Consider the following 69,678-nt stretch of genomic DNA (forward strand, 5'->3'; position numbering starts at 1 on the left):
TTTAAAAACCGGAATTTCTTTAACCATCTTTCCAAAAGTTTGAAAAAATTGAAAAGAAATGAAGTTCTAGCTTTATGCACGGATGGCGCCAATAAAGAAACACTAACCTATTAACAACCGCGCGTCGAACGGTTATTCAAAACAGAGAATTTCTAACAAAAGGATGAGGAAAACCTACACGCAGGTCAGATGTAGGTAAAGTTTAGCCATCCTACTAAGTGCAAGTGACGGTCCTACCCGCACAATCACGAAAGAGGAAGCAAAACTTCAACCTATTATCTACCACGTTCAAAGGTTAACTTATCCTAAACACTTAGAAATTTCAAAAAAGATGAGGAAAACCTCCACGCAGGTCAGATGTAGGTAAAGTTTAGCCATCCTACTAAGTGCAAGTGACGGTCCTACCCGCACAATCACGAAAGAGGAAGCAAAACTTCAACCTATTATCTACCACGTTCAAAGGTTAACTTATCCTAAACACTTAGAAATTTCAAAAAAGATGAGGAAAACCTCCACGCAGGTCAGATGTAGGTAAAGTTTAGCCATCCTACTAAGTGCAAGTGACGGTCCTACCCGCAAAATCACGAAAGAGGAAGCAAAACTTCAACCTATTATCTACCACGTTCAAAGGTTAACTTAATCTACACTTGGAAAATTGCTAGTTTAAACTAAAGTATGCAAGTCATAACGTTTATAAAGCAAGGAATCCAGAGAAAGTAGCGGTCTTACCCGCACAAAGATTTATATTTCACAATGATTCATTACAAGAATGGCCGGGTAACTACCCGCCTACAAGAAAATAAATCTATACAAGATAAATCTATCCTAGCAGTGGGAAGGGATCTTCAGGATCAAGCTTCAGTGCCACTTCCACTTGGACCAGCACCATCAGTAGATCGTGGCAGTTCAAGGAAAGCTTTAAGCATAGCTAACCCATCATCAGCAGCAGCAACTTGATTCACCTTCTCCACCACCGGATGCGGGAAGGCGGCGTACTGATTCACTGCTTGGTCGTATACAGCTTCAGTATCTACATTATACAAAGGGAAGTTGGAAGGCGGGATGCCTTTCTCAACGAACCCTAGACCAAGCAGGAAGCCGGCCTTTTCCCCATCCTCGTGAGAAGCGTTGAGGGCTGCGCTCATAGCATCATCATAAGACGTCTCTGAGAAGACCCGATGCACAACCTACAAGAAAATATACAAGTATCAGAACATTTTCTATTTACAAAGAAAAGCGTAAAGAAATGAAAAGCATAACTGAGACAACGCTTCTCGAAGAAGCCATTCCTTGGCAACCAGAGCTTCTTGGAGGGCAGCTTGAGCTTCGTTACGGTCGCGTTCGGCTTCACTCTTGTTGAGGTTGGCAAGCAACACTTCTTTAGCCGCAGCCTCTTCGACGCCCTTTAGCTTCCGCTCAGTGTGGTCAAGCACCCCCCTCTGGTCCAAGATCTCTTGGAGCTTTTTGGCGTCTTCCATCGCCAAGGCATCATGAGCCTGCAGGAGAGCCTCTAATTTGGCTTTAAGCTCTTCATTCTCCACGCGTAGAGGCTCAGCAACAGCTTCAGCCTTGGTGGCCCTCTCGGTTGCGTTCCTTGCAGTTTCCTTAGCCAGCCGAAGCTGTTCATTAACAGCTTGGGCAGCCTTGGAACGGGCCTCGAGCCGGGCCTGAACTTCAACCTCGAGGGCCTTGAAGGCCTTCTCCTTTTCCGCAGCCAGTGCGGTAAGCCTTTGGTTCTCCTCCCGGACAGCCCGCGCCTGAGCCACTTCTTTAATGCGAGCTGCTTTTAACTTGTCGTTTTCACGACAAAGCAGCTCGACGCGCGGCTGCATCCGGGCCAGGAGAACCCGAAGCTCATTGGTTAGCCTACCCTCCTGGTAGCTAGCCATGGCTTCCCCCAACGCACCACTAGGAGCAGCGTGACGAGCCTACTCCACGCACTCCACAGGGGTGCGAAGGGTTGTTCCTCGGCGGATGTTCCATCGTGAAACATACACTTCATTGGAATCCGACACTGCAAAAAACAAAAAGCAGTTAGGAAAAAATGATAAAAAAAAATATATATAAAATAGGCCAAAAGAACCCTACGCACCTGTAGGGTCAATAACAGGCCGATAGCCGCCAAACCCATCACCTGAACCCAAGGGAAATCCATCCAAGAGGTCAGGCAGATGGGAAGGAGGCAGAGGTTGGCGAGAAGCCCCATGCATACCTGACGGATCGGCCGTCGTTGCCGATGACGAAGGCATGGTAGAAGCCGCCGCGGTCGCCGCCGCGGAATCCGCAGCAAAAGTAACCGCCGGCTCAGTGTAAGATGCGGTAAAAATGGCACTCACAGCCGGCGGTGACGTCATCACAGCTGGAACAGTCGGCTCAACGGAGTGAGCAACTGAACCAGTGGAAGCAGGCGCAGGCGCAGCCGCCTGGGTCGTCGCCTCAGGTAGGCTGACCGGGCCTACCGTCATTGGCGGGGGGGTACTCCTCCCCGCTCCACCCTGGAATGCGTCAACATCCACGCCTGCACAAAGAAGTGTTAATGACGAAAAGCTATGAAGTTAAAAGCTAAAGGAAGTTGTACTTACGGGTTTTCTTGAGCCTGAAAGTGCGGACGGGTGGGGATGAACCTGATGGAGCCGGCCTCTTCACGCCGGTCACCGTTGTCATCCTGGGCTCTCCGGAGGTGACAATCGTCGCAGCCTCCGGAGCGGTGGTCTTATCACCACCGGGATTCCCCGCCACCTCTTCGCTCTCGGTCTCCGAATCAGACCGAGGCACCGGATCGGCAGTGGAGGCCACCTTCTCCTTCCCCTTCCCGCCGGCAGCCTTCTTCTTCCGCACCAACGGAGGACCATCTGCGGATTCCTCATCAGAACATACGATTAGAGGAATTCTAGCAGAGGTTTCAACATTGAGGGGTCGAGGGTTGAATAGCGCCTTACCTGGCCGCCTGGCGCTAAGGATCTCGTGGCCTAGCGGATAGACCTCCACGAACCGATCCGCCGTTTGTTCTAGGATGGGCAACTCGTTCTCGTCTAGAGCGCGAGTACCCATCCGAGCGGGACCATCAGCCTCCCGCGGGTACATGAGCGACTGCAAGTCGTTCCCCTCTGAAATAAACAGGAAAGAAGTTAGAAGAAATTCTAAATTAACAAAAAGAAACAGAGCATACCGTAAGGAACAGAGTTCGAACCGTATTCAAGGACGATTGGGATTTTATGCGCATCCGCATCCTTCCACACCCGGCTCATCCCCAGCATCACCATCCCGGACTCCGCAAACCGGTAAACCGGAGATTGGACTCGGGATATCTTCGCAAACCATTCCGCCTCCTGGTAGTTGGAGGCGTGAAGACTGGGAAGTGCTTGCCCATTCTTGAATTTCATGGCAAGGGGGATGGCGCGAGCGGAGATGTAGAAGAACTCCCGCTTCCACGAGCGAAGACTGCGCTCGGTTGCGCAAATCTTCAAACCCTTAATCCGGGTTATCAACGTGTACCACCCCTGGATGCACCTCCAGGAGTAGAAGGTCATCAGGCGGTCGACGAAGGGCTCAATGCCCAGTATCCGGCACACCCACTCGAAGTGGCGAATCTTGGCAATCGCCATCGGATGCACCTCGGTCAGGTGCACACCGTGCCTCTCAAGGACACGGTAAACAAACTTTGTCAATGGAAACCTATGATTCCCATAAACAAAGAATGCAGCATATACCCCGATCTTGCCTCTGGGGGCATCGTACACCGTCTGGTGGGGTTCAGGAAACTCAGGCTCGAGAGACTCGAGCATGAACTTCCTGACGACGTACTGATACAGATCGACGGGCAGAGCACACTGGCACTTGCCAGCAGTACTCTTGTCATCGGCTGTAGATTCGAGATCATGAGAAGACATCTTACAAGATGAAAGAAGAAAACGATTTCAAGAGAATGCTTGCCTGAAAAGGTGAGTATTCGCCGGAAATCGTTTAGAAGATGAAGAGAAAAGTGAAAAGTGTGAATTACAAAGAACCCTCTCCCCCTTTATATACTAATCGCAATTAATGCGATGAATTTAATGCGGAGGAGAGAGAAATCGAAGGTGCAATGAAACTATGACACGTGGCAAAAAGCAAGCTGGCAACAGCTGTTGAAAGGACGCGTACCATTAATTTCGCGGCCACGCGCCCGAAAAATCGCGCCCACGCGCCTGAAAAAGCGTCTGGAATGACCATGTACTGTCACGTCACCATAACTTCCTGCACGTCCTGACACAGTCAGAAGAAACCGTCGCACGACGTTTCAGAGGTTTGGACTGTTTTTATCCTTTCACCAACTCTTCGAATTTCAAAATTCAAAAAGATTCAAAAGTAAGCGGGAAAATGCCCCTTACCTTGGCAACCAAGTAACCATAAGACGGGTGCGGGTACAGTGTTAAGGCAAAACCCTTCACATACTTAGCACCTGCAGGGAATTGAAGCCAAGAATACCTTGGCAGCCAAGTAACTATAAGACGGGTGCGGGTACAGTGTTAAGGCAAAACCCTTCACATACCTAGCACCCGCAGGGAATTGATGCCAGGAATACCTTGGCAACCAAGTAACCATAAGACGGGTGCGGGTACAGTGTTAAGGCAAAACCCTTCACATACCTAGCACCCGCAGGGAATTGACGCCAGGAATACCTTGGAAGTAAAGTAACCGTAAGACGAGCGCGGGTACAGTGTTAAGGCAAAACCCTTCACATACCTAGCGCTCCGCAGGGAATTGAAACCAAGAAGGATCTTCTGGGCAATGCTTGCGGAAACGGAAATAACATCCCCGCATAGCGGGAACGTCGAGAACTACATTGTTTGAAGCTCCAGGATGGAATTGGTGGTTTTAACATAATTGATCACTATGTTCAAAACTACCAAAACCCCATGGAAAATCCACACAAGTGGGACTCAACGCTCCTGACTTGCGAGGAGGTTACAGACCTACCCGCATCATACCCAAAGATCAAGCAGGAAAGTCGGGAATTTCTGCAAGTGACAAGGACTTCCGCGGGAAGAATCCCCATGGAAAATCTTAAAAAACCCTTTTTCAAAACCCTTTGCTTAAAGTCCAAAAGTTCACCTCACTTTATTAAACATTTATGAGAAGAACATTGGACTGGGGGGACTTGAAGAGGTAGGTCCCAGCAGAGCCCAGTTGGACCCGCAAGACTCACCTTGAAGAGGGACGTCTGCGCAGAAACCAACTGGATCCGCAGGATCCACCATGCTCAGAGACGTGACGTCCTTACGCGCAGTACGCAAGCTGTTCCCGCAGGAAATGCCTCCCAATGGTGGACTCTGCCTGTTCCCGCAGCTGCGGATACAAGCCATCAGGGAAGGCCACCCGCGCAGCAAGGCTACACGCACAAGACACTTAGCTCTCAATCATTCAGTGTCACCTGAAGGAATGAGCAAAGCCGGGAACAATCTCGCACAAAGGCGGGAGGGGGAATACTCCCGCCCAACTAAGCCAGTCCGTACGATACGGGAAGATCTTCTGTACTGTACCTGACGAGGTATGGGCAAAAGATCTGACTAAAGATACGACAGCTTGTTGACAACAGTATGGCGAGCAGCATGCTCCTGTACTGTATGTCACTATTAGCCGCTGCCTACTCACCAACTCCTGTCATACCACGTGCATAGCCGGCAGTTGGTGGAAAAGGAATAGTACACAGCAGGCCTGGTCACTGTCAGTCGCTGCCTACCCACCAACTACCAGCAGGGCACGTGCGTAGGCCACAGTTGGTGGAGCAGGAATACTATTCAGCCGGCCACACCTCCTTGGAAACCTACCTTCAGCTATAAATACCCCAAATGGTATGACCATCTCATCTTATCATATCTTATCATATTATCATCATATTATACCTGATATCTGCTCTAGCAATCTCTTAATATACATTTATATTTAAAGAGCAATCTAGTCTGATTCTCACGCCGGAGGGTGGTCACAAGGAGGAACCCCCCCCCCCTTCTCAGTGACAAGCTCACGGTGTCTGTTTTGCAGGTTATCAGAAGAACCATCTTTACCGGATCTAACCCCTCGTGGGAAACATCTATCTAACCCCCAGGTTACCCGTAATCTGCCCGGGGTCCGGTTAGTGTTTCTTCACCCATTAACCGATTATTATGGCTGATTTAAAAACAAAGTTTTCTTTGTATTATACAAATATGGTTTTAGTAAAACATATATATGTTCATAGGAAGACTCCTGAAGATGAATTATTTGCGGAAAATTTTGTAAATTGTTAAAAAATCTACAAAATAATCGATTTAATTATTTGATACTTTGAACGATGATTTGGTGACTTGATACATTTGAATCTTAAATTTATATAATTTTATTTAGATAAAAATTGTGAAGATTTGATTAAAATTCCGATATGGTATCTAATTAATTATTTTAGAATGTCATTTAAGTTTAAGAAACTAAAACCTCAAATTTGTTTAAGTGTTTGCAATCAATTTTATGACAGTGATTTAGTTCTATGATTGAAACCTAATAAAATCCCTTCCAAGAAAGAAACCAATAAAGATGTTTTTTTTTCTAGTTTTTAAAGAATGTAGCACGTATGATTGGTATGTTTTATATTCATGGGACTTAGGTATTTTTTAATTAATATGTAAGTTTCTTTCTAAGTTTAATAAATTTTTATATAGAGATTATTGTATAATGCAAATAAATTATCAAAGTTGGTTGCTTTATTGTCACTCTTATGAAAAAGTATGATGGTATACATATATATAGATATGACGTGCGAGGTATCATAAGATATTAGACATTGGTATGTATTTGTTTTTCTTTTTACATTGTGGAGAGAAAATTACAAAAAATCTATGGATAAAACAATTTGTCACGCATATCTTAAATATGCTCCTAAAGTTGCGATATCTATAAAAGAGTAAGAAAGGTTTGAAGTGATTTTTTATTCATATGTCCAAGAAAGTATTGAGAAATTATATAAGTTGTTTGATTCTACTCTATTCCTTAAAGTGAATGTGACAAAAAGTTGATCATTGTGATTATGGACATAATTGAGAAAATTGTTATGATGATTTTTATGCTAATAATGAGATCGACCACCACAAGTGTCAATGAGAATGATCATATGTGAACAAAATACCAAAATATGAAAGTAAAAGTGATATATCATTATCGCTTGACACGATAATACATTATTTTGTGTTCAATGTTAAATAAGCATAATACATAGACGATCATAAACCTGAAGTTTATGGATCATGATTATGTTGGCATGACCGGTTAGACCACACCGAGTTAGTGATGTGAAATTTATTGAAGAACCAAAGATTCTTTATAATAATTATACATGTAATATTTCTCTCAAGGGGAATTATTTATTTATCAACTGAATGAGGGTGTGAATCTCTAAATGTTATGGAATTGAGAAAATGATACAAATATCCTAATATGATACAATTTAGTGTTTTCAAAATCGATGCATCGTCTAAATGGTTATCAAGATCGCAACTTCATATTTGCATGATCTATGGCTTAACTAATAAGATAGCAAGCATATTATTTCAGATTTGTATATTTACATTCGATTATAATAATGAATTTGATTCCCAAGTTGATAATGATCATTCATAACAGATTATGTTCTTACATAAATTGTTTTGTTAAAGACTTCCTCAACGTCTATAATTGGTTGCAAAGACAATTATCACGAGAGCAAATGTTCATGTTTGTATTTGAGTACATATGATTTTACATGTTTTAAAAGTAATCCTCATCAAGCCAACAAGTTATGATACTTCCTTCCCATTGTAATTGGTTTTTGGTCAGTAACCAAGTATTTCTCATCTAATGCGTGTCATATACTGAAATTAATTCACCACAAGACAGAAAGATGAGACCACAAAGGAAGTTAGGAATTTATGTCGATATCTATGAGCCGTTAATGTAATATCTGTTTATAGCTCATTAGTTTTCACTTCAGTGAATCAGCATTCCCAACATTAGGGGGAGACATAAAGCAGTTGGAAAACGAATTTAGTTGGAATGAATTATCAATGATCCTCAAACTAAATTATATGAACTAAAAGTTCAAAGGATAATTCATGTATAGAGATTAGCGAATCAATTATCGGACGATTCACTGACCAAAAGAGAGTGTCTAACTAAGACACCTATACGAACTGCTAATGCTCCAACTAATAAATGCCCCAGAAGGACAAACGAATATTCATAATAAGTCTAACACACACGTGTAGCGTGGTAGACTGATCGGTTCCAAAGGTAAAATTTCCTCGAAAATTGGAGCATATAATGAAGATGGTCAACTCGAGGTGCAGTAAAGGGTCTCTTGAATGAGATTAGACATGATGGTTCTTGAAGAACCTTAGGTACCTGAAAGCAAAGAGCTCTCAATAAACTATATTGTATTATGTCTACAAATATATATGGAATCGAAATAAAGTCAACGTCGCTATACTTTTATAATTAGCACTAGAAATGATGATGATGAGGATCAAGATAAATCTGCCTATAAAAAATGATTGGCCAAAGTGGAAAGACGGACGCAGGGCAGAGTTGAATTCTCTAAATAACGGAAAGTTTGTTAGACCAGCAGTCCATACAACTAAAGTTGTAAAACTTATTAGATACAAGTTATGAAAATTCAATTAAGTGATGATATAAGGCAAAATTAGTGGCACAAGGATTTTGCAAAGACCCATGATTGATTATAAGGAGACACATTCTCCAATGGTGGAATCAATGACTTTCCGATACATAAATAGTCTGGCAATACAAAGAGAGAATTTAATAAAATATTGTGATTCAGTTGATACTAAAAGTTTACAAGAAAGTCTATGAAGGATTTGAATTATCAAATCATGTAGAGTAAGCTCTCGAGAACATAATGCTTGTTGTTAATAGAGTCATATTTGAATAAGCTACACTTACTGAATTTGTTGAACATAAATGAAACTCTTGAAGAGTTTCCTAAGGTAGTTGAATACTTGAAAGGTTAATTGATATATCTTTATGATGGAATTCTTGTGCATCAATAAACATACACATAGAAGGGAATGTACATGATGAGTACAATATATTAATAAACAAAGATATTATATAATATGAATTTTTGATATATGATACAAAATGATGTGTTAATGAGCAAGTTTACACAACAAAAATCCTAGAAAAGTTAATGTGTATGCATAATTCGTCAAGTTGAAAGAAGTCCATGATAGATTGGTAAATGCATGGATTTATGCTTATTACGTATGGACTAAATTATTTGGATTAAGCTTGACACAACTCAAGAGATATTTTGATAAAGAGGGAAATAAGTTGGATATAATTAGCTATACTTTTATCAAAATTTCATTCTTAAAAGTTCATTATAATCACAGTTTACAATGTTGATAAACACATAATCGAGAGAAACTTATGAGCTTTTAAAGATATAATTTTTGAAAGATCTTGACACGGTGCGATTATTGCTCGACTTATAGTTTGAGTATATGTGTAATTATATGTTTATAAATCCATCAACGTGCATTTAGAAAATGTTGAGACATTTTACCATGGAAAAATTTAATCCTTTTAGCACGTGAAGGGATGTCTAACAATGATTCTAAATATGGAATATTATTGGTTCAGAAATACCATAATTAAAGGCATATGTATGTTATGTCATACTGATTGGGAATATATGATTATTATTTTCTTTTATTTTTATTTATCAGCATGTGTCCAGCAATAGGACATCGAAATGGGTTAACACACATATTTCAGGTAAGAAATATATGGGTTTATATTTTACTAACCCATCAAAACAGGTTTGTTAGTTTTGTTGATGCAGAGAACACAATATGGTCATGGATACAATTGATATGTTTACCAGATGAAGCTACATAAATTTGTACGTGAAGATCATACAACATTGTTCAACTTAAGGATTCGAATGTCAAGAGACAAAGACTCAAATGATTAACTAAAAGGTTTTGGGTAACTTTCACGGAAGATCCATATTTAGCTTTTTAATGGATATAAAACTCAGGGGGGATAATACGCGCTGCACTCTTTTTCCCTTAGCTATGATTTTGTCACACTGGGTTTCCCTCGCAAGGTTTTTAATGAGGCAACATCTCCAATCGTATTAAGTTGATAACCAAGGGGGAGTGTTATAAATATATATTATTATGGTTATCAACACCTAAAATAGATTGACTTCTTCTACAAGTTTTCCTCTCTTTTATATACTATATTGCATCTCATTATAATACACACATATTAATGAAATCTATCTCTTTCTCCCTACATCTCATTGTCATATTGTTTTAGCTATATCACAACAACAAAATGGTGTTCTTTTTTTTAAATTATATTTATTGAAGATGAGGGATGTAGCGTGAATGTTCAAATACTTCTAGAATTCTTAATGTCCCCACCTGGATCAGGCCCGACTATAAGGGAGGGCCGGGTGGTCGACGGACCCCGGCTCGACACCTCGATAGGCCCGGATTTTTTTTAAAAAAAAATTATATATATATTTTAATGAAAAACAATATGTATATATAATGTTTAAACTTAATATCACAACCACTAGCTTGGTTTAGTGGTAAAGGGGTATGACTTTCAACCAAAAGGTTGTGGGCTCTAACCTCACTTGAGTCATTTTGACTATATTTTTATATAAAACTTTTTTTACACAACAAAATCATAACGCCCAAAAAATTAAGGCTTTTTAAAAAAATTAAATTGTAAACCTAACAAGATACCCCTTTTTTATTAAGGCCCAAAAATTTTTTTGCCTTCGGCCCAAAAATTAACCGTTCTCAGAGCCGGGCCTGACCTGGATTAGACCTTTCGATCTGTTTATGCAAGATGTACTTTTCTTAAACATGTCAGGTTTATTTACACGTGATTTTGGAATGGAATAACTAAATTCATTCGATGATAGATCAGATCTCTAAAGAATATTGGGAACAAAACTACATGAGGATGCATTTTTTGATGGTCCAATCATTTCTCCTTCAAGATTACTAGACGAAACAATCCATTCTTTCAGGTTACATAGTCTTCGAATACCAATATGGATATGGTCAGGCAGGTTAATATTATTATTACCGGATGATGGAGTTAATTCTTTGTGTTATAAATTTAGTTTAACGACTAAATGTTACACTTTACAAGGATTGATATTTTGACCTTTTTGGCTATAAAAACAAAAAGAACAAAACAAATTAATCTCAGTAAAAAAATAAAAAATAAATATAAAGTAAAACCATCATCTCAAACCTTGTGTATAAGTTAAATAAACGCATGTCAAACTTAGGTTCAGACATGTTTAGGGAAATAAAAACAAAACTCGTGAAAATTGAATAAAATACTTGAGTTTGATCTAATAGGGACCCCAATTAATGAAATTTGGTCAGATAGTCTAGGACAAATCATCTATAGCCATTTAATTGTCATGCCACCCCATTGAGACGATCTATCCACTTTTGGGTCCCGTAACTTCACACATATCCTGAAGTTTTTATTAGATGCCGCTAAATGTACTTTCCTCGACATCATTCTTACTAAACGTATGCCTCCTTGAACTTAATAAACCAATTATTATTCGCTCTTAACATTATTTATGTACATATTAGCCCCTATAACATTTTTCTATAACATTTGCTTTCACTTACTAGTCCCCACTATATATATCAAATTAAAAACAATTACACAAATATTAATAATTTATTTTTATTAGTATTAAGGTTGTAAATATTTATGATATCATTTTCTTTTAATTTTAGTAGTATCAATATATATATATATATATATATATATATGTATGTATTGTTTATAAATATAATAATACATTGACACTGATAAAAATAAATATTATATTACGATCAAAGACAATAAACACAAAAAGAGAAAAAAAACACATTATAATTTTAAATTTAATATTCTAAAGTGAGACCATAAAATGCAAAACAAAAAAAAATGTTACAAAGGAGTAATATGTCAAATAAAATTCTTAATGGAAATAAAAATCATGAAAAATAAAAAAAAATATAGTTTTTAATTTATTATACTATTGGTCGGCCATAAAATTCAATAAAATGTTACATGGGAGTAATATATCAAATAAAATTTCTTAAAGGAAATGAAAGTTCAGGGGAGGGGGTATCACAAGTAGAAGAAGAGGGTACGTTTAGTCTATCCCTTTTTATTAGGACATTTTCCAGCTGGTTTTCTATGTCAACTGGATTCAAATATGAGTCAGCATGATTTTGTATTAGCTTGATATCAATCTCCCATATATTATCATCGTAATGAATAGATTTCTCATTAAACTCAAAACAATTACAATAAAGTGGTAGGCAAACGGACAACAAGCTGCTCCGCCACCCTAGAACATAAAAAAATCATATGAAATCTGTGTTCAAAATTTAGGAAATCGTGTTTTCCACTTATTTTGAACATAAATTATAGTTTGTATTTGTTACTAGTAATTATTGTTTACTATGTTCGTTTTCTTCTATGTGTGAGGATGACAACTAACTAAATCGTGTGCAAAATGAAGTTAAGATGAGAGATATATCGATTCTCTAAGTTGTGTGGCTAAAACTTAAAACTATGAATATGAAGCTTGTCCCATCATTGAAAAGACGAATTTTGAGTCGATTTATAAGTGGGAGTCTATATAGAATGCATTATTGCATAAGAAGACATACTGTCACACTTAGTGGCAGTTGCAAGCTAGGGGCATACATGTTACTATGTGAGGACCGATGTGCGTAATGTGGTGTTTTGATGAGGCATTTGACACTTTCTTGGGAGTCACCTAGAGTATTTTTAACTCATAGTTCTGTTAAACAAGTTCGTGTCTTTTCAAGTTCCATCAATTGCATGAGTTAATTCATACAAGATATATCAGTTACGAGACTTAACATGTGATTAGATTAACCGACCATTCAGTTATGGTTGTGGCCAACGTGTCTTATTTAACCGGCTTTAACCGAACTATACATGACCTAGCATGTGTTTATATTTTTCCAAATTGTATACCTCTATTTAAATTTTTTATACATCTTTATCTAACTTCCAACATTTAAATTTGTGTTGCAACTATCTATAACATAGCTTGGACACCATAACCAATCTTGAAACCAACATATTTCACATTCGAAACTTCATAATTGAGCTTGGAACACTATAAATGAACTAATTTCAACTTGAAAAAAGGAAAAAAATAAAATAAAATAAATTAAATACATTGGACAATAAACTGAAACCGACACATAACCGATGGTTAACCGATAATTGCATGGTTAATCGGACATTCGGTTGTGGTTATGACGTTAAACAATTTTTCATAAGCAAACCTCAGTTATGGTTAAGTCCCCGTATCCAAACTAAGCCGGCTTTGCACACCCCTATATTGAAAGTTAATTTTGAAACGGTTCATCAAGAAAGTTGAAGGGGCTAAGTGAAAGAATTTTAGTAAATTTATTTTGGTACATTTATTTAGTATGATAAGAATAAAATAGTTATTTAGTTTCCTAGAATGAGTTGTCTTGTTTTGCAAGTTGTTAGTTTAGTATAAATAGATGGTTATGGTTTATGTAATTTGTAAGCGTCAAGAATTATAATATAACAGAGAAAGAGTCGATCTTGGTTGAGATCAAATATTGTGTTCTTGGGCCTGATTTCCAACAATTGGTATCAGAGCTTGGGGTCAACGGTTTTGAGAGTCGTTCTTCAATAAGGGGGAGCAGCCCCTAGCGGGGTTGCAACGCCGGTTAAACCGAAGGTGGTGATTGACGGCTGTAAAGGAGGTGTTTGGAGTGAAATCGGTGGTCGAATTAATTGTCGATCAAGTGGTGTCTTAATTTTGAAATTGCTGGAATTAAATTTGGAGGAGTTCCAAGTTGGTGAAAAGTCCATGTGGTAGCTTCTATTTTTTTGGAATATCATTCAAGAAGTCATGATATTAATTAAAAGGTGACGTCGCAACAATAATTTGATAAAGATGTTGTTTCGTGTATCGCACTAAGTCATGGCTAGAAAGAGGCAACTTTAGTCGGGTAAGACAGAAACTGGGTAAATTTATTGGGTAGGTTCAACTTGGTTGTTTGATTGTGTTGGACACTCTTTCTCGCCAAGGTTGAAAATCATAGCGAGGAGTTTGATTTTCATGGCGGAAAACTAGCGGGCGTGTCGCGGAAGAAACGAAAGAGCGGGGAGCTAAGGAATTCGTTTGACGACCGAAAAGACGGAATAATGGGGTGCTATTGTTTTGTTGGTTGTCACACCCGGCCCTGAGCGGCGGAAACAGCCGGGCGCGCGCGAGTGGGGATTGATACTTAAGCACGGGCCATTGCAAAACATTCAAAGATTTTTATTGCGCATGAGAAGTTTAATACAAATACATTACATTGTTTAAGGATTACATAAAAACATCCAAGTACAAAAACTGAAGATTTTCTCGCCATATCCCCTTGCGCGGCGGGTAACCGTGCGCATCGAGGGGATAAAACCAAAATCTTCCAAAAAGCTTGTTTTAGATGTTCAGCGTGTGGTGCTCTAAGTGCGATTCCATGCGCTACCTAGTTATCTCCTGAAAGACACGTAAAAACATTTGAATCAGTATAAACTGAGTGAGTTCACAAGTTTTAGTAACTTGATAAATCGTATTGCATCATAATCTTGATACAAATCATTCTGAAACATAATTCTGGTAGCATCATTAAACACATGCTTGGTAAAACATAGTTATATCAACATATTCTGATAAAATCGTTCCGCGGGTTACGCGCGAACATTTCTGGGAACTGTGCTCGTCTGTGTAAGTGGCGCTGCCACTACGAGCTAAAATAACGTAATACCGTCCCGCGGGTTACGCGCAGACACTTCTGGAAAACTGTGCTCGTCTGTGTAAGTGGCGCTGCCACTACGAGCGAATATATGCTGTAATACCGTCCCGCGGGTTACGCGCGGACGTTGTGCCGGAAAACAAGGCGCTCGTCTGCGTAAGAGGAGCGACCTCTACGAACGGGCTCAAACCCATAGTACTGCCCCGTGCTAGGCACTCGTCTGTGTAAGAGGTGCGACCCCTACGAGTGGGCGGATCAAACCAGCAGTCCCTACCCTTAGAGTTCCAATGGTAAAGTGATCACTTACTCGAATCTGGTGCACTATCATCGAAAAACCATAGATAACTGTTCGCATTGCTCATCATGAAACATAACTTAAACACGTAATCGTTTGCTCAGCTTGTAAATATACCATGATAAAACATTATTTAAGTACGTGTCCCTCGCCCCGAAAACAGTTTAAAATAGTGAAAACAGTAAAAATGGGGCTGTGAGACTCACCTGTGGTTCTTGTTAAGGGATTAATCGAGATTCGGGTTTTCTTGGTGTTGGCCTCGGAATCGAAGGTCTAGAATACGATTAAATAACAATTATATATATTAAGATCAAGATATAAGGGTTGGAAAGTAGATCTCAAGGTTATAATCTAGGCTTACCTAGTAACAGGATCGGAGCTGGAAACAATGGATGCTTGGGAAAAGATTAGTGCAAGTTTGTAGTTCTTTGAAGTGTGTTTTGGGTGATAATTTAGGCTACAAATTTATAGGCAAACTCAAGGGAACATAATCCCTTGCTTTAGGGAATTGTAATCTTTTGAAATGATGATAAAGTATGGAAATTATTATTATTTATTAAAAAGAGTAGAAAAGTAGATTAAAGATTCTGATTTGATATGGACAGGACATGCAGGGCTGTGGTTGGTGAGAGTGGGTGGCTGGCAGTTGACTTTTACAGTTTGCTTTTTCAGTGCTTTAGACAGTGTACAGTAAAAAGTAGAAGTTTTCTGAAACACGCTACCGCCCTCTTTTGGGCGGGGACAATTTCCTTAAATCTGATCATTTTGACTAAGTGTTCTGCGTATAACTTGGTGCGCATAGCTTCCTGCGTGTAGAACATTTCTTTGCTGCGGGTAGGTGCGTAACCTTCTCGCAGTTAGGGACATTTGAGTTTCATTTGTAGATTCTCCAGGTGGTTTTGGTATTTCAACATAGTGATCAGTCATGTTGAAGTCAATTCCATCCTGGAGCTTCAGACAAACTAGCTCTCAAAGTTCCCGCCATGCGGGTAGGTTAGTTCCCTTCCGCACGCGCATAAACGATGTAGGATGCACCCGCCTTAGCATCATGCGGGATGGTCAACCCATAGACAACATAACGTTTAAGTTACATGAAAACATAAGGCCAATACGTTCACGCATGGCGCATATAACATATGCTCACGCTGGTTCTTAACATGGTGCGCTCGCGCAGGGCGCACATAACACATGCACGCGCTGACTAACATGGCGCGCATAATATTTACAATCACCTAATTATTAGGTTGATTACTTAGTTTAAGGGGTTGGGAAATTTACCGGGTGTCACATTCTCCCCTCGTTAAACGAATTTCGTCCCGAAATTTAAGAGACGTTGCTGGCAGAAGCCATATTCTGAAAGAGGTGTGGGTATTTTATGCGCATCTGATCTTCTCTTTCCCAAGTGAATTCAGGCCCACGCCTTGAGTTCCATTGAACTTTTACCAACTTGATTCTGCTTCTGCGCAACCTTTGTTCTTTCCAATCGGTTACTGCTATAGGCTCTTCTACGAAGTGCAGCTGTTTGTCAATATGAATTTCTTCCACCGGTAAAATCAACGTTTCGTCAGATAAACATTTCTTGAGGTTGGATACATGAAACGTATCATGAACTCCACTGAGTTCGGCGGGTAGACGGAGTTTATAAGCAACTGGACCGATCCTCTCCAGGATCTCAAAAGGTCCAATGTAGCGCGGATTTAGCTTTCCTCGCTTACCGAAACGGGGGACTCCTTTCCATGGAGAGACTTTCAAAAGTACTTTATCCCCTACTTGAAACTCCAACGGTTTCCTTCTCATATCAGCATAACTTTTCTGTCTGTCGCGTGCTGCCTTAAGGCGATCCCTTATCTGAAAAATCTTGTCTGTTGTTTCTTGGATCACTTCTGGACCAGTCATTTGCTTGTCGCCCACTTCAGCCCAACACAGTGGGGATCTACACTTGCGCCCATATAAAGCTTCGAACGGCGCAGCCTTAATGCTTGTGTGATAACTGTTATTGTAAGAAAATTCAACCAACGGGAGGTGGGTATCCCAACTACCTCCAAAATCGATCGCGCACGCGCGCAGCATATCTTCCAATGTCTGGATTGTTCGCTCGCTTTGCCCATCCGTTTGAGGATGATAAGCTGTACTCATATCAAGGCGAGTACCTAGAGCTCCTTGTAACGATCTCCAAAACCTTGAGGTGAACCGACTATCTCTATCAGAAATGATGGACACTGGGACTCCATGTTTTGAAACTATTTCTCGAATATATAGTCGGGCTAGCTTTTCCATTTTATCAGTTTCTTTAATCGGCAGGAAGTGCGCTGACTTAGTTAGCCGATCTACAATAACCCATATCGTGTCATAACCCCCAGGTGTCCTTGGCAGTTTGGTGATGAAGTCCATAGAGATTTGTTCCCACTTCCACATGGGAATTTCTGGCTGTTGAAGCAACCCCGATGGTTTCTGGTATTCAGCCTTTACTTTTGAACACGTCAGGCACTTACCGACATACATCGCGATGGCGCCTTTAAGATTGGGCCACCAATACAGCGTTTTAACATCTTGGTACATCTTGTCTGCGCCAGGATGTACGGAATATCGCGTCTTGTGAGCTTCGTTTAATACCTGCTCGCGCAATCCTCCCTTGAGAGGGACCCATATGCGGTTGGCAAAATATCGAGTGTTGTTCCCTTTAAGTTCCAAATTCTTAACCATACCCCCAAGGCATTCGTTTTTAACAAACTCTGGTTTCAAGGCTTCTTGCTGAGCGTCTCGGATGCGGGTAGAGAGATCTGCGTGAATGGTCAACCTTAGAGCCTTGACTCGTAGCGTTTTTATTCGCTCCTTTCTGCTTAGCGCGTCTGCTACCACATTCGCTTTCCCCGGATGATACTTGATCTCGCAATCATAATCATTCAACAATTCAACCCATCTTCGTTGCCTCATGTTTAATTCCTTCTGATCGAATATATGTTGGAGGCTCTTATGATCCGTAAAGATTACACATTTCGTACCGTAGAGGTAATGGCGCCAAATCTTTAGCGCGAAGACAACAGCTCCAAGTTCTAAATCATGCGTTGTGTAGTTCTTCTCATTGGTCTTAAGTTGGCGCGAGGCATACGCTATAACTTTGTCTCGCTGCATAAGGACACATCCGAGTCCTTGATGTGAAGCGTCGCAGTAAACAACGATGTCATCTGTCCCCTCGGGCAGGGATAAGATTGGCGCACTACATAACTTCTGTTTCAACATTTGAAATGCCGCTTCCTGATTCTTGCCCCAAATAAACGCCTTGTCTTTCTGAGTTAGCGCGGTCAGAGGTAGAGCTATCTTGGAGAAGTTCTCAATGAAGCGTCGATAGTAGCCAGCTAGTCCAAGGAATTGCCTCACCTCAGTTGGGGTTTTTGGCGCTTCCCAGTTTTCGATGGCCTTGACTTTGGAAGGATCAACGTGAATTCCTTTCTCGTTTACAACGTGACCGAGGAAGTGAACTTCTCTAAGCCAAAATTCGCACTTGGAAAACTTCGCATACAACTTTTCTTTCCTTAACAATTCTAAAATCATTCTCAGGTGTTGCTCATGCTCGGCCTTGGTTCGAGAGTAAATCAAAATATCATCTATAAACACAATCACAAACTTGTCCAAGTATGGTTTGCACACACGGTTCATCAGATCCATGAATATAGCCGGCGCATTAGTTAGCCCGAAAGGCATCACTAAGAACTCATAATGGCCATATCTGGTTCGGAAGGCTGTCTTTGGCGCGTCTTCCTCATGGACCCTAAGTTGGTGGTATCCTGACCGTAGATCTATCTTCGAATAATAACTGGATCCCTGCAACTGGTCAAACAAGTCGTCAATCCTCGGTAAGGGGTACCGATTTCTGACTGTCAGCTTGTTCAGCTCCCTGTAGTCAATACACATTCTGAACGAACCATCTTTCTTCTTTACAAACAGTACTGGAGCTCCCCAAGGTGAAAAGCTTGGGCGTATGAAACCCTTATCCAATAGTTCCTGTAACTGATTGGATAGCTCTTGCATCTCAGATGGAGCTAAGCGATAAGGCGCTCGAGCTACTGGCGCAGCTCCTGGGACCAAATTAATACGAAACTCGACTTGTCGCGGCGGCGGTAACCCGGGCAAATCTTCAGGAAAAACTTCTGGAAATTCGCGCACTACTGGTAAGTCTTCAATTCTTCGCTCATCTCCTTTCTTTACTACATGCGCCAGGAAGGCGTAGCACCCTTTCCTTAGGCACTTACGCGCCTTTAGGCATGAAATCAGTTTCGTCGCAACTCCCCTTCTTTCCCCTTGAATCATCAAAGTTTCTCCGTTCAACAGTGGAATCCGAACCTGCTTCTCATGACAAACAATCTCCGCGAGATTCTCGACCAACCAATCCATACCTACCACAATATCGAAACTTCCCAAATCTATTGGCAACAAGTTTATATTGAACTCATGACCTCCCATGACTAACACACATTGCTCCGTCCTTTCATTCGCGCATAACTGCCTACCATTGGCTAGTTCTATAGTATAAGGTTTGTCTAGCCTACTGGTCGCTAAGCCCAGGGAGTTTTTAAACTCATGGGATATAAAACTTAGGTCAGCGCCAGTATCAAATAAGACAGATGCATAATGACCGTTAAGCAAAAACGTACCGGTTACCACATTCGGCTCTTCCTTTGCTTCACCCGCGCCGATCACAAAAGCTCTCCCGCGAGCTTGGTTTCCTTTCTGTGGGCAATCCCGACTGAAGTGTCCAGGCTTCCCGCATGCGTAGCAGTTGTCATTGGCTCCAGCTTCTTTAGCACGGCAATTCACCGTCTTGTGTCCTGGTCTGCCACATTTGGCGCACGTGACGTTCGCGCATTCGCCTTCGTGGTGATACTTGCATTTGTTGCACCATGGGTAAGGCCCGCTGTATCCTTTCCTTGATGGTTCCGCGGCTTGAATCGCGTAAACCCTTGTGCCTTCCTGCTTCTTGGGCGGTGGCTGCTTGAAGTCTGATCCTCGGTGGGAGTTCCATTTCCTCTTGGAGTCAGAGGTTCGCTGCTCGTTCAAGCGGGTGGTCAACATACCCGCACGAACCGTATCCCTTGTAAGGGTGATGGCTCGCGCAACCGCCTCGTCAAAGGTCGGAGGTGCGGCGGCGTTGAGCGGGACTCTAACGACAGGAGGTAACCCAAAGATGTACCTCTCGATTTTCTTTTCTTCTGTGTTTGCCATGTCTGGCACCAGCTGGCAAAGCTCGTTGAAACGATTGGTGTAGGCATCGATATCCGTTCCTACCATGGTGTGGTTCCAGAATTCTTGTTGCAAGCTCTGAATTTCTGCGCGAGAGCAGAACTTTCTCATCAACATTTCTTTCAATTCTTCCCAGGTCTTGTGAAGAGCAACTTCTCGCCCCAAAGTCTTTACTTGGAGCTTCCACCAAGATGAAGCTGCTTCTTGGAACATGCAGGTCGCGTAAAGGACCTTCTGGTTTTCACTACATCCGCTGATGGAGAGAACTGTCTCCATCTTGTCAATCCAATTGTAGAGCCCAATGGCTCCTTCGGTGCCTTTGAACGGCCAAGGCCTACAGGCCATGAATGTTTTATAGGAGCATCCTTTGTCCAAGGCTCCTGATTCGGGTTCTGGGGTCTCGTTCTCTTGGCGACCCTGACTAGATTCGGCCTTGCTGGCCTCATGCGTTGCAATCGCCTGCGCGATTATTTCTGCGAGCTCCTCGGGTGTCATGGTAATTCCCTTGGCTCTGGTTGGAGGCATTCTTTCATAAAAAGAAAATACAACAAACTTAGCGCATGTACTCAGAGCACATAATGTTCTTATCTCTAGACACTGTGACCCGTGTTCCTAAGTGCGTGTGTGATTTTTCTTTTGAAAATATTCTTTGAAAAATACTTCATGCGATTCCCCAAAGGTTATAGTCTAGGTTAAAAACTTCTTTTCCTAGTTCGCTATAACCAGTGCTCTGATACCAATCTGTCACACCCGGCCCTGAGCGGCGGAAACAGCCGGGCGCGCGCGAGTGGGGATTGATACTTAAGCACGGGCCATTGCAAAACATTCAAAGATTTTTATTGCGCATGAGAAGTTTAATACAAATACATTACATTGTTTAAGGATTACATAAAAACATCCAAGTACAAAAACTGAAGATTTTCTCGCCATATCCCCTTGCGCGGCGGGTAACCGTGCGCATCGAGGGGATAAAACCAAAATCTTCCAAAAAGCTTGTTTTAGATGTTCAGCGTGTGGTGCTCTAAGTGCGATTCCATGCGCTACCTAGTTATCTCCTGAAAGACACGTAAAAACATTTGAATCAGTATAAACTGAGTGAGTTCACAAGTTTTAGTAACTTGATAAATCGTATTGCATCATAATCTTGATACAAATCATTCTGAAACATAATTCTGGTAGCATCATTAAACACATGCTTGGTAAAACATAGTTATATCAACATATTCTGATAAAATCGTTCCGCGGGTTACGCGCGAACATTTCTGGGAACTGTGCTCGTCTGTGTAAGTGGCGCTGCCACTACGAGCTAAAATAACGTAATACCGTCCCGCGGGTTACGCGCAGACACTTCTGGAAAACTGTGCTCGTCTGTGTAAGTGGCGCTGCCACTACGAGCGAATATATGCTGTAATACCGTCCCGCGGGTTACGCGCGGACGTTGTGCCGGAAAACAAGGCGCTCGTCTGCGTAAGAGGAGCGACCTCTACGAACGGGCTCAAACCCATAGTACTGCCCCGTGCTAGGCACTCGTCTGTGTAAGAGGTGCGACCCCTACGAGTGGGCGGATCAAACCAGCAGTCCCTACCCTTAGAGTTCCAATGGTAAAGTGATCACTTACTCGAATCTGGTGCACTATCATCGAAAAACCATAGATAACTGTTCGCATTGCTCATCATGAAACATAACTTAAACACGTAATCGTTTGCTCAGCTTGTAAATATACCATGATAAAACATTATTTAAGTACGTGTCCCTCGCCCCGAAAACAGTTTAAAATAGTGAAAACAGTAAAAATGGGGCTGTGAGACTCACCTGTGGTTCTTGTTAAGGGATTAATCGAGATTCGGGTTTTCTTGGTGTTGGCCTCGGAATCGAAGGTCTAGAATACGATTAAATAACAATTATATATATTAAGATCAAGATATAAGGGTTGGAAAGTAGATCTCAAGGTTATAATCTAGGCTTACCTAGTAACAGGATCGGAGCTGGAAACAATGGATGCTTGGGAAAAGATTAGTGCAAGTTTGTAGTTCTTTGAAGTGTGTTTTGGGTGATAATTTAGGCTACAAATTTATAGGCAAACTCAAGGGAACATAATCCCTTGCTTTAGGGAATTGTAATCTTTTGAAATGATGATAAAGTATGGAAATTATTATTATTTATTAAAAAGAGTAGAAAAGTAGATTAAAGATTCTGATTTGATATGGACAGGACATGCAGGGCTGTGGTTGGTGAGAGTGGGTGGCTGGCAGTTGACTTTTACAGTTTGCTTTTTCAGTGCTTTAGACAGTGTACAGTAAAAAGTAGAAGTTTTCTGAAACACGCTACCGCCCTCTTTTGGGCGGGGACAATTTCCTTAAATCTGATCATTTTGACTAAGTGTTCTGCGTATAACTTGGTGCGTATAGCTTCCTGCGTGTAGAACATTTCTTTGCTGCGGGTAGGTGCGTAACCTTCTCGCAGTTAGGGACATTTGAGTTTCATTTGTAGATTCTCCAGGTGGTTTTGGTATTTCAACATAGTGATCAGTCATGTTGAAGTCAATTCCATCCTGGAGCTTCAGACAAACTAGCTCTCAAAGTTCCCGCCATGCGGGTAGGTTAGTTCCCTTCCGCACGCGCATAAACGATGTAGGATGCACCCGCCTTAGCATCATGCGGGATGGTCAACCCATAGACAACATAACGTTTAAGTTACATGAAAACATAAGGCCAATACGTTCACGCATGGCGCATATAACATATGCTCACGCTGGTTCTTAACATGGTGCGCTCGCGCAGGGCGCACATAACACATGCACGCGCTGACTAACATGGCGCGCATAATATTTACAATCACCTAATTATTAGGTTGATTACTTAGTTTAAGGGGTTGGGAAATTTACCGGGTGTCACATTGGTGGTTGATATTAGTGTGTGCATATCAAGGAAGAGTGTGACAGGGTGGTAAAATTACGATCAAATTAAGGTTTGTGTGAAAAGTGAAGCAAGCCGAGAAGAAAGTAGTTTTCTTTGTTTTTGTTCTTTTCTTTTAACAAAGTAGCAGTTGCAGGAAGGGAGCAGGTTTGTTTTGAATCCGTGTTTTAGAAAGCAAGTCCGTTTCAGCAAGTTGCAAGAAAAATCTGATGAGCAAGTAGGTCAGTCAGATCAGCAAGTAGGTCTGTAGCAAGAAAACCTGATTAGCAAGTGGGTCAGGAGCAAGAAAAACCGGTTAGCAAGTAGGCCGAAAACTGATTAACAAGTTGGTCAGTAGAACAACGTTCAGCAAGAAAACTGGTTAGCAAGTTGGCCAGAGCAAGTTCGGAGCAAGTAATCTGATCCTATGATCAGAAGTAAGAGCAAGAAACCCAGTACGGGTTATAGCAAGAACAAAATTAAATTCACAAGAATTTAAGCAAGAGAAAGAAACTCGTTTTCGAGTTAAAGCAAGATCGTTAGCAAGAAAGAAAGAACAAAACAAGAAACCTCAAAGCAAGAAAGTTTAGCAATAATTCATCAAAAGAAAGAAGTAAGAAAGAAAGAAAGATCTTAACAAGAAAGAATGATAAGAATGAGCAAGAAGCAAGAAAAGAAGAGAATCTGTCGGTTTCAAGATTAAGGGGGAATATTGAAAGTTAATTTTGAAACGGTTCATCAAGAAAGTTGAAGGGGCTAAGTGAAAGAATTTTAGTAAGTTTATTTTGGTACATTTATTTAGTATGGTAAGAATAAACTAGTTATTTAGTTTCCTAGAATGAGTTGTCTTGTTTTGCAAGTTGTTAGTTTAGTATAAATAGATGGTTAGGGTTTATATAATTTGTAAGAGTCAAGAATTATAATATAATAGAGAAAGAGTCGATCTTGGTTGAGATCAAATATTGTGTTCTTGGGCCTGATTTCCAACACCCTACTCGTGATTGTTACTCATCAATTGCGAGTCTCTTGAAGTTCCCGAAGTCTTCTATATGTGCAAGTATGGGTTCTTTCAGAAAGATATACATTTAATCGTTCATGCAAACTGACACAATGTCAGAAGAATTTCCAGCATTCTCGACCGTACATGCTCTTGTTTCAGGTATGGTATTGGGTGCTAGGCTAATCCCATTGGTACTTCATGCTTCGGCTTTCGTACTATAGGAGCCAGACGGGTTCACCTGGGTGGTCCAAGTCTGTTTTAAGGGACATACATATAACATAAATCCTCAGTCATCAGCTCTCGTGCTTCGTTTTTGGATTCTCCATTTTTGGTTTTGTTATGTGTTGTAATTTCGTTTCAGATTTGTAATAATGCCCTTTCTGTATTTCCTTTCTGATTATTTTCAATGTAGTATAATCTGATATCTAATAAAGGAGATTAATATCGGTTGGCCTACAATCTATCACCTTCTGGATAATTGCATTCTGAACTTTTAGATTACGATGTGGTAAATGTCAAAACGATTTGTCCCCGTAACTCTAGATTTAGGCTTTCAAGTATTTTATTTAAATAAACTATATTTTGTTAATGTTATAAGCAGACGTGCAAAGCTTGGTCCACGAATGAGTCACCTAATAGTGCTAAATAATAAAACAAAACTCCTACCGACAAAATACGTGAGCAGATTTCACGCACATGACAATCTATTAAGTTTTCATGTATAACATGAGTTGTGTGGACTTTCTTTTAGGGAGGTGGAGGTGGAGGTGGGCTGTGGGTACTAGGTAGGGCTCTCGGATACCCTGGGTGAATACCCTGGGTACACCGCTATCACCCCTTCCCCCATTTTCTTTTTCGGGTTATGATTACGGGGCCAACTGCCTGGTGAGTGGTGAGTGAAATCTAGCCGTTAGCACAATAAATATTGATCGTTGTAAATTAATTTTGATTTTGTTTTTGTTTTTTATATAAATAAACTTATACTATCTATTATTTTTCTGCACACTAGTTTACAACCATTTTTGTTTTCTTATATTTCTCTAAAATTAGTACATTTTTCTCCAAAAATTCCACTATGTCGAGCAACCAAATCTAACCCGAAACAAGAATTAGAAGAAGACAACAAACATGGAGCTATGAAGAAAAAATGGTGTTGGTAAAGGCTTGAGAGTTTCTGAAGACTTGGACCCTTATGAACCAACGGATATTGGGTTATAGCAATGAGTTTGCAACTATTTTGAGTTAGAGAGAGGATAAAGATCGTACCGTACACCAAGTGTATTCGAACTGACAAAATATGATGAGATTAGTTAACGCTCGTGATACGCTAAAAGTGAAAACGAAAGTTAAAAGTAGATGAAACTGAGAATAGTACTTTTATGTACCTTTTTAATGAATGCAATGCTGTTTAATTATTTGTGACTTTTTTAAATGAAACAAGAATTTTTACCCGCGTGTTGCAGCGGAGTGTTTATACAATTATTGAGTGCCATTACATATATGTTTAAACCCATATTAATGGTTTCTAAATCAGTTCTAAACAACCATTTGATGACCAAAAACAGTTCACAGTCTCACACAACACAACAATGGCTCCTAAATTGCGACTGCAACCCTTAACTTGCGATGGGAGTCCCCTAAACACATTAGCAGGCCTCAATCGAGTTAGCAGCTCCCTGCTTCTGCGATTTAACTGAACCATCGCCTGCTAGAACATAGGTTTCACCTACAAATTGCATATGATTACATTTTAGAAAACGTTTTTGACGTGCGATTTTAAAAGTGATTATATAATATCTCAATTAGAATCAGATGCAATAAATAATATCTAAAGTTATGTTTAAAAAAGGGGTAAGTAGCCAGGAAACCTTTGAGAAGATCTCTAAGAATGCAATTGACCAGTAAGCTGAGCATATTGCAATGACTACCAAATTGATAAAAGAAGGCAATGTTGTTGAACAAAAACCTACATCACATGGTAGAATGTCTATTATATTCTTTTGGGTTGGACTTTTGTTACAACCAAGACTAATTTATATCTTAAATAATATGATGCATATTCATAACTTAGCACTTACTTATCTAGTAATTAGCATATCATCTAGGCCAGTAACATCAATATATACTCCCATAACATGGTCACCTATAATAAGATATAAAATATGATATATACTGAGACCGGGAATAGTACCTAAACAAAGTGTGGCCATTACACGTCGTTGCAAGCTGCAGCCACTTTTACACAAGCGAACCTGTAAATCAATCAGTCCAAATGAACAAACTGAAAAGAATAATATACATGTAACATCAATTAGAAGGAATTCGAGTGTGTGAAACTTGAAAATCCTCAATAGCAAAGTAGCTAACATCAACATAATAAAGTTTGCAGCTTACAGTGTTACAATTCTATGGGTTAATTTGTCCAATTCTAACACCCTTATGATATCATTGTAGTCTTGAATTATATGTTCATAAGTTACCCGAATCATCTAAGATATATAATAAAAAGGCCATAATTTACTATTTATGTGAGAAAAGGAGAAAAAGTTACCGAAGGTGGTGATGGATTACTCTGGCGGTAGATATCAGCAGAGACCATGGGACCGATGGCGCTGCTCTACCTAAAATCGTAGCTAATAAAAGAATACAGACGTAAAGCCATCTAAACTTTAGTCAACATTAAACAACAATAAGTTTAATGTGATTACTAAGGTATCAAAGTCAAAACAGAAATAAGCTTGAAACTGGTACTTGAGTGTAATGAATTTACTAGTAAGTATATTTAATAGAGATCCAAGCCACGGTTCAACTTGATTACACATAAAACTTTATTGTTACCTGCGCACACAAAGATATGTTTGATTTTTACACAATATAATGAAATTAAAGCATAACGATGGACTTCGATATGACGTCGCACCATCTCCACAAATCCTAATAATCTACCTTACCTGAACTCTACCGCGTGTTCTCTACGAAAGCATGATTGAATAGAAGCTAAAAGCGGAGTTGTTCAAAGCATTACACCTGCAAAAACGATAATATATCGCCCCAAAAAGTCATGCTCTCGTAAATCAAAGAACAGGAAACCACCATTTCTCATCTTTCCTTTAAGGCAAAGGAATCTTTCTAAATGATCTTATTGGTGAATTACTCGTCATGCTTCCTTGTTCCACACTTCCGCCAAACAAAAATCCGTCTATTTGGAACTGTCAAGTATTTCCTATAATAATAAAACAATGGAATTTAATTAAGAACACAATTTTGATTTGAAAAAAAAAATCATAAAACTTTTATTTACACGACATAAATGTGATGGTCTTGTCAAAAGAAAGTTAAGCGTACGTATATACCTAATTAATTCAAACAGTCAAGCACTATATTTAGGTAGGAATAACTAAAGCTTTAAACTTGAAGTAATAGAAGAATTAAGGCAGATTTTGGTACCATAAACATCGAGTGTTTCTTCGAGCTTTCGATTGAAATGAGCAGATGCCGCTTAATCAAAGTCGTCTCTTTCAAATCCAAAATCTCGAACTGGTCGTAAGACTTGATATCTATCGATGGCCGGACGTGGGATGTTGAGGCTGTTGGTACCGGTGATGGTGGCTCATGTGAAGTAAGTCGGCGAGATGAAGAGAAACTGTGGAAAGTTGGAAGTAAAGTGATAGAAGATCTTGGCAATTGCATGTCCGGATAAGAATGAGAAAGGTGTGGTAATTGATGACATAATACGTGACCAAAATTTTGGTTTTTAATATGTATATAGTTTATGCACTTTTATTTATTTTTTTTATGTTTTTAAAAAACATATTAGTAATTTTTAGTTAAAAATTTAAATGTTTTATTAAAGGAAGTGACACTACCTGTTAGGTTCCTCCACCGCCCTTAGAACTACGGCTTTTATGAAAGCACACTTTTGTTGAAAAATGACACTATTGCAATTTTGCACGTTGTAATAATGGAACCAAAGTTTTATTTATTTTTTTTAACGGCCAACAAATATAGAATGGTTAGGTATTTCGTACAGGGTGACCCAACAACAAAAGACCACCATCAGCTGGCCCAACCCAGTCGTATCGAGCCCTTAAGCGCCTCCAAGTTATCTTTAGTTTCGGGGAAACTCACCTGCCTGAATGCCCACAGGTGGTAAAACTCGAAAGCCCTCAGGATCGAACTGGAGCTCACAAAGATCTCACTCTTTCTTCATTGAGTCACCTATGTCTCTCCCAAAGTGTTCTAAGTGAGGATTGAACTTGAGTCTCCATTAACAAACATAAGTTTCCTCCCATTATACCACATTATAAAGGATAAAAATATTTATTTAATTAAAACACATAAAAAAAGTATCTTTGTGGAAAAAAAAAAAAACTAATTAGCAAAGCGTAATAAAAAATATCTTAGTGAAAATGCAAGAAATAGGTAAAAACATATAAAAAATTAGGTTAATATACAACTTTTGAGTTTTAGTATAAGTAAAGGTAAATTGTCATTTTTTTACTAAAATGATTTAAAAGGGTAAATTTGCAGTTTTTGATTTAGGATGGAGCAATATGTAATTGAATTTATGGACTGAGTAAATATCGAATTAACGAGAGTTTGCAATAGAAAATATGCAATTGAATTTTCGGGGAGGGTAAATATGTAATTTTAAAGGATTTGAAGGATGAAATATGCAATTGTCCTTAATTAAAATTCAAGACTGAAGACAACATAGGGAGTAAGGTAACGCAACTGTGGTTAGAGAAATTAATTTCTTTGGGATGTGGGGGCTTATATGGACGAGGTTCCGAGAAAATATGCGTGCAACCACCATTGAATCCTAACCGAACGCTTTAAATAAATGTTTTATGTAGGCTCTAGTTGGTTGACAAGTCAGGATGGTGCCTGAGTCGAATAAATTGAATACTGACTTGCAATCATTTACTTCCACTTTGAATTTAGATGATGAGGAAATTGTGGCTAAAGAAGTAAGTACGGATAATCAAGACATGATTATGATTGTGACCGATCTAGCATAGAAGGTACTGCATTTTGATGAAATGAGCGAGGAAAAGCTCTGTCTCATGTTATGATTGTCATGATTTAATAGGAACATAACAAATCAACAAAGTTTAAGTTGGATTTTTGTGAGGATCATACAAGGATCGGATCGCTTGAATGAACGAACGAATGAAGGAGTTAAGTTCGAGAGAAAGCATGCATCAAGCGTAGATGGAAAAATTGCTTTGAGTACCGCGATAGCATGAAGTTGAGAATGCATATGTTTTTTTCTCATTCGAAACGGGGTAATGTGGTTCTAAACAACGGTAATCTCAAAACTTGCTCAATTGCAACCAGTGAGAAGAAACATATTGACAGTTCGATAAAGTCGACTACAAGAATCAAACTCAAAGAGTTGCGAGCGTCACATTGTGTGAAAGGTCTTGGACGAACAATGAAAGTTGGTATTAAGAGGGAGGGTAAAACTTGGTGCAATACCAACATATGATGGTGTTCAAAGGTTCAACGAGCGACCAAAGAAAATAACTTGGTGCTTAAGTTATTTATTGTTGTAGTTATTTAAATTAGAGGTTTAGTATGTTTATGCTTCCTAATTTATATGTTTCTTGTTTCTTAAGGGTCTAGATGCGTGCATTTGTTTTTGTTAAGCATTATAACGAATCACGTTTGATTTTTATTAATAAAAAAGAATCATATGAGTTTTATGTAATATCATGTTCGGTTTCTTGATTCACCTTATCAAAGAAGTATAACATAAAGTGTTATACTGAATTCATTAATTATTGGAGGATTCCCAATCTTCAGTTTAGTTTGAGAATCGTTTGGTTACTCAACCACAATAGTGTAATATTGATATGGCTACATAAGATCAATTCTAAAGGAGATGTGTTTCCTTGTAAGCTTCATCATGTTAGGATAGATCGGGTTTAAGACTCCATGTCAAAACTGTAAAAATTCAGGAGGTTGGGGAATGAGAGACAAATAGACAGTAAGTAGCCATAGTGAGACAGATAGAGGGTAGCCATAACTTTTGTAATTAAGGGGTAAATGTAATACGCATATCAAAAAGTTGGATTAGAAAATAACTCATTTTAAAAAGAGAACTAGGGAACTTCCTGATAAACAAGCCAAGTACTGCAACGAGAAAGTCCTTGCGGTCCATAATGTAATACATATATCCAAAAATTGAGAAGGCATGATGCAAACCATAACGGGAAAGTGCTTGAAGTTCGCTATGTAAAAAACTTCTATTACATATACACAATAAATGATGTATTACATATACAATTGTTTTTCCCATTTTTATGTACAATGCATATATGCAATATATCTCGAATTAATATATAGATCAAATAAGAAAAGTAGCATCTCATATATGCAATATATTATGTATTATTCCTGCAATATATACATTGGCGGCAGGCCCGGCTTTGAAAACCGTTAAAAAAATTTGGGCCGAAGGCGAGTATAAATTCGGGCCTTAAGACTTAAGTAAAATATAAAACTCGATAACTCATACGATGATAATTGTAATTTCAATACACAAAACATATAAATTGTAGCAAAAATAATCTAATTTACATACCTAAACGAAACGTGATGCTCTCCTAGCATTTTTAAGCAAAACCCTCGATCAAGTCTTGATAATTTATGCTTTCCAATACATCGCTCTCAATAGATATCAACGCCAAGCCGTTAAGTCTTTCTTGGGACATTGTGGACCGCATGTAAGTCTTCAACAACTTCAATTTTGAAAAACTTCTTTCAGCCGAAGCCACGGTTACCGGAATAGTCAATAACACTCGATACGCATTTACCACATTAGGGAAAAAACCATGTTGCACCACATTGTTTAAAGCATCGAAAAGGTGTGACAATATCACTAGATAAAAATGTCTCAAATAACTTCAACTCCAAATAAAGCTCATCGGCATCAACATCGGACTCGTCTCCATGCTTTAATGCTTCTTGAAGAGTATAACAACACGACTTAAGTTTTGTTTCATCAAGCGTCTTCAGTTTTTAGGAAACAAAAAACCAGATAGTTTTTCGTATTGTTCATATTGTTTAAATCTTGTTTCAAGAGAAGCAATCGCTTGGTCGACGATACATAAAAAGTAATTAACTTTAAAGTTCTCCTCGGGTGAAAATAAGACTTCTTGCTCATGAGACTCGTCAAATTGTTTTTTCCTAATAATCGGACGCTTTTGAGAGAATACCGGATCAACACCCATTTCAATGGCAATTTTTGTAGCTTCATCAATAGCCTTAGAGAAGCCCACTTCTCTATAATTCTTGAAGAATTTAATCAAAATTTTCACTTGTTTAATAGCAACATCGAGAATCATATTCTTGGATTGCAATCTTTTGCTCACGAAATTCACCGTTGATAATATTTCATACCATATGACAGTTGCTAAATATAATACAAACTCACAAGCTTCATTCTTTGACAGCGAACGAGCATCGCTTTGAGTTTTAGTATCGGTATCGGTATTGAGGTCCCTAACTTCAAGCAAAGCTTCTCTTACATCAATAAGTTGAAATCTAATCGGTTTAACACTATCCACACGACTTTCCCAACGAGTAGGACACATTGACTTAAGAGTCAATCCTTTAACATTGTCTTTTAAAATCGCCCACCTCTTAGTAGAATTAGCAAAGACGGAATAAATCCGTTGTATGACACCAAAGAATTCTCTAGCTTTAGTGCAAGTATTACCCATGTCACATAATACAAGGTTAAGACTATGACAACCATAAGCGGCCTAAAAAGCTCTAGGATTTATATCTAAGAATCTCTTTTGAAGTCCTTGATGTTTTTCTTTCATGTTTAATCCATTATCATAGCATTGGCCACACATATTATTGACATCAAGACCAAGAGACTTTAATTCTTCAAGTGTAATATCAAAAAGTCCCTTACTGGTGGTATCATCAACAACTAGAAAACCTAGAAAAGATTCCTCAACAGTAACCATATTAGAGTTTAAATTGACATTGACATACCTCACAATTATCGACATTTGTTCTTGGTGACTTATATCAGGAGTACAATCGAGGATTATAGAATAATACTTTGCTTGATTTATCTTCTTGATGATTTCTGATCTAATCCGATGTGCTAGCAAACCTATTAACTCGTTTTGGATGTTGTGCCCAAGATAATGTACGTTTAGTTCATCATTCATAATACGTCGTATATGTTCTTTTATAATTGGGTCAAACTCTTCCAACATCTCAATCAATCCCAAAAAGTTTCCATTACTTTTTTGATATAACTTCTCGTAGGATCCCCAAAATGCTAAACCATTTTTAGCAAGAAATTTCACAAGTGCAAGAATCCTAAAAATAACTTCTCTCCAATAATCTCTTTCTTTCTTGAATTGCTCGTATGCTACTTTGTCAATTGTTTCCTTACATTTCAACCTTTTACGCATTTCAAACCATTGTTTCATATTCTTCAAATGTTCAATACTAGATTCATGATCTTTAAGTCTAATGGAAGAGTGTTTCCAATTCGCAAAACCATCGCTATCCAACCCACCTTTCGGTTGCCATTTTCTAAAACGTTTACAACAAAAACAAAATAGCTTGTCAACCTCTTTCGAATACACTAGCCATACTCTATCACAATTCTCCCCATTAGATAGACGTCTTGTATACATGCTTGAAGAAAACCGTCTTCCAATTGAATTCACCGGACCCTTATGAATAGTCAAATCTCGTTTTAGACCTTTCTCAACCAAGATATTGATCATGTACGGATTAAGGTTATCCCAATTTCTAGGATAAAAAATATCAATATTGTATTCCTATTACCTTCATCCAAATTAACACCTTCCATATTAACATCAACATCATCTTCATCCAAATCAACATCATCTTTATCCACTTGATCATCCACATCAATATTGTCTTCATTCACAGGACCATCCGCATCAATATCATCTTCATCCACATTGACATTACCATCAACATTTGCTTCAACATTAATCACATTATCTTTATCAACGTAAACACATTCTTGTTCTTCTTTTGAAGTTTGAGGTTCTTTTTGAAAAAACTTAAATATATCCCCAACCTGAGACTTTGTTAATTCTTTCGCACGTTTCCTCCTTTTAAGTTTTTGACTACCCGATGGATACTTGTATTTACGAGGCATTTTTTCTAAAAAATATATAAAGATTATATTAGTTAAATATATAATCATCTAATAATATAATCTAAAAAAACCTACTGTGCTAGTCTGCTAAATATATAATATACTATATATATATATATTAATATATTAATATTCTAACATAATTTAACTAACAGTCGTCAGTCGGAGCCTCGGTTCTTTAAATCTAACATAATCCTCAACATAAATACAATCTAAAATCTAAATTATCACATATTAATTACAAGAAACAAACCTCAAGTCTCAACTCAACAAGACGGACAGTCGGAGACGGACAGTCGTAGCGGCGCTGTGAGACCAAAGATTGAAAGAAGCCTGCGTAGCGGCGCTGTGACTGGCCGGAGTGGGCCGTGGACGCCGACGGATGTCACGGCGGTAAGGGTTTTAAGTTTCTTAGTTTCTGATGATCGTCGTTCGTATCGTGCCTCTTGGTCTCCTAATTCAAAACCAGCACCAGGTAACAAAATCTGAAAATTATAAATGGTTTATGGGCTTTCATATTTGGGCAATTGGAAATTGTAATTGGGCATTGTTAAAAGAAATCTGAAATATAATTTATATATAAAATATATAAAATTTTTTTAAAATTTTTTGGGCCTACCGCGGAGTCGGGCCTAGGTCAGTTGACCACTCCGCCCTGGTCAATGGCCGGCCCTGAGTGGCAGATCCAGGATTTTTTTCCTATAAGTTCACATTTTTTCGATGTTCAAATTTCGCACAATCAAATGTTAAGTTTTTCAGACTGGTCGGTCATTGTTGTAGAATGTTATATAATACGATACCATAATAAAACAATATGTTAATCAGGGCCGGCCCAACCATTTTGGAGGCCCAAAGCAAAGTGAAAATACCGGGCTCTTTCCTATTTTTTAATCTTGCATTTGTGTGTATAATGTTGTGAATTGAGGAGAACTTTGAATTAAAATGATGGAATAAAGCTATAAAAATCAATGCAAATATGACGTAAAGAACATAAAGAACTAAAAAATGATATCAGTTAAAGAATTATACCAGGTTTCAGAATTAAACACTCCTTTTTAATAAAATAAGTTGAAAAATCTTTGTCACAAATTCATATTCAATTTTTCATATATATTGAATATAATTTTCAAATAGAAATTATTATTATTTAATTTCATAAAAAGTTGGATTTTGATTAACCTTTTGGGGTGAAAGAAACCAGATTGTAGAAAGAAGTGGAAACAAATGTACAATTCATGAATTGATGAAACAAGCTAAAAGAAACCAAATTGTAAAAAAACTTGAAATGATATAAAACTCAGGAAGAATCGAACAAGAGACCTTTGGGAACCAAAATGGGTTTCCAACCACCAAACCACAACGACAGTATGTTTAACTCAGTAAATGTAATTGATATATATATATAAATGTTTTTTTAAATTGGGGGCCCAAAGCCCTAGTTTTGGTTACTAAAGCTAACGGGCCGGCCCCGATGTTAATTTAAAAAACATGTAAGGTCATTAAAAATGAAAAAAAAATGTTATAATAAATGAGTTGTAAATGCATGATGTGTGAATATGTGTGGAAATCATCATAAACAAAAATGTGATTTTTAGCTATTAAAAACTCAACTAATTACATACACAATGTTGGTTTACAAAAAGTTTTTTTTTTTTTTTTTTTTTTTTTAACTAAATTGGGACTTAGAAAGACTTGGACTTGAGACCTTCTAAGTAAGGGTGAGGTTATTCTAACAAGTGCACTATGTTTAAGAATTGTAGGAATAGATCTTGACCATTGGTGTGGTTATCTAATGGCCAAGATGGAAAGTTGTTTTAAATCTAGGTGTGCTATATTTTAATGGCATAACTATAAGGAATCATGGTTAAAATAGTCCACATTGTTATAAACACATGTAGGTGCAACAAATGATTATTTATGCCAACTCCTACGTTTTAGCAATTTTAATATCTATTCCTTTAAAATAAAATCACATGTAATACATATTCTTTTAAAATAAAATACCTGAGACTTTTTTTCAATTATGAAGGAGAAACAAAGTTGTATTCTTCTTCCTCAAATATTACCCAAACTAGCATTAGAGCCCATGTAACTATAAGGCCCCGTTACCGGTGCCTCACTTTGGATGTTAGATTTACTCATAAACACAGCTCTACAAATCAGAGTTAATTAAAACTTTTGTGGAATATAAAAACTTCAAACATAATATATTACATATCTTTCAAAACTTGTCTTAAACAAGCATTCAAAGTCATTTAAAGATAAACATAGTCTTTAAAACATCGTAACATTTCCTTGAGATGCCAGTATCTTCAATTCCATGCCATGTGACCACCTCAAGTGAGCTGCCTCATCCTACTCACCTGCGTGCATACTAAAAGTCAGCTACGCTGAGTGAGTTCTAGATCATTTATGCATTCGAAGATACACTTTAAATACTTTACTTATTACTTTCATTTCATACATTCATACATACGTTCATACTCTATTAATTCTATACTATATACTTACTGTCATTTCCATCTCAGATATTATTAGGGTCTAATCCCTTCATTTTCTATCTCAGATATTATTAGGGTTTGATCCCTTCCTTTTCTTTCTCAGATAATATAAAGGTTTGATCCCTCTTGTTTTCTATCTCAGATATTATTAGGGTCTGATCCCTCTTGTCTATCTCAGATATTATTAGGGTCTGATCCCTTTCTTCTCGATCTCAAGTATTATTAGGGTCTGATCCCTTTCTTCTCTATCTCATATATTATTAAGGTCTGATCCCTTGCTTCCTATTCGTTCATACATACTGTCTTTACATGCCCATTAACATACATATACTTTCTTTAACATTCACACATACTCATTTATCATATTTATATCTTTCCTACAAATTCATCTTTCATATACTTAGCTTCCTTATTAGTATGTGCAATATCCGAAGATCTTTCACATACCAACAAGCTTTCATTCACAATCAAGACATACATTAATTAACATATAAATCATACATGGCATACACTTACCATTTAAGGTAAGTCTATTAACTATTACATCGAGTATGCACACAACCCCGAAAACATAGCAAGGAATAGGGCTAGAAACTCACCTGGGTTCTATTACATTCTCCGTTAATCGTTATTCCTCTCTTTAACTGTGCTCAGCTAATTGTACATTAATTACATGTATCAATACTTGTCCTAATCACATTATTCAGGTTTCACCTAAGTCTGGTCTTTTCTAATAGCATTGTATTTAAATACCTTGAATTCGAATGGTATTAGAATACATTTGTATTCTAATGATCACGTTGTATTCTAATGATCGCATTGTAATCTAATGATCACATTGTAATCTAATGATCACATTGTATTTTAATGATCACATTGTAATCTAATAATCTCATTGTATTCAAATGATCACATTGTATTCTAATGATCACATTATAATCTAATTACACTATGTGATTGAATATATCATTGTAATCGAATGATATTGTAAGGCCCCGCTACCGGTGCCTCACTTTGGACGTTGGATTTACTCATAAACGTAGTTCTAAATATCAGAGTTAATTAAAAACTTTCACGGAAAATTAGTTAGTTAACCATTCGCTACAATCATCCATAATTTGTCTTTTAAAACATAACGTAAATATAGTAATAAAACATCATGACCAAATCTTCATATGCCAGCTTCGTCCAATCCTGCCATGTGTCCCCCTCAAGCTAACTGTTTCAATCTATTCACCTGCGTGAATACAAAAAGTCAGCTACGCTGAGTGAGTTCTAATTAATACAGGTAACATACAATACGTTCTTATAATACATACTTGACCTTCTTTACCTTCTTTCATACATACGTAAATATATATATACTTTCATTCTTACTTTCAAACTTTCTTTCTTTTGTACCTCATATTTTATCTTTCTTTACATACATACTAACATGTTTTAAAGAGCCTTTCGCCCTATAACCTAACATATATTATTAGGGTCTGCCACCCTTAAAGAGCCTCTCGCCCTATATTACCTCACAGATGTTATTGGCGTCTGCCACCCTCCTTCACAGATATTATTAGGGTCTGCCACCATTCTTCACATATATTATTAGGTCTGTCACCCTCCTTCACAGATATTATTAGGGTCTGCCACCCTTCTTCACAGATATTAGTAGGGTCTGCCACCATTCTTCACAGATATTATAAGGGCTGCCACACTCATTCACATATATTATTAGGGTCTGCCACCCTTTACCGTCAATTCCTTCATTTCATACTTTCCTTTCTTTTTATAAATTTTATATACTTTCTTACATACTCATTAATCATTAACATACATATATCATGCATACAACATATATAGACAATCACATCTCTAAACTATCTCCTGATTGTACATGCAATATCTGAAGATCGTTCATGTACCGTCAAGCATTCCTTCATAACTTTCACATATAACTTAATAGGCATACACATACCACTTAAGGTAAATGTATTAACTGATCACATCGAGTATGCACACAGCCCCGAAAACATAACAAGGAATGGGGCTAGAAACTCAACCTGGATCCTATTACGCTGGCCGTTAATCGTTATCCCATTCCTTAATTGTGCACGACTAACTGTTTTAAATATATATATATATATATATATTTGATAATTAACCGTATAATTGATTAAGTTGGTATTTTATATGTTAATTAACCGTAGATTTGATTAAGTTGGTATTTTAGTTAACTAATGTATTTTCTAAGTTGGGCTTGTTTGTTAAGCTCAAGATGATGGGCTAGTTTGTTTTAAATAGGATATGGGCCTAGCACTTGCGGGCTTAGTTAAATCTGGTCCAATTGCTCATCGTGGGATCTGGGCCTGGCTGGGTCAGGCTCACAGTCCATAACAGACCATTAAGTGGCCGAGAACACTACACAGAGAACTTGTGACCGAGAACTCATGGTGACCGAAAACCCTTGTCACCGAGAACTCCATAGAGTGACCGAGAGCCCTCTGTCTTGACTGAGAATCCTCAGTTTTGACCGAGAACCCTCAGGTCAGATGTTTACAGCTCATCTTTCTATCTTTTCGTTTCTTTCCTTAGCCTAGTTAGTTGTTATGGGTCCATATCATGAATTTTAACCACTTATCTCCACCATTCCTAACCGTTTAACACCCATTAACCCCACGACTTCAAGATCTAACCCGTTTTAGTTTTAAAGTTTAAACCTTTATAGTGTTAAAACGTTATAGGCTAGATCTAGGGTTTATCTATGAGCCGTATATTGCCACGGGTCCATTAAGTTCATTTTAATCATCAAGTTTGTATTTTTATGAAACATTTAGACATGATCTACGCTAGGGTTAAGTTTCATGGCAAATCGTTTATAAAAACGTAACCTTTAATCGTAGAGAACATACCTTTTGTTTCTAGGTTACGACTAGCTTTGGTTATGAACCTTGATATTGTCTTCAGCTTGTATATCAAAGATTTATCAAAATAAATGTTTGCTTGATCTCACTTAACCTCCTCTCTCTCTGTCTCTCTATCTCTCTCTCTCTGCCGTAAATGGTAAGAGGTGTGTGTGTTTTAAGGTGTAGAATGGATGGAAAAAGAAAGGATTAGGGTTTAAGGGGTATTTATACTTTCTTAAGCCCATGGACCTAAACCCATCTTTCCTTTTTGGTCCATAATTAACTCTATCTAACAAGCCTACTTATCCTTCTATCTTTATTATTTTACTATTCCCTTAATAACTTAAGTAAACTTTCCTGTCATAACAGATCAATATAACATATTATTATTCGAAATTTCGGGATGTTACATATATAATTGTAATCGAATTACACTATGTAATCGAATATATCATTGTAATCGAATGATATCATTGTAATCAAATTACACTATGTGATCGAATATATCATTGTAATCAAATACCTCATTGTAATTGAAACTCACATTGTAACCGACCATAAACTCATAACAATCAATTTAAGCTTCACCAAAAACTCGAATCAACCCTTGATAAAAAAAATCCAAGAAACTAAATATGATAAACTTTATTATATTTGAAAGTGATTGGTATATATTATACTTATAATTTAACATATATATGTATAGTTTATTAAATTAACCAAAAATTTAATTGATAGATTTAAATCATATATTTTTAATTTATAAATTTATGACAATGTACAAACAAAAAATAATTAATCAATAAATCATACCAAGTGAAGTCTCACCAATAGCAAAACTATAAGTAGGGTATGGGGAGAGTGAGATGTAAGCACATCGTACCTCTATCCAAAGGGATAGAGATGTGGCTTCCAAAGAGACCCTTAGCTCTAAAATACATATGTATGCGACAATATAAAGGAAATCAAAGTTTAATAATAATATAATTAATAATAGCACATTAGAAAAAGATATAATAATAATAAATATGAAAAAGAATAATAGATAAATGGATTTATTTTAAAATAATGGATCAATTTTTAAGCATATGTTTATAATTTAATGATTAAAAAAATTACTTTGTAAACTAAAAGCATATTAGTGTTCTTTTTAATTTATAATCTTCAACAATATACATAGCATAATATGTTAATAATAACATTTAAAATTATTTTATTTTATTTAATAAACATGGTTTGTTGTAGATTTTTGGATTCACCAAATATGTTGTGAAATATATTCTAACAATGTACATTAGTATTATATGTAAATATTTATTTGTATAAAAGTGTATAGATATAATACAAATAGAGTTTAAAGAAAAGTGAATTATTTAATTAGATATAATATAAATGGAGTGTAAATGGAAAGTGAATAATTATTGATATATGCCATATATTTGTATTGGAGGGAAAAAAATTGTGAGTATTAACCACAAACTGACACGTGTCACAATTATTTTACTTTATTAGAATAATATGTAGATAAATCAACAATAATTTTAATATATAGAATCAATTAGAGTTTTATATAATGAATCGTTTTATGATTAGTTGTGTTTTATATTCATATGCTAGCTTTAGAAACTCGTGTATTACATGAGATAAATTAATGTATAAACTAGGATATAGCCCGTGTTACACACGGCTAGAAAAACATATCAACAAACCTTATAAATATAGACAACATATTCAACCAACACAAATATGTTCCGAGTAAGATGATACTTTTCGGTTGGCAAAAGTAATAACTAATTAATCTTTATACAATAGGTATAAGAGATCAATATGAAACTTTAAAAAATATAACCAGCAGGTTACCAAGATTATTTTGCAAGTCTCGCAAATATTATAGAAATATGTTACTTTCAAAAACTCTTTATCAAGAGATGACAACAACTTCAATGGAATTGGTTTGCGAATGTTCAAATCATTACCATTTAGCAATCCAAACAAACTGCAAATGACAAATATTGTTATTAAGAAAAGTAACATATTCAAAAATATTAATAAAAATATATATGAAGAAATAAACAGACAGTAATTGTTATATAATTATTTTTATATTCAATTTCAAATAAGTAGTCATTGATAAATATACGGCTGACATTCGAGCCAAATAAATGTCTTTGTTAATTATTAATTGAAATAACATGAGTTTCATTTCAACATTAATAAATAAATAAAGATATATTTTATTATAAGTTATGTTTTAATTATACTTTTGTTTTATTTCGATTCAAAGGTCTTTTAGTTAAATGCATTAAGTTAAAGCGAAGCAATAAATTTTTATTCTACTAATTTCACTAATTAATTATAATTAAACTAATATATAGATAATTATAATAACTTTAAATATTTAGAAATGGTTATTAAAAATATTTTTTTTATTTAAGCCATGAATATTGAAAAATTATGAAATGATCAAATTAATTAAAATTCGGTTTTTGAATAACTGGTGAAAGGCAAACTATATTACATATTTTTGTAAACTTCATATAAATGGTGAGAATCCGAATTGAATGGTGAAAATCGGTTTCTAAAATGTCATATTAAATATGTATTATTTTAAAATGTAAAGTACGATAATATTGGAAAGTATAATAATGTTTTAAATTGCGTTGACATTGGTGAATTAACTGGCAATGATATTAAATTTCAAATGAATCAAAACGATTAAAATATGTTAAATGGACTTCGTCCAACAACAATATATAATGATTATATAAAAATAAAATAAATTACATGAATTTTGAAAAATACATAATTACATGAATAATAACAAAAATATACATAAATATTAAACAAAAAATAAGAAATCTTATCAACAAATTCTTAATCAATGTAATTAGCTACATCAAGTTGGAGACATAACCTGAAACGAGAAAATTGAATATTAATATTAATATCACATAATAAATAAATTATCAATTATGGAAGCTTTGAATTATGTAAACAAATATAAAATTGATGTTCTAATTGATAACCGGAATATTTGAACCGCGTTATCGGAAAAATGAAATAGGGAAAATCTCTATTGTATCTTCGGTTTTGATATAGAACCTAAAGAGATTATAAGAAATTATATAATAATTAATATAAATACAAACAAAAACGGAAAACAAAAACAATTGTATATGAAATAAGGAATAATATGAAAATCGGACATTAGAGTAGCAAATAAAACCTTACCGGAAACCGTAATAACTTCAAAATATCAATTTAATCTTAGATTTTGATAAACAACCTAAAGAGAATATAACAAAATCATATAACAATTAAAATAAATAAAACCTTACTGCAAAATTATGTAACATTGTTGGCCATTAGAGCTTATAGGAAAATGATTAATCCCCATCTACATTACCGGAATATTGATTAATCCCCGTCTACATTACCGGAATATTAGAGATGGTGGAGGTAATAAGCCGAGAGAGAGAGAGACACACACAGAGAGAGAGAGAAAGATTAAAATGATTAGGGTTGGAAAATTTTAAGGTTTAAATATTGTGTATGCAATGTTTTTAGACCCGGAGCGGATGCCGACCGGACTCCTTACCGGGTCACAGGTCGGACCGACCCAGGAGGGCGGACCGGACATTGACCCGGATGACGTAATAACTAATAGTGTGTGTGTGTATATATATCTACATATTCTAATAAAGTAAAATAATTGTAGACACGTGTCAGTTTGTGGTTAATCCTTATAATTTTTTTCCCTCCAAAACTAATGAATGACATAAATCAATAACTATTCACTTTCCTTTTACACTTCATTTATATTATATCTATTAAATGATTAAATTATTCATTTTTCTTTGAGCCTTATTTATATTATATCTACACACTTTTATAAAAATAAAAATTTACATATTATACTATTATATATTAATTGTTAGAATATATTTCACAACATACCTTGTGAAATCTAAAAATCAACAACAAAATGTGGTTGTTAACTATTAAAAATAATATATAATTTTAAATGTTATCATTAACATATTATACTGTGTATATTGTGTATATGTTGAAGATAGTATATACCAATCACTTTTCAAATATAATAAATTTTATCATATTTAGTTTTTTGAGCTTTTTTCTATCAAAGATTGCTTCGGGTTTTTTGTGAAACTTAAATTTGATTGCTACTGGTTAAAAGTTGGTAAATATATCGTTTGGTACAAATTAGCTACATTTCGCTCAAATTTGTTACGAGTAAAAAATTGGTAATTTAAATATTTTTAAAAGTTTTATAATGCAAATAGATTAATCGTTAAACTTATTACGAGTTCAAAGTTTTGACTTGAAAATGTAAAACCAGTGAAAGTTAGAATTTTAAATGTGATGGGTTTCGAATTTATTTTTAAAGACATTTTTAGAAATAGTCAAAGATTCTGGATTTTGCACATTGAGTATTTTTTCCATTACTATTAAAATTTAAAAAAATTGAAAAACACTTCAGACATGCCACCTTCAGGCATATCAATGGTTCTAACTTTTATCAAATTAGAGACATTTGTTTCAGCATTAACATTTCCTTGAATACATTCAGAATGTTGTATGTGAAACATGTCAAGCAAAATTATACTCAAGTGAAGCAAAACATTCACAAAATTAAACGGGTTAACATGTTATTTTTTTGTTAATTGGCAAAGGCAAGAAGGCCCTCAAACTTATTAATTTTGTTTATGGTGTAGCTCAAAACTATTGTTATATGAGAAGTATTCTCCGAAATTAGTTCATAACCAACATTCTTTCAATTATACATATATGATACCAAGCATAAATTTTCAATGGATAAAGTGTTCTTGGGTATGTTTTTGCACGTGCATTATTTTATTATATTAAGTTCATTTTTTTGGAAAAATTATTTTATGATATAAATAAAATCAATTTATGTATAGTGATACAAGCATAGATGTAATACATTTTTCTATATACATTATGTATTGCTTTATTTATAATTATTATTTTAATTATCCCGTGTGTTTCACGGGCTCTAAAGCTAGTGTGTGTGTGTATATATATATAACATATTTTTATATATAATATGAGTTTTTTATTTTTTGGGTTAATATCCATTTGTTTATTATTTTCTCAAGATTTTGTATTTATTTTATTGATTTTGAAGTATTGAATATATATGATTCATTTCCTTTTAAGGATTAATTTAAGTTTTCCATTTATAGCACATGTACACCACACCGTATGTCTAAATATATGTTTATTTTTCTAGAGAAAGACATCATTAGAGCCTGATGGAATGACTAGATGGGATTTCTTAAAACATTTATCTTGGTTTCACACCCGGTTTCGAATCCCGTCCTCATCAAGTATTTTTGATTTAATAAAAAAGGTTTTGAGATGATTTGGCAATAATAAGAAAGGAAAATATGTGACTTGGCAATGATGTGGCATTGATGTGGACACCCTACTTGAATGACATATGGAACATTGTATTGCTTTAATAGTATTGTAAGATTACAATGAACAATTAAATACAAATAAAAAAAAGATAATTAAGTCTCTTTATAATTATATGTAAATCAAATGTATTAAAAAAATAGTCATTTTATATCATCAAATATATTTGAATTATAAATCGAGAATGAGTTGCTCTACCATCGGTATACAATAATGAAGCAATGCCACTGGAAACAACATTTAGAACAATGAGGTCTTCGATGTGAAAGATGTAGCTAAAGTCTTTCACAAAAATGTTATACATTCCATACCCGGCCATAGACAAAAAACACTAGATTTTTCTTTTTGAATAGCTTTCATGTTGTCTTTATAAACACACTGTTGTTCAAGTATCACAATAGCCTTATAATAAATATAAAAAATGGTATTTGTCTATGATTTTTTAAGACTGAGTATTTGTAAAAAAAGTTATAAAAATTATTATAGTTTTCTTCAATATGAAGATGTCTCAAAAAATTGAATGTTAATGTACTCTTTAAACATAACTCTTTTATATATACATTTCAATTTTAATGAAAATATATTTATGACACGTAATTATTATATTTATATTTTTTTATAGGGTGCAGTTACTGTACGAAAATGCTTAACGTACATTAACGTACGCGAGACGCTCAAAGGCAAAAAACAAAGGCAAAAACCTAAGACGCTCACAAAACCTTGAACGATCATTAAACACTCGTTAAACGCTCAAAAACCGTCTTCGTGAAAAAAAGTAAAAAATTGATCGATTAACCATCCAAAACTGTTTTTTTCGGTGAAGCAATGATTGATTGGATATGTATTGACGATTTCGAGATGTTTGGATGTGATTTCATGGATCGATTCGCGAAAAACGGGATTCACGTATGTATTTGTACGTTAAGCATTTTCGTATTGGATCTTTTCACTTTTTTATATTAAGCATGTTTAGAATATAATTTATGACATTAATAATTCAATCAATGGAGATTGACTAATTAATAAGGTATGTTAAATTTATAATCAATACTATATTTAGAACCAAGATTTTTTTTTTTTTATTTTCCATCAATATAAGATAAGTGATTTTGGCGGGAATTTGATAGTGAGAATTAACCTCAGAGTGCCATGTGTCCAGAATTATTTTCTTTTATTAGTATAAGCAGATTTGAACACATAGTATGCTTATTTTGGAACTTTAGCAAAGTTCACCTTTCTTTTTGGAAGATAATGGAGAATAATTCACCGACAACGCGATAACCGGGTTGATGAATGGGCAATGTGTGTTATTTTTTTGTTTATTTTTTGTCGATTAAGAAAACACCCAATTTTTTAGTGTTTTTTATTGTGTTTTTAGTTTTGTTGTTGATTCGTTAACAAGATGGTGTTTATACGTGAACGGTTGGTGTGTTAAAGGCATTGCCTTTGACGTTTTTAAATAAAGGAAAAAAACCATTGTTTGAGTGTGTTATTTTGCATGTAATGTTATAAATGTTAGGTTTTATGTCCAATAAAAGCAAATATGTTGAAGACATTTTATTGTATTGTGTTTGTTGGTGTGTGTTATACTGATAAAGTGTCGTTGTGTGATTTGTTGGACGTTTGTGTGTGTTAGTTTGTATGGTGTTATTTGAAGACAATAAGATTTCAAGTCTAAACCTTTATTGTATTAATTAATAAATTCTTGTGAGTACTTGATTACAAATAAACCCTATTTATAACCATACAATTACTTGTTAGACAAGAATAGGAGAAAAACTAACTCAAAAATCCCCTAGGTTTGAAAGTACGACAACTAGGTCCCCGCACTTACGCAAGATTACACTAACAATCACCCCCTAATCTTGTGAAACCGATGAAGCTTCGCATCTCGTTAAACTTCAACTATGGCAACGCTTTTGTAAGGATGTCTTCTCTTTGTAAATCTCCACTGACATGCTCCACCTTGATTTGTTCTCTCTCGATGCACTCGCGAATGAAATGGTATCGTGTGTTGATGTTCTTGCTTCGACCATGAAAAACCGGGTTCTTCATCAAGGCAACAGCTGATGAATTATCCACCTTCAACGTCACGATTTCCTCCTTTTCTCCGGTCATCTCTGACAACAAACCCCGAAGCCATAAGGCTTGACATGCAGCCGATGTAGCTGCCATAAATTCAACCTCACATAATGATAACGCCACTGTTCCTTGTTCCTGAGAAACCCATGATATCGGTGATGTACCATAGTAGAAAATCAAACCTGAGGTGCTTCGACCATCATCCATATCCACCGTATGACTACTATCACTATACTCGTGCAACATACTGTTTCCGCCTCTCGAGTAAGTAATACCAAAGTCTAGTGAACCTCTTAGATATCGGAGAATATATTTAACCTCTTGAGCATGAGCTTGAGTTAGTGATTGCATGAACCGACTTGCATAACCAACCGAGTAGCTCAAATCAGGTCTCGTATGAGTTAAATACCGCAAGCTACTGATTATCTTTCTATAACCAGTCGGATCTACCTTCGGATTGTCATCTTCTTCAGACAACTTTAAGCCCGGTTCCATAGGAAATTGAGTCGAGTTGCACTCCTAAAGATTTGCTTCTTTTAGGATCTTCCTTGCATAACCGCTTTGCTTTAACGTTATCCCACGATCGCTTTGCTTCACTTCGATCCCGAGATAGTAATGCAACAATCCGAGGTCACTCATCTCGAACCTTGACTCCATTTGTCTTTTGAAATTTGCAATTTCTTGCACACTTGTACCCGTTACTATCAAATCATCAACGTAAACTCCAACGAGTATTAGCCTTTGACCGTAACACCTTTTGTAAACCGCTTGTTCTTGTTTACATCGAGTGAAACCGAGTTCTTTTAACGACCCATCTAGTTTAGTATTCCACGCCCTTGGAGCTTGGCGTAGACCGTATAACGCTTTAGCCAACTTGTACACTTCTCTTTCTTCACCTTTCTTAACGAACCCATCCGGTTGAAATATGTACACCTTTTCTTTCAAATCACCATGAAGAAACGCGGATTTTACATCTAAGTGATGAACTTCCCAACCTCGGTTTGCTGCTAACGCGAGTAAAAGTCGAACGGTTTCGATTCTCGCCATTGGTGCGAACACCTCTTCGAAATCGATCCATATTTCTGAACATACCCCTTAGCTACGAGTCGGGCCTTGTACTTGGTTATTTTCCCGGCTTCATATCTTTTGATTTTATAGACCCACTTTAAACCTATTGGTTTTACTTTGGGTGGTTCTTCGACTAACCGCCATGTCTTGTTTCTTTCAATCGACTCGTTCTCCACTTCCATTGTTTTTCTCCAATGTTTTTCATTATCCGCTTCTCGAAAATTTACCGGTTCATCATCGAATAATAATAGGAGATTTAACTCGTCGGTTGTCGGGTCTTGCTCGGCGGGTGTTGGTATACCTTCAACCAGAAAGTCGCTAAATTTCTTGGGTAAAACTGTCTTTCGAGTAGTTCGACGCGACTAGATAACTTGTAATGGTTCTTCGTTTAGGCCGGTGTTTGGCCTAGTAGGGCTTACAGGTGGGCTGCCACCTTCTAAATTTGACGACTCACTTCCGTTTCTAATACGAACCAACTCACCGGTATTATGACGGTCTACGGACCCGGTGTCAAACCCGGTTATCACCTGCTCCGATTCGGGTTCAATATCGCATCTAACAATAAACTCGGTCCATTCAGGACCCTTTTCGCTCTCTTGTTTGTCAAGATCGGCCCACGCGTACCTTTTACACTCGTCAAACTTGACATCGCGCGTAACGTGTACTCGTCTTTTGATCGGATCAAACATACGGTAGGATTTTGTTCCAGGTTGAGTACCTAAGTGAATCATCACAATGCTTCGGTCGTCCAATTTCTTTTTACCGGTACCAAGGACTTTTAAATACCCCGTGCATCCGAACACTTTAACGTGTGAAAGGTTCGGTTTTCTTCCTTTAAAACGCTCATACGGAGTTGAATCCTTCAAAGATTTTGTTGGTGACCGGTTTAGTAAATAAACCGAATGATGAACCGCTTCTCCCCATTGATCTTGTGGTAGTGTCATCGCCTTTAACAAACTTTGAGTCGTACCAAGTATGGTTCGGTTTCTTCTTTCAACCACCCCATTTTGATGTGGGGTGTACGAGGCCGTAAACTGATGTGCCACACCTATACTTGATAAGTAATCTTCCAACACATGGGATGTAAACTCACCCCCATTATCGGTGCGTATGGTTTTGAGTTTCTTGCCCGTTTCGTTTTCCACCCTTTTCATGAAATCAATGAGTAAACCCGCAACTTGGTCTTTCGTCTTTATCGTGAAAACCCACAAATAGCGGGTGTAGTCGTCAACAACTATTAAAAAGTATCGGTTGCCACCATGTGTCTCAGGAGTAATCGCGCCACAAACATCGGCATAAACGAGCTCGAGCGGTACTTTTGCACGATAATTATATTCTTTCGGGATATCCGATCTTGTTTGTTTGCCTAGCATACATGCATCACAAATTTGCATCGGGTGTTCGATTCTTGGCACTCCATCCGCGAGTTTCAAGAGACCCCGAAGGGCATCGAAATTCAAATGCCCCAATCGAGCATGCCATATCCATGCAACATTATGCAAATTGACTTGTAAGAAAACCGGAGAAACAGCCTTTAAATTAATTTTATAAACCCGGTTAAAGGAACGTGGTACCTTGATTAGAAGTCTTCCATCTTGTTCAAATATCCATAGGATACCGTCTTGGATCCTGATCTTGCATCCTCCCTCGTCTAATTGCCCGAGACTTATAATATTATTTTTGAGAGATGGGATAAAATAAACGTCACTCAAGGCTCGTTGTTCTCCCCTTTGACCTTCTACTACTATCGTGCCCCGACCTTCGATTTCTACACACGAACCATCACCGAAACTTACTTTACCGGTCTTGTTACGATCGATGTTGGAAAACCATTACGGATTTACCGTCATGTGGTTTCTCGCCCCATTATCAAGAATCCATGTGTTTTTATCACATGGGGTTGAAGCATACTACTTCGGATCAACCCGGTCTTCTTTTAGAAAAATGACATCTTCCTTACTCCGAGCTACCGTCATCATGTTTAGAACCGGTCCGCCATCTTGAGCGAGGTTACTTTGATTGTTCTTCTCCATGTTTCGGTTATGAGATGACGTGGCAAAGTGGCCTAGTTCATCACACCGATAACATTTAGTCTTTGACCGATCCCTCTTCACTTGGGGTTCTTTCTTTTCCCGACTATGAAAACACTTCCGTCGTAACCAGGGTTGTTCATCGTCTTCACGTTCAAGAAACAGGTTTCTTGAAACCTTCGAATATTTTGTGTTCGCCGGAGATCGACGCGAACCGCAATAATTGCTCGCCGATGAGAGACTACAAACTGGTCGCCTGAATCTGTTCGTCACCGCCGCTTCTTGATTTCCGATCAATCCCGCCGCAAGATCTTGCGATCTCTACCGAGTGCCTTACTTGCCGGACCTTCTGATCGGTATTCCTTAAGCGTAGCTCTTATACCAATTGAAGACAATAAGATTTCAAGTGTAAACCTTTATTGTATTGAATTGTTGTGAGTACTTGATTACAAATAAACCCTATTTATAACCATACAATTACTTGTTAGACAAGAATAGGAGAAAAACTAACTCAAAAATCCCCTAGGTTTGTAAGTACGACAACTAGGTCCCCGCACTTACGCAAGATTACACTAACAATATTAACACAAAAGTAGTTGTAGTGTTATACGTGTTATTAACACAAAATTTAGTTGTGTTATTTGAAGGATGTTTGGTGTGTGTTAGCATGCTTGGTGTTAGTAATACAAAGTTGTTGATTTGTGTAGTTTGGAAAAGCCCGAGAATCTCTTAGGATACAAGTTTGATAATTGATGGAGGTGGACACATATTGCGGTTGCTACAATTCAGCATAAACCGGTGCAAGTGGCAAACTAATAGGAAAACAAGCAGAGCTCGACGATCATGCCCAAGGCTATGGTTTCGAATGGGAGTATTGGACAAATTCACGGTTAAATGGATGTTAGGGTATTTTGTGTTATTCTTGTTTTTCAATATGTATTTGCTGGTTTGAGATATTATTAACTTTTTAATTATATTTTGGTTTATGTTTTAGTTTGGTGTTTCAAAACATGGATTCCGGTAACTTGGGTAATGTCATTGTTATGGTTATTTTGATTTACATATAATATATATGCACAATTATGGTATATTGTTCTTTGCTAAATATTGATAGTTAAGATTGGAATTGCGACTGTTTGTCTTTACATTTTTAATATATGTTCATAAACAGAATGTTAAAAAAATGTGTCTATTAACTCGATGTTCCTTGTGATAATTTAAATCAAGTTTAATAATAGGAAGGATAATAAAATGATTTTATTTCCTTAAATAAAGAGAAACAATACCATCCTATTCTTATGTGTTATATTCAATCTAAGGGTCCATATTGTTTCTTACACTTTTTATGAATGCATGCCTTTTTATTTTAACCTTGGTCTTCAAGTAAAACTCAAACTAATAACAAAGTGTTAGTTTCCCAAAAAGAAAGAAAAATGTAACAAAAATGGGTCTTTGAAAGACTTAAACTTTAGACCTTACAAAATATTAAAAATATTAGAATGACTTTAAAGAAGGAGTTTACCACCACACCATCTTAAGCATTTTAATATGGGTTCATTACTAAAAATCTTATGGGTTTACTAATATCTTTTATATATCGATTTAACGTAAACTTTGAAAATAAATGGATTCTCGTGAACCCGAGGAACCAATACTAAATCTGCCTCTGCTCGTCGCTCTAAACGATCCAATGTATAGTTAGGATTGGCATAAGTCCACGTAGAATTGTCGAAATTCCATCTATATTCCTGTGAAAGTTTAGAAAAGGGCAATTTCATAGAATAGTACCAAGTTTCAAAAGTGTTCTAATTAGGTCACTCAACTTTGAAAAGTGTTCCAGTTAGGTCACTCAACTTTCATATTTTATTAAATTAAAGGTTTTAACATGTTCTTTTAGCTTTTTTCTTTTTTGTTTCACATAGGAAATATTTTTATCTATTTTTTATATTGACATTGAGTGGCGACGTGAATTTTATTTTTTATTTTTGAATTTTAAAATAATTAACGTTTTCTAATTTTTTTTAAATATAACTACATATATTGTAAATTTCGACCCCCACATTTTATCCTCCATTTTTTCCTTGACGCAGAAAAAAATCAGTGAGACTCGATTTGAAGATTTAGTGACTCAATTTGAGAAAAATATGAATGAGTGACCTAATTGGAACACTTTTGAAAGTTGGTTACTCTTCTATGAGATATTCCCTTTAAAAAACCCATAATTGTATACCGGAAGCCTGGAGCTTTAGAATTAAAATTAGGAATATTGATTTTAATAATCCCTATCAAATGGTATTGGCTGATAATAATCCATATTCATTTTATCGTCATTGGCGGTCCCAAATTCAAAAAAGTTGGCCCCCAATGGTCCCCCGTTAAAAAGGACTTAACGACATTATACTTTTTTCCGAGTTTCAAACTAACTTTTTAGGGCAATTAATCGGAAAGAAGATACGAGTCGAATGATATAAAACTTAGCTCCAAACAATGATCCAAACGACTTGATTTTGGTTAATTGTAAGTTTAAACACCCGAATTGAAGCATTGTTTCGTCATTTTGAAGCACCGTTTCGAACTAAGGTTTACACCAATCGACTAGTATCCTCCTAACGATCAAAAACCCTAAAACATTGGTTTGAAATTCAGAAAAAACTATAACGTCGTTAAGTCATATTTAACGGGGGACCATTGGGGGGCAACTTTTTTGAATTTGGGACTGCCAGTGGCGATAAAATGAATATGGATTATTATCAGCCAATATCATTCAATAGAGATTATTAAAATCCAATATTCCTTAAAATTATTATTTTATATTATTTCTGGAAATGAAACATTTCTCAAAACTAGGTTAGTTTTATTTTTTATTTTAAAATATTCACATTTTAACATGTTATTATTTTGACTTAATTAATAGTTTTATTATTAAAGTATTACACTAATAAATAAACTTATAGGTTAAGACTTAGATCTACCAGCACATTTTGATTTTTGTGTTTAAATATTCATTATATTCCTTTTTTTTAACACAAGAAAATCGCTATAGGGCCAATATTCTATATTAGTTTTAGGATTACGTATGTCTTTATATTTGCTTAGAGTCGGTGTATTACGTATCTCAGTACGTTTATTTTGTAAGGACAAAATGTAATTGTTGGAGAAATGAGGACCCTATATAAAGGGTCACTTAACCCATTTCTCCACAACCTTTGTGAATACAACTCTTGCATCTTTCATATTCATCCAAGTATTCTCTCTAACTCCAAAAACTCTCTCTAACCCCTCACCCGACCTTCAAGTTTCGGCTCCACTAACCCCACCACAAGATCCGAGATCTCGGTCCAACTAGTTGTGAGGTTGATCCAAGAACAATTAGTATTTAGTTTGTTTTGTTGTTTGATCCGGTTTCGGGACCTACAATTGGTATCAGAACTTTCGAGCTCTACTAGTTGTAGATCTTGGGTCACAACCTTGGATTTTGGTCTTGTGTGTTAAAAGACGGATTTTTCTAGAAAATAATTGATTTTCGGTTTTCTTGTGTTCTTCATGTATTCAAGAAGATGATAAACTTTGGTTGAAAGGTGCTTAGATTTGGTGTTTGATTTCTAAAGATTTGTGTTAGTGTGTGGTGCATGTGATGGTGTGTTTCAAAAGTTGTGATAAACATACTTATGGGTGTGTTTGAGAAAGGTGTTAGAAAGTGAGTTGGTGACTTTTCTTATTTGGATTTGATCACATGCAACTTGTTGGAATACATTGAAATTTTCGATCACAATTGTAATCTAAACTTTTAGATCACAATTTTAATCCAAACTTTTTTATCACAATTGTAATCTAACATTTTCGATCACATTTGTAATCTAAATATTTCGATCACAATTGTAATCTAATTTTTCGATCACAATCATTTTCGATCACAATTGTAATCTAAAATTTTCGATCACATTTGTAATCTAAATATTTCGATCACAATTGTAATCTAAATTTTTAGATCACAATCATTTTCGATCACATTTGTAATCTAAATTTTTAGATCACAATTGTAATCTAACATTTTCGATCACAATCTTTTAGATCACAATTGTAATCTAAACTTTTAGATCACAATTGTAATCTAAATTTTTCTATCACAATTGTAATCTAAAATTTTTGATAACAATTGTAATCTAAATTTTTCGATCATAATTGTAATCTAAACTTTTTGATCACATTTGTAATCTAAACTTTTTTTCACAATTGTAATCTAAATTTGTCAATTGTATTCTAATGTAACAGAATTCAATTTACATTATATTACATTGTACTTAGTTTTTGAGCAGTTTTTGTTTCAAGAGTGTTTGATCTTTGAGAAAGCGTTGACCAGTTGACCGTTGACTTTAAACCGTTGACTTTAAACCGTTGACTTTGACTTGTTGACGTTGGCGTTGTTAAAAAAAAACTCTATTATTTTTTACATAGTCTTCTGTTAAAAAAATGTCTTGCAATTCTAAGCTTGAAGGAAGTCTCAAGATAAGGTAAAACCGAATGGACATGTTAAAAGAAGAATTTAACAAGTTTAAACATATTCAAGGAGAATCGATTGCCTCTCTCATCAACAGATTCGAGTCACTCGTTACTAACTTGAGTAGTGTCGGTATCATCCCTGGGTTGTCTGAGATCAACATGAAGTTGTTGGATTCACTGCCTTACGCATGGTATAGCAGTGTGATTACCATCAGGAGAACGAAAAACCTGGATACCTTAAGACTCTCAGAGTTGACTTCTACCATCAAGTCTTGATGCAGAGAAAATAAAGGTGAGACAAGTGATGCGAGTGTGAGCAGTCAAGCAAGTCCTATCATCCCCGAGTGTGCTGCAGGTGGAAGTAGTCAAACAAGCACCTCATCAAGCTCCACTGATGAAATACCTACACCTGCCTCTCGCATTCCCGAGGTACACAAACTTTGCACACAGGATTGTATTGATAAAGTCCTGCACTATAGAAACCATAATGCTAAAATTCTTGAACAAATAAGATAGCATTAGAGTTGATCAGAATGAAGATCTTAAAAAGGCTGCAAGGATCTACACTATTAGAATTAATACTCATGGTAATGATATGGCCGATCTTAGGGAACAAGTTTCAATTGCTATAAATTTAGCAAAACGTCATGAATATCATGTAATTGAACTAAATGCTAAAATTGTTAAATTAGAAATTGAGTTAACCCAAAAGAAAATTGCCATAGAAAACTTTGAGTTAGCTTCCGAAAAGCTGAATAAATTAATTGGGTCGCAGATGGAGTTAAGATTAAAGACTGGTATAGGCTATGATAGTTCTGCTGTACCACCGCCTTTTAATGATAACTATACTAGCCTTCCTCACTTTTATTTTAACTCACCACCAGAGGAAGAAATGTTCAATGGTATTGGTTATGTGCCAATTTCAAAGACATTTGTTCCTGCTGCTTCCATGACTGTGATTCAGCAGTTCCTTTAGTTAGTCCTAATAGTAGTCCATCTTCTTCAGCAGTTGGTGTAGAAGAAAGTGGGTCGGTGGAAAGGCCTGTTGAGGTGAACATAACTAGTTGTTCATCATCAAGTTGTGAGACTGAGGATAATTCATGTAAAAGCAAAGTGTTTGAAAATGATAATCAAACAAGTACTTCAAGTAAATACGTGCCATCAAATAAAAGATCATTTTCTCAAATAACTAATCAATCACAAAGTCCTCAGTCATACAACTGTTTTGATAACAACTATTATAGTCATTATAAACAAAATTTTGTTGATCCATATTACACTAATGTTTTTTATGATCGAGGTCAATCATCAAATATGTTTTATAATCATATTCCTTTCCACGTATCACATTTCCCACCACACCAACCTTTTTATAGTTCTGACGAGTTCTATAGTGCTCCTAGGAGAAAGTGTTGTTTTGTTTGTGGTCATTCTTCTCACCTTGCAAGACATTGCAAGCACTGGTTCAAGCAACAGCTTGATATTCTAAGGTGGCTTAGTCAGTCCCCAAAAGGTTCTTTTAGTAGCCCAGATTCAAGGACTGATCAAGCTGATAGTGAAGCCAGTGAAGTGGATGTGAGATCCAAATTCAATAAAGTAAAACCCAAGAAAAAACCTTTTTGGAGAACTAAAAAGGATAAAATCAAAAAGGATCCTAAGACTGAAAAGTCTAAGGATTCACCAAAAACAGTTTTAAAATTTAGAAAACAAAATTCCAAAATCTTCAAAACCAAGGAACAAGCTTGTGCTTGGATTCCTAAGGACTGCTCTTCAAGCGATAAGTCGGCAAGAAATAAATTGTTATCAAGAAATAAAATCAAGTTTTGTCAATTTATGGTCAACTTTCCCGAGACAACTATGTCTCGGGAACCCATGTCCATTTAAACGCTTAGTGCATGTAGGGTCAATTAGGGAGGACTATCAAGGGTATTCGATACTTAGATAGTGGTTGCACCTGACATATGATGGAAGACGAACTCTTGCTATTTGATGCTAAACCATTCGTTGGCGAATTCGAGTCTTTCATAAGCGACATGGGAGAACTACAAGGAAAGGGAAATGTTTCATACTTTGTGCTTCAACAATGCCGACCTTGTTTAAATGGATAAACCATAACATGTCGAGCGTTTCTCAAGTGATGGATCCAGCATCAGTCGATGGGCTTCGGTTTGAATCTCTTCAACTTTGTTATATGATGTGATAATGCATGTTTAGGATAGTCCATCTGACAACAGCTTTGTTGACATTTTCACTAAAGCCATCGATCAATTTTGATTAAAACAAGCTATCTATATTTTGTATATAAAATGATAAATATTTTTCAAAGATGTCACGATTTTAGAGGGAGAAAAGGAGCTAACTGTAACTCACCAAAAAGATTTTACCTTTGTTAAGAAAATCAAAAATTAGGTCACTTGACTTTCCAAAAATATTTTATATTATTTGTTTTGATTAAGAAATATCTGAAAAAGGTTGAAAAGTATAAGCACTTGTTTAGAGTGAGCTCCTGTTTAGAGGGAGTCGGATAAAATTAAAATATAAGAAAATTTTGAGAAATTAATCCGACCTTTGAAAAATGATAGAAAATTGTCTTAGGTGATCCTAGCACATTAAAAGAGTAGATCAAAAGCCAACAAGATCATTGATTGATGTGTAGATAGGCTTAACAAATGAGTAAGTATCATAGTGATATAAATTTAAATACTCGCCTACGCTAGTGGTTACACTCTTATGAAGCGGTTGCCGACTCCAAATAAGTCATATTTATGACGGCAAAAATCCTAATAGTCAGTCATACACGAGCCCGTTAGTGACTGGTCACAATGGAAAATTATTTCTTGCTTTAGGTTCAAATTTTGAAAAATATCAAAAATTATTGAAAAAGCAGAAAAATTGCAAAATACTCAAAAAATATTCAAAATCAACAACAAAAATGTTGATAACTTTATCAAACAAAAAGGGGTATATTAGAACCACGTAACGTGGGGCAAACAAGTAAGTCCTAAATACTTTATATGAAGGCATAAGTCAACAAGGCTAGTAAGTCTATGGTTCAACCTTTACATATGTTTGAAAGAAAAGTTTGCAAAAAGTCTGTGAATCTCAAAATGTCTTGATCAATCATTAGGGGGTCGGAGTCAATTCGGGGTGATACTGATGAACACAAAGTATGCCCGAGGTATGATGGAGTTTGTAACATGTTGGATTAACAGGGGACCACAAAAGTATTGTGCCTAACTATACCTTAACGTATCACAGTGAAATCAAAATACTTGTTAAGTTTAAAGTGGACCAACATATCTACAGTTGACTCTGGGTTCTTGGCATAATAATATCCAAATAAAAGTGTGATCTAGGACGCTATAGACAATATGATTCCATGTTGTGATCTTTCTCACAAAAAACAAGTATTAATAGCTTATTTTGTAAATTACTTAATATAATTAATATCATATACATATTTCTCTTTGTTTTAAATTTTAAATTTTAGTTCTTTTTAAGTTTTATTTTAGTTTAATTTTACATGTTAAAATTAGTTTAACTTGCATTTTTTTTTTAAAAAAATTTTTGTCTTATTTTATCTTAATCTTTATCTAAACTTTATTTTTTATTTTTTCACTACATGTTAAAAACATATGCTTCAAAATTCCGTAAATATTATTGTTATATAATATTAATTTCATCTTTACTCCTATCTTTTTCATTTTTCTTGTTTTATTTTATGTTTCATCTTCAAAATATTATATATATATATATATTCGAAATATTATAATATAAGAAAATTCCAAAAAGATTTTAAGTTCTTATGTGTTCGTACATTTTTATTAAACCTTTGTTTTATTCAAAATCATGTGTTTTGTTGTCAAGGTCGTTCATGCAAAGTTCGTTGGAAACCTGGGACTTAAATAAATTATTTACAAGTTAAGGGACTGAAATTGATATTTTATGAAAAGTCAAGATAAAATAAAATTTCAGTGTTATTCTGCAAATACTTCAAACCAAGGGCATGTTTTGAAAAAGAAAAATCTTCTTTGATCCTCGAGAGGGTCTGTGAACGAATCTTATTCGCTCTAAGTTTTGTGCAGCAGTACATGGATAGGTAGATTAAGATCAAGTATCCTGGGCTGCACAGACTGAAGTTGCCGATGCTGAAGCGCTTAAAAGAAGACGAGAACGTGACAGTTGGCGGTTGAACCCAAAAATGAACTGATCGTGTCTAAGATCAGTCGAAGGACAAAGCAAAGAAACAAGTCGGCACAAGAAAGTCAACAAAAGAAAATTAAATGTCGAGCCTCCCGCATATGATGTTTCTAAAATTTGACGTTGCCGATTCTTTCCAGGAAATAAGATTGAAGTTCAAGTCTTCAAGATCGGAAAATAAAAAATTGCCAAGATCCAATCTTGCTCAAGCTCTTGGATCAAGACAACTACTAGATTTCTAGAAATAAAGACAAAGCAAAGAAATTGTTGAAGGTTTCTGGACATACACAATCCTAGAGGGAGATTGTAGGGCCAATATTCTATATTAGTTTTATGATTGCGTATGTCTTTATATTTGCTTAGAGTCGGTGTATTACGTACCTCAGTACGTTTATTTTGTAAGGACAAAATGTAATTGTTGGAGAAATGGGGACCCTATATAAAGGGTCACTTAACCCATTTCTGCACAACCTTTGTGAATACAACTCTTGCATCTTTCATATTCATCCAAGTATTCTCTCTAACTCCAAAAACTCTCTCTAACCCCTCACCCCACCTTCAAGTTTCGGCTCCACTAACCCCACCACAAGATCTGAGATCTCGGTCCAACTAGTTGTTTCCGCCAACTAGTTGTGAGGTTGATCCAAGAACAACTAGTATTTAGTTTGTTTTGTTGTTTGATCCGGTTTCAGGACCTACAGTCGCCGTTTTAAAAAAATAATTTTAGGATGAAAAGTCTTGTTTGTAATAGATTTATTTGCTCAGACTAGACTGCTAGCTAGAAAACTTTTGGTAATAAACTGAAAGGATCCACGTTGCACGAAACATTGTAGTTTTTATTGCTAGCTACTTAGCTAGGATACGAACAAAACCCGTTAAGATTGTACTGTGCTATATATGATGTTTGTACTTTGCTATGTACGTATCATGCACTCAATCTTATATACTTAGAAATGCATGCATTGCTTAAATCACTAAATCTACTCATATAAAAAAACTTCGCATTTTGGTAATGGCTTTTTTTCATTAAGTTTTTTTGATGTCTTTATTGTTTGTTATTACATTTTGCGATTTTGTGTATTTGGTTATACTGATAAGTTGGCTTGTAAGTAAACCAAACGTTCGGCAGGTTGTCCGTTTTTGTCCGTTTAACTAAACGAACTAACATGAGCACATGATTTGTTCGTTCATTTATGCTCGTTTATTTATGTTCGTTTACATATTAATATTAATAATTAATTTTTTTTGGATGAGTCATATGCTTAATGGTTTTATATATGCTCGTAGATGTTCATTTATGTTTGTTTGTGCCCTTTGTGTTTGTTCATATATGTTCATTCATATTCGCTATCTTTGATCAATTATATATGTTCGTTTATGTTTGTGAACTGTTCGTTTAGATTTTAAACGAATAAACATAAACATAAACAAATACGAACATGTTCATTATTTAAACTAACGAAGGGACACAAATATTAGTTTGTCCCATTAAGTGTTCGTGTTTGTTTACAGGCCTACCGATACATACTCGTGGGTTGAAAGAGTACAATTAGTCCTCTTAAATCCAAATGCAGATGTAGTTGCAAATTTGATATGCATGTTGTCACGTGTAAGTTTTTCTATTTCATTTTCTCCTAGATATTAGACTGTATACAAATTTTAATCCATTTATTTTACAAATAAGTCTTCGCATTACAGGTTTTATCGTCAATAGAAAACCTACATAAATATATATGGTCGTTAATGTTATGCTTAAAGAAAGTTATTAAATGGGCGTGTGTTACTCAATGACCAGAAATAGGTGGAGTCGACTTCCCTACCATGTACTATATCAGTGACCTGTCGCTATCTCGTCTAAACACTTCCACGACTAATCGTCATCAGTGGTTTATATCAAACCCAATGTCATCATAACCATATGTTCTAGATCCATGTGATTCACATATTTTTTGTATCCTTAATTACTAGAAAACCGGATTTATCGCAACTGCAATTTCGATCCCAAATTAATAGGTTGCAAATAGCCATTTGTGTGTAATTGGTGACATTTTTGCGATCGCTAACCTCTGCCAGTAATTCAATCTGCGATTATTTTTGCGACAGAGTTATTTTGCGAACGTTTAGCAACTAATGCCTCTGTTTGCGATTGTTTCTCGGCCAGAAAACTTAAAAGAATCTCTAGTGTAGGATTTAAAAAAGTGGTTCAATTTAAAAGAATTACAAATTTATATTATATTAAAAGGAAACTTCAAGGCGACAAGGGGCAAATTTTGGAGGAACACCGCCCCTGGGTTACAAAAGGGGCGAAATATGAAGAGCGGGGGGGGCAAATTCTTTTCCGGCTTGTGTTGTATATATATATTTTATTAGTATAATATGTTGTGTGTGATATATATATGTGTATATGTGTGTGTATGTTATATATATATATGTATATGTGTGTGTATGTTATATATATATATATGTATATGTGTGTGTGTATAATGGGCTGCAACAACACTACACCCTAAAACAAAAACCCACAATTTACTAACTGAACGTCACGTGACGCAAGTCGTCCCATTTTGTAGCCTCTTCACTACACATAACTTAAAGTTTCATCGTTGATATTTTGCCCTCCTTAATAACTTTAGTTTAACAATTTTACTTTTTTTTTCTTTTAACTTTAGTGATAAAACTTCTGTATTTTCAACTTTTACAACACTTGTAGCCTTTAAAACTTTGACTACAAAATTTTTATCCTTTCAAATTCTGCTAAGAAAATACACGTTTAGATTTTTAGACTTTCAATTTTGGTTATAAAACTTTTACCTTATCAAATTGAACAATACCGATCATCTCCCGGCCATGTATTTGTCAATACGCATGATAGCTTTTAAACATTTATTGCGGTTAATGTGCCCCGCCACAACGAACGGGTAGAAATACTTGTTTAGTTTAAAATACACATACGTATCAAACCAAAAATATCGATATTATGTTTTTACCCAAAATAATTCTATATCTTGCATATATGCAAGATAGGGGAGGGTTATTCTAAAAATAAGTAGTTTTTTATAAAGACTAGGAATAAATCACAACCATTAGATCATGTTAATCAATAGTTGAAATTAAAAATTATTAATAACCGACATAGTTTCCTAGAATTACTCTTTCATCATTATAACTGACATAGTTTCCTAGAATTATTCTTTTAACATAATCTGTAATATCAAATGTCAAAAATTTGTTGGTTCTTACCATTCCTAAGAAGCTTCTTATTGATATTTTAAACCCTTTTGATGCAAGATATTATGTATTGCACATGTAAAATACTACATATGTTCACTGAAGACCGCAAGTACTTTTTATTGTGATAATGTGTTTTTTTCTCATGAAATTTTCTACCTCATCTATTGCATACGTGTAATATTACATATGCTTAATGCAGGCCACAAGTACATTCCATTGCGGTTCTCAAAGTGTTTTTCAGTAGGTTATGTAGTTTTCTCTTTAATAATGAGCTCTCATTATCTCTATGTGTATTTTTGGTAATATTTTATTTACCACGTTGAATTTCCAAAATAAGAATGCAATGTCAATTTCTTATAACTTTTAGTTTTGTTTACTTTTTGTCTGAATGCCTAATTGTTAATATATATTCTAACTAGATTTAGAGCCCGTGTAACACACGGGGTGATTTAAATAAGAAAAATATAAATTAAGCAATACATAATGTATACGGAAAAAGAAAAATGTATTGCATCTATGCTTGTACCATTATACATAAATTGATTTTATTTATATCACAAAATAATTTTTTCCAACAAAAAAAACGAGCTTAATAAAAAAAATGCACGTGTAAAAACTTACCCAATAATACTCCATCTATTGTAAATTTCATTTTCGGTATCATTGTATAATTGAAAGAATCTTGGTTATGTACCAATTTTGAATAATTCTTCTTATATAATAATAGTTTTAAGCTATAACATGACAAAAATTTTGATAAGTTTGAGAGGACTTCTTGACCTTCCCATAATAACAAAACATAACATGTTAACCACTTAACCCGTTCAATTTTGTGAATGTTTTGCTTCACTTGAGCATAAATTTATATGACATGCTTCACATACAATATTCTGATCACTATTTAAGGAAAAACCAACGCTGACACAAATGTTTCAAATTTGATAAAAGTTAGAAGCACTGATAGGTATGGAGTAAATGGATAGATTTAAATTATATATTTATAATTTATAAATATATATGACAATGTATAAAAAAAACAATAGAAAATGTATTTTTTTTAAATGGATCAACTTTTAAGAATATATTTTTATTTAATGATTAAAATATTACTTTGTAATATGAAAGCATGATAAAGATATTTTTTTAATCTTCAACAATATATATAGTATAATATGATAATGATAACATTTAAAATTATATTTTTTTCAATCTTTAACAAACATGGTTTGTTGTTGATGATTTCACCAAGTAAATAGAGTTTAAAGAAAATGAATAATATAATTATTTTATAGATATAATATAAATGGAGTGTAAAAGAAAAATATATAATTATTTATTTATGACATATATTAGTTGGAGTGAAAAATTTATGAGGATTAACTATAAAGTGACATGTGTGTACAATTATTTTACTTTATTAGAATATATATGTAGATAAAATAAAATAACTAGGGACACATGTCACTTAAAGATTCATTTTTAGACCAAATTACTTGCTCAAACTATTTTCCTATTTTTAATAAAGACTTATATATGTTAGTGTAATCAAAACATATAAATCAATCATTTAATCAAATAACTAATTACCTAAATTATAAAGATTAAAAATATGTAGGTATTTAAGTTAGTATAATAAAAAATATTTATCTCTTTAATAAAATTTATCAACTTTTTTTTATTAAATCACTTTATAAACAAATTTCAATATAGGAGATGACTGTCGAAAAAATTAATGAACAATATTTATAGTTCTAGGAAGATAATAACAAGAAGAAATTATGAATAAATAACAATTTTATTTTCACATATTCATTCAACCTCTATGAATCCATGAAGGTTTCATTCATCTCTTTCAATTATGTAATACAACATCATGTTTTAGTCATGTTAATTTTATATACGATGTTCTCTTTTTAAGTAATTTATAATGAAACATCTTATCATCTTTTATTATAATTAGATATTTCATTAAAAATATATAATTACAACTTATAAAATCACTAGATGCATCTTTTTCGTGATTATGAAGAAAATTATGTAAGAATGCACCATGTATTCGTAGAAATATTCCATTAGAAAATATAATTTGAACTTATTAAACTATTTAATTTGATAAAATATTGAGTGTTTTTTTAATTTAATCATTTAATTTCTTAAGTTTAATTGTTGTATACTTTAGAACAAGTACGTTTTTAGTATTATTATTTTCAAATTTGTCGCTTATTTCAAAGATTGTGACGCTACTTTGTTTTTACTTTCAATGGAAATGCTTAGCATTTATATTCTCTTTATAGGGAAAAAAACGTGCTTTTGAATTTTGATACTGCAAGATCCAAATAGAAATGCTAAACATGATATTTTCTCTATAAATACTTAACTTGTACAGCTTCCAATAATTCATAATTGTCTTTGCCTTTAGAGGAAAGAATATGGAGAGTGTATGTGTAACAGGTGCAGGAGGCTATGTTGCTTCATTGGTAGTGAAGGAATTGTTGGCCAAAGGTTATATTGTTCATGGAACTGTTAGAGACCCTAGTATGTTTTAATCTCTATACTTGGTGTTATCGATCTCTTCTACTATAATTTGTTTGTTTATACAAATTTGTCTGATTTAAGCCGATATAACTCAAAAATGAAATATCTTATAATGGGTTGAACTAGTTATCTACTTTATTCATTAAAAAGTAGTGTTTACATATTTAACATTTGCATCAGATGATGAGAAGAAGAACGGCAATTGAAGAAACTAGAGCATGCTAAGGAGAGACTCCATCTCTTCAAGGCCGAATTACTTGACTATGCAAGTCTTTGCAATGCCTTCCATGGATGCACGGGTGTTATCCATGTTGCAACACCTGTTCCAGCAGGGAAAATAACCGATCCTCAGGTAACAATTTGTGTTGCTTTTAGATTTATGAACGCTTATACAACAAGAGTGTATTGTTGCTAGATCTGTTCATATATATACCTTTCTATCATTCATGCCGATTTTGCCTCAACTGGTGCGTTGCGCATTGTATGCTGTTACGCGCATGAAAACTTTTCTAACTACGTACGTAGATGAGTGTTGTATATGCGTTTAACAGAAAATAAGTAATTAATTAAATAAAAAATGAACTAGAAAGTTATAATAGATTATCAATAGGAGTGAAATAGCTGATAACACTAAAAATTAAAGATGTTTTCAGCAGTTTATGGTTGAGACAAAATGCCCTAGTCGGGGATATTTTAATGCGTTTTAGACATAAATATTAGTGACGTATTTCGAGATGGAAAGAAACACTGATTAATCATGTATCTACAGAACTAAGAGTTTCTGAATAAACTTTTTCTTTATAATGTTAGCTATATTATAAAAAGTATCTCGTAAGGCTGTGTGTACTGGGGCGTGAGATATGTCGGCGAAAAGGGGCTCCGGCAAGTTCTGCTTGTCGCCTGGAAGAAGAGGCGACTTTGAGGTGGTGGGGCCGGCGAGTTCTGCATGTGAGTGTGTTATATATACATATAAATATATATATTATTATTATATATATATTATAATTAAATTCATATTTGTAGCCCCTACACCATTACACCCCAAAAACAAATTCTCAACCCTTGCTGACTGGACGCCACACGGCACAAAACGCCCCAATTTGTAGCCCCTCCACTACGCATAGCCTAAGAAATTAGTTAGGATGATACATTAGTAACATCCAACCCATTAATAAACCATAAAAGACCACAACAAAAGAAATAGCTACACAAAGAAAGACCAAATGAATTACAACGTACAAATAAAGGACCAATGAAACTGATACGAAAGTATCTTCCTAATCAACTTGAGGACCCACTATACTATACCAAAATACAAAGAGACCCAATCGAAATACGGTACTTTCACGCTCCCATTTAATCAATATGTGAGAAGATGAACCCAATACTGTTGCTTTTACTTTTAACCCAACTCTTTAATAGATCAAATAACCAAATATCATCCTTTCAGTTATATGTAGCTTTTTATATCCTCAAATCTACAAGGAAATATTTAATCCGTTATATGTAGCTTCCACTATTTCTTGACCTAGCAGACCTACTACCATTAGGCATTAGCTGATACAGACTTCCTCTCCTCATTCAGTGGTCCACGTATTATAGGCGTGCATGTCAAAATTTTCTATAGCCCAGACCTAGTAAAATTTCACTTCAATTACTACATTAACACAATCCAGACTATCTTTTATGGTGAGGGACTTCAAAACCTTTCCACCGTACCACGTCAATGCCACGTAAGCACCGAGGGCATCGAAGCCCTACCTCAAAGATGTCCCGCTTTGGTTTAATGCCCCCAAGGGCGCCCCAATTATACATATACTATATATAATGTATGAAAGAAGGGCAAATTAAGACACCTTGGTTTTAAGGGATTTACAAATCAATCAACACATGGTACAACCCTTAATGTATCTAAGATAAGGGCAAACTTGTCCACTAAAAGAATCAAATACGGTTATTAAACAATAGTTACGAGATTAACCCCTTCACTTTACTTAACTTTTGTAAATTTTAAAAATAGTTACAACTATGATCCTTGATCTTTCACTCATATGTGATTTTTATTTTCATTTTTAACTCAGCTTCCCTCATGATTTTTAAACGTTAATAACTTTTTCATACGCTAATATTTTTTTAAATAAATTACATCATAAAACAAACATGTTTTTCTCTTTAATTTGAGTATCATATTGTTATAGTTTTTTTCATTTAAAAAAAAACATTTTACGTATGAGCGTTTGCGGTCTGGTTTTGATGGTTTTTACATTAAAACGTGGGTCAAACCGTCAGTAACCGATTTTTGTCATCGAAAACCGAAACGAGCCTTTGAAAATTAAAAACAACCGGCCAAAAGTTAAATGAAAAAAAATCAACGATGAAATCAAAACAATGAACCGTTTGAACATTTTTCGGTTTCAAATCGAACAACGAACATCCATAAACTTGTTACATGATTACAAAGTTATGTGTTTCCCGCTGTATCGCGCGAGTACTCGTCTAGTATATATATATATATATATAAGTATATATATATATATAGGGGAAAGATATTTTGAGAACTTGATAAGTTGTAAGAACTTTAAGAACTCAATTTTGGATCACACATTTAATTAAATAAGTTAGAATATGTGGCTGAGATTAAATTTGATTAAAAAATTAATTAGGAGAGAGAAATATTTTTGTTGATTACACAAGTTTAAACTTTAGTTACACATGTGTAAAAATTCGATTCGGTGTGTAAAAAATTACGGTAATTTTTTGTACATTACTTACACTTACGTATTACACATGTGTAAAAAAATTCAAGAAAAAACTTGTTACATTGAGTTCTTTCGAGTTCTTAAAACTCAAAGCGGTTCTCAAAATAAATCAATCATATATATATATATATATATGTATATATATATATATAGGGGTGGGTTATAATAAAAAGATATATTTTCCTAGGAAGACTAAGAATAAATCATAACCATTGGATCATATCAATCAATGGTTGAGATTTAAAATAATCAAAAACCGTCATAATTTTCTAGAATTACTCTTCACCATGATAACCGACATAGTTTCCTAGAATTATTCTTTCACCATAGGTTTTAATGACAAATGTCAAAATTCTATTGGTTCTTACCATTACTAGAAAACAACTTCTTTTTATTTGAACTCTTTTATATATATATATATACACGCATATGTATGTATGTGTGAGAGAGATAGAGAGAGCTGCTGAGAGGGGGGCCACCAATTTTTTCATCCGCGCCGGCCAACGCAACGATCAGATTGTTGGCGCTCACCCGCCAATTAACCGCGCCCCACTACGGTGTTTGCCGCCCTCGGCGCCCAAAAAACCTCCCCCCACCAAGCCCATAGCGGATGGTCTAATCGGTTTCATTTTCTTTGTGATGATACACATTTTGTCAAGGTGTGGGAAGTGGTCAATGGCCACATGCCCGACATCCGGCTAGGCCCGATTTTTTTTAAATTAAATGTTTTTTTATTAAACAATATTTATATTTAGTGTTTATACTCAATTACATAACCACTAGCTTGGTCTAGTGCAAAAATGTATTGCTCCCAACCAAAAGGTTATAAGTTGTAGTCTCATTTGAGACGTGTTTAATTATATATTTATACAACAGTTTTTTTAGCACAACTCAAATTATAACCAAGTAAGCTTATATAAAAATTAAATTGTTTAAACCCAACAAAATACTCCTACTTAAAGCCCAAAAAAATTTTCACCTTTAGCCCAAAAAATTTTTTATGCTCTCGGAGCCGGCTTGGATCATCTAGCTTCCAAAAAAAACATGCATTCACCTCACTACTTTAAATATTTTCTTAGTTACACATCTATCCCGACCACCTTTGGGTAAACCTATCAATTTAATCCAGACCAACGGTTCCTCCGGTATAAAAGAAGAAGAAGTTAATCTTAATTCACAGAATATTTTCACAAAGTTTTCAACGACTATCACGAGAAGAGAAACACAATTTAACTCATCTTCTCCGGACATACCATATTCCTATATCACCAAAACCTTCTTTCATACAAACCAATAACAATTAGGAACAACTCTCACCTCCAACCTCCCTGGATAAACTTACCGACGGTTTTGAGAAAATATGCAACGATTGTGGCAATAATCTCAAAAATTACAACCATCCAAACCTGCTTGCAACAAATATAACCCTTCCTGCCATACGACACGTAGAACTTAGCAACTATTTCTGTATGGTCCCAAATAACTGTCACTGGTATTAATGCGTTAGTAGTGTAGATACTAAGCAAATGAATTATTTATCATCTAGTTAAATTTACAAAACATAAAGTATATTGATAGTGATAATAAAAGATTAAATCATGGAAGAGTAGGGAGAATTCGCTGTAATGCTTGGTTTTGACAACGACCGAGTTTTACCGACAGAATAAATGCCGTTTTAAATATATTATTTTTTTGTTTCATAAACTATATGAGTGACGATGCTTACTAATTTAATTTTTGGCTTTAGTGCTAGTGTCGTAACGAATCTAACCGGCCGAATTCGTGAAGCTTTGATCATAAGTTGTAATTGTGCCAATACTCTTGTGGAGGATTACAAATTTATTTTTTGCAATTAATTTCAATGTCATAACGAACTTAACCGATACTAACTTAATTCGTGTTATTGTGTGCCACAACGCGGCTGTTTTGTTATCTATCTTCTGCGTAGAACACAACCTAAAAGATCACGCTATAAATATATAGAAAAAGAAGCACACTTATATTTTCAAAAGTCGTTACAATTTGAAGTTAATCAATTACTATGGCTAATTTTTATGACATGCGTCAAAACAGGCGGATATGCTTGAACCTGCCATAACAGGAACTCGAAATGTGATGAATGCATGTTTGAAGAGTAAAGTAAACAAGGTTGTGGTTGTTTCATCTATACTTGCAATTGTTGCAAACCCTAATGGCCCAAGGATCAAACAGTGGATGAAACTTGTTGGAGTGATACTGAATTTTGCATGAACATTGGAAAGTGGTATTCAGCAGGGAAGGCGATATCCGAGTGCGAAGCTCTAGAGTTTGGAAAGATGAAGAACCTCAATGTTGTCTCAGTTTGTCCATCAGTAGTATTCGGGCCAATGCTTCAATCGACGGTATGTACCACTAGCTTGATTCTTTTGAACTTCTTCAAAGGTAAGAACACTTTCAATCTCATTGAGTTCGACAATGCCGAGGAAGATATTGATATTCCTATCGTGGATGTTCGTGATTGTGCTAACGCTTTGCTCCTAGCCTACGAAAAGCCTGAAGCCGAGGGGAGGTATTTGTGTTTGTCACATGTGTTGAGGATCACGGCTTTGATTGAACTACTGAAGAACTTGTTTCCTCATTATAATTATCCTACTATTACTGAGTATGGCTTTCTAATTTTTATATATGTAACATCATTTAAGCCTTTGATCAAATTATTAAAACATAATTAATCGTGCCGGACTTTAATGAATGTAGGCTCCCTGTTTTGAACGACAAACTGAATTACACATGTGGGAAGTTAATGAATCTTGGATGGAACTATATGTCATTGGAGAAGACTTTGGTTGAATCTGTTGACAATATGAAAGAACTTGGTTTATTAAGCTAATAAAAGAACCACCCGTTGCAGTGGAACAAGTCAAATGAGTTTGCTGGGACAACAAGGTTGTGGGTTTCATGTGTTGTGGCTTAAAG

General features: G+C 35.5%; 3 protein-coding genes, 1 long non-coding RNA gene and 1 pseudogene across 5 annotated transcripts in view; 1 reads left to right on the forward strand and 4 right to left on the reverse strand.

Moving 5' to 3' along the window:
- Window positions 1-25,767: 25,767 nt before the first annotated feature.
- Window positions 25,768-26,989, reverse strand: LOC143544762 (uncharacterized). Its single transcript, XR_013137307.1, has 3 exons — window positions 26,843-26,989; window positions 26,483-26,543; window positions 25,768-26,257 (listed from the first exon to the last, which is right to left on the reverse strand). It is a non-coding gene; the product is annotated as an uncharacterized LOC143544762 (long non-coding RNA).
- Window positions 26,990-31,310: 4,321 nt separating this feature from the next.
- Window positions 31,311-32,021, reverse strand: LOC143544769 (uncharacterized). The gene has a single exon (XM_077036787.1). The coding sequence runs from the start codon at window positions 32,019-32,021 to the stop codon at window positions 31,311-31,313; it is 711 nt and encodes a 236-aa protein (XP_076892902.1).
- A 42-nt stretch (window positions 32,022-32,063) lies between these two features.
- Window positions 32,064-33,460, reverse strand: LOC143544770 (uncharacterized). Its single transcript, XM_077036788.1, has 2 exons — window positions 33,118-33,460; window positions 32,064-33,031 (listed from the first exon to the last, which is right to left on the reverse strand). The coding sequence occupies exons 1-2, from the start codon at window positions 33,458-33,460 to the stop codon at window positions 32,064-32,066; spliced, it is 1,311 nt and encodes a 436-aa protein (XP_076892903.1).
- A 12,763-nt stretch (window positions 33,461-46,223) lies between these two features.
- On the reverse strand, window positions 46,224-46,895 carry LOC143544771 (secreted RxLR effector protein 161-like). The gene has a single exon (XM_077036789.1). The coding sequence runs from the start codon at window positions 46,893-46,895 to the stop codon at window positions 46,224-46,226; it is 672 nt and encodes a 223-aa protein (XP_076892904.1).
- A 16,821-nt stretch (window positions 46,896-63,716) lies between these two features.
- The window catches only part of LOC143544763 (cinnamoyl-CoA reductase 1-like), a 6,029-nt pseudogene continuing 67 nt past the window's right edge, over window positions 63,717-69,678 (forward strand). Inside the window, exons 1-4 of the transcript XR_013137308.1 lie at window positions 63,717-63,964; window positions 64,145-64,316; window positions 68,797-69,364; window positions 69,460-69,678. The exon at window positions 69,460-69,678 is cut by the window's right edge and continues 67 nt beyond it. The product of XR_013137308.1 is annotated as a cinnamoyl-CoA reductase 1-like (transcript). The remainder of the gene's footprint in view (window positions 63,965-64,144; window positions 64,317-68,796; window positions 69,365-69,459) is intronic.

Source organism: Bidens hawaiensis, unplaced genomic scaffold (assembly GCF_021521415.1).
Source record: "Bidens hawaiensis isolate Kalapana, Puna unplaced genomic scaffold, B.hawaiensis_p1.1 tig00013745_1, whole genome shotgun sequence".
NCBI classification, from domain to species: Eukaryota; Viridiplantae; Streptophyta; class Magnoliopsida; order Asterales; family Asteraceae; genus Bidens; species Bidens hawaiensis.

Coding starts and splice junctions, on each gene's coding strand:
- LOC143544771 (XM_077036789.1), bottom strand. CDS start 46,895: ATGGAACCGGGCTTAAAGTTGTCTGAAGAAGATGACAATCCGAAGGTA.
- LOC143544769 (XM_077036787.1), bottom strand. CDS start 32,021: ATGGGTAATACTTGCACTAAAGCTAGAGAATTCTTTGGTGTCATACAA.
- LOC143544770 (XM_077036788.1), bottom strand. CDS start 33,460: ATGCCTCGTAAATACAAGTATCCATCGGGTAGTCAAAAACTTAAAAGG. Junction 33,032..33,117: donor AGGTGTTAATTTGGATGAAG/GTAATAGGAATA, acceptor TGGTTGAGAAAG/GTCTAAAACGAGATTTGACT.